This window comes from Saccostrea cucullata, unplaced genomic scaffold (genome assembly GCF_032062105.1).
Source record: "Saccostrea cucullata isolate Sc308-1 unplaced genomic scaffold, CSIRO_AGI_Scuc_v1 ctg724, whole genome shotgun sequence".
NCBI lineage: Eukaryota > Metazoa > Mollusca > Bivalvia > Ostreida > Ostreidae > Saccostrea > Saccostrea cuccullata.
In genome coordinates this window covers 64,899-136,987 of record NW_026917996.1, presented here as the reverse complement: position 1 = coordinate 136,987, position 72,089 = coordinate 64,899, and the positions used below count along the sequence as shown (strand labels likewise).

Genomic DNA, 72,089 nt, shown 5'->3' with positions numbered 1-72,089 from the left:
GTCCATATTTCTGCAATTTTCGACAAGTTTTGACGTCAAGTGTTACAAATTGGGAAAATATCACAGCTTGTGCATCTTTTTAAAAAGTTATCTTTCTGTTAAAATACATTTATTGATTGTCAATCAAATGAGCAAAGTCTTAAGGCTATAATAGACATAGAGTATTTGACATTTTCATTTACTTACTGATAGACTCGCAAATTTCACGGACAAGCCAGTTTTTGGAGCAGTATAAAGGTGAAATTCTATATCAATCATCCTGTCGATACCAACCATATTTTCTTTCTCTATCTCTTTTTTAAAAAAAGATAGAAAAGGGAAATATACCATTGAAAGTAAAACTGACTTTAGTATATCATGTCTATGTTAATTTTTCAAACATCATCAAACAATAACTGATAGTAAGATGAAAGTTTCTCTTTAATATCGGCTATATTTTATAAACTAAGCATTCCTCACAAGAAAAATCTAATAAATTAAACAAAAAATGATGGTATTATTAAACAATCATAAAGACAAGTGTCCCCCAAATTCATGTCACACAAAAATGTACTTTAAAAAATTCTTGTAATTTCAGTTCTCTGTAAAGAGACACATCAGCGTAATTTGTAGTTTTTAGAATGTTCTGATTTAATTTCGAATTGAGTAACTGACAGACATCGAGAAATTTACTGTGCAGGCGGAGTAATGTACGAGTTGATGTGAATCTCATGTCGACACTTAACCTCAGGACGGCAGTAGCAATTCCTCCGCTGAGAAAAATGAGAACTTAATCTATCCGCGTTCTAATTTTTTATTTAATTGACAGATTTACTTCATGTTCATATTGTTGATGTCAAGGGTTTGTAAGCAAAACTACGAGAACCACAAGACCTTGAAATCGCAGAGCATTAAACGAGCAAACACATTCGCCTGTTTGTTCGTTTGAATGAATAATACGAACATTTGTGCAAACCTGCAAATAAACAATTTAATAAATGATGTATGCCGTACAACCTGGCAGAAAACATGTGCAAACACACAAATCAACAATGAATTAACTTCCCTTCAATCAGGTATACAAGAGAACCTCGGGGAGAAACAGCTGGCTATCTTAAAGAAGGTGCGATAAAATTTCTTCGAACCATTGATGAATTCTTTTATGCTCCTTCCATACTGCATTATAGCGTTCCCTATGATCTCTTTGACAAATGATCGCTCTTGGTTCCGTCAGTCAATATGATATTCTTTAAAATATGAGACAAAGCAACCGTAAGAATAAATAAATGAAGGAAACTTTCCTAGGAAACATATAAGTGTCAAGAAATAAACTTGGTCTATGTTAGGTTTATCAATAACAAATAGTTTTTAAAAATATGTTTTCTTCTCACATAATTGTTTTATTAAATGAGTTTTTTTTAAAGGTTTAAATATAAAATGTCTTCTTTCCTAAAATTTCAAGCAAAAGTATTATCGTCTATCTGAAAATAAAGACCTCCGAATTTGGATGAAATTAAAATATTTATCTATTTATTTCAAAAATATCTAGCAGACAAATCTGTGTAATCTACTCTTTATACGTGTAGGCTTTCGGTCCAGACATATTAATTTCAATTTGCAATGTAAAATAAACAGCGACAAAGTTCATGTATTCTATCACTTGTCTGCGTTGAATTACACGGCTACCCCAGAGCAATGATTAACTTTAAGCCAAAACACGTACAGAAAACCTCCGTTTGGTTTTCAAACGTGCACTGCAGTAATCTCATTGACATGATTATAAGATCCCTGCACATTAAAATCTAAACCTTAATCTGTTTCAGTTTTACACGATTACCAACATTTTGTTCAGTTTAACCGTTGACTTGGAAAACGATAAGAATTTTAGCATTCAACTTGTTGCAGTTATTAGTTCCTTAAAGACGTCATTTGTTCAAAGACACATGAACAATTCTACATAACTTCCTCTACTGACTTGTGGCGAAGATTATCATTTTTCGACTAATGTTCATCCCTGTTAATTATTTTTATAGTTTATCAGAGGTAAATCATGTATAATTCTTTTATCTTAATTAAAACTTCAGTGGAAAGGCCGACCAGGAGATTAAATAGAGATATTCAACCCTCGTTATTCAGAAAAATGGTTTTCTCGACGAAACGATTCAATAATTGTGTATAACTAAATTCCGATTGTAATGATGTTTTTTTTTTTTTATAGAAATATATTAAAGTATGTTAAATGCCACAATGAGTGAAAATATCAAGCACAACAATTTTATTCTGATAGTGTCTTTAATATTTCAATTGAATCGATTGTATCTCTCCAAGTTAAAAAAAAATATCATCTTCATAACCAATGAAATAAGCTTTAACTTTGAAATTTTCATATGTTTTCGTTGCAATCAAAGTCTTGTAAATTTGGTTTGACTGTCTAAGTACTGTTTCTTGTCTTTGGTCAGTATATAATCATGATGGGAACTTTTTTCATAGCTGTTTTATTACAATTTATACGTTAATCTTAATTAAACAAAATTCAAAATTTAATTTCCTGTAGAAAATATGAATATAAACAATTGAAAACTCATTTTCATAATTTAAAGACAGTTTTCAAACTAAACATTTACTATGTTTTAGTAGTAATTTTTTATTTTGTTTTTTCCTAACTCTAATGGGTACATACATGTATGTATATTCTGTCAATATGCGGTATTTTTACTATCAACACCTTTGTAGCATTCTGACGAAATAATTGCACAACTGTTACAGGCAATAATTCAACAAGTCTAACTTGATTTACAGTAGGAAATAATATCGAATGTTTTATTGTTATTTAATGCGTATTTGATGTTCTACTAGCGGAAACAAATTACAATTTTAACAGAAACTCAAAGTACCGGAGACGCAGACTAGCTGAACATAGTAACCGTATCGGATGCCAAACATTCACTGAATTGGTAGAGCTTAAAGGATTAACGGATTTCTACATTTAGACATCAGGCGTGTTTACATAAGTGTTAGTCTGTATACTGACATTCCATCTGTAGATCCGTGCTCTCTCCAATCTATGACAGAAGGCAAACTAAAAGTAATGGGAATTCACAATTTGCGTACATAGTTTCAATTGATGATTATTTAATTAGTCAATGAGAATAGTAAACAAAACGCTTTTTTTCTCCAATGGAGTCAATTGAAAAAGGGAAAAATGCTTCAAGTTGTTTCTTTTAAAGTGCAAATGTTTATTTTGCTTGAAAGTTTCTGCGCAACGTCGTAGAAGTTGATTTTTAAAAACAAATCGTAGGATTCACCTGTTTCACGCTACTTCAAATAATAAACTTCTGTGACTGTAAAAACTAAAGAAGTAACAAACAGTTGGTAAAACAGTTGTGAGAACGTGCTTAAAAACTGTTTGAAACTATCAGAAAAAAAGCTTTTATAACAGAATACATTTTGATAGTTTCGTGAATAGTGCATGACATATATTCTGAATGCGTAAAGTCGAAAAACAAAGATTTTAGAAAGAGTAAGAATAATCTATACATGCTATTTTGACAGTCAAAATGTTCCTGTTCTCAGGGTCGCAAAAGTTTGAAAGCAATATGAGCTGCCACTTTGGTGTCTGAATTTTTTGTTGCAAAATTGCATATAACTATTTCAATGACAGAAAAAAACAACGTTAATAAAGTTCTGTTGTTCAGATTTGCGATGGAAGAACTATTCATGAGTTTCGATTGAATAAAAATTACATTATTGTCGTCCTGTACAATAATGATTTCATATATAAAAATGTATATATATTCGATTGAATACAAAAAGTTTTTCTTTTGCTTTATTTAAGTCTAATTGATCATAAAGGTTTAAGTTACATATGTATACAAATTTTACATAATAACACATTTTCACAGCAAAATAAAATTTTCAAAAATGCAACTCATATTGCTTTCAGTTCGAATTTCAGTTATACTTTCAAGGAAAATCAACCATAACCGGACTCTTGAAATCTACATTTCGAGTTTTTCTTCTTGAAGAATTCGAAGCAGTTATATATGTATCAAAGGTTTATAATTATCGAGAAGAATGACTGTAGAAAAGTCGTAGGATTTAATTTTACCGACTTGAAAAATTTGGTAATTTTTATTTCCTAGAAGTTCTTTGGAGTTTTGGATAATCCGCATCTGTAGCAGATATGTAACATATATGCTGTAGCACTGTATAATTAAAGTTTTCCGTTTCAGCACTGAAAATATTTGTGAGGGGCGAATTTAGAGATTTGATGCATTTGTTATTCCTCATGTGTACAATATAGCAGAATGAAACTTAATATGAAGATATGACGAACAGTCTCAGACGTTCATTAGAACCAAAAAAATCTTAAACATCAGAGATGAGATTAGATGCAATGGAGTATGTGTCAGATACTTTTCATATATAAATGATACCATTTCATCATTAATCATTCAAATTATTAACATTATATATACAATTTCCACATTTTTTATAATTATAAACTCCATAGAGCTTTTGGGAAAAATCAAAATCTCAAAACATTTCAAACATAAAGAGCTCAAAGCATATTACCTACGCTATATACAACCTTTCCTCACAATAAATAAAGAACAAGTACTAACTGCTTCATTCATTAAAAAGGAACCCATAAATTTTAAGCCTTATTATTTGCCATCTTCACTATAGCTGAATTAAAATCGCTCTGATTCTAATACAGATACTGTGAAGTGAAGGTGAAATTGAAAGTTACTGTAGTTCCCTGTTGTCAATATTTTTGTAATTTTTGGTGACCAGGTTTTCCAACAATAAAGTTAAAATCAGAGAGCCGCTACCTCTGTTGCAGATGGGTACTAGTTGGACTCCTTTATCAGCCAATTTTCTTTTTGTATTTCCCTGAAGCAGAATTCATTTTGAATTGCAACATGAGAAGGATATGGAGATAACGAACAGCAGTCAATCTCAAAGTCCATTAAAAAAAATACAAAATAAGAGCAGAGCAAACACGGACCTCCGAAACATCAGAGGTGGGATCAGGTGCCATGGAGAGCATCCCCTGCCGACCGGTCACACCCGCCGTGTGCTCCTTGTCATGATCAGGAAATAACGGAAAAAATCCGTCGTCAATTCAGTGTATGAATAATGGACTAACAATTGGTATGAAAAATGTCAGTCAGCATTTGACTCAATGATAAATTGTATTTGCTGACAAGGTCATTGTATCGACCATAGAACTTACGAAATGATGACTTTAAACCAGACAGCTGATATTCTTGTTTCATCAACTTGCTTGTCAATAATTTACCTCGTTTTAGAAATTGTTCATACGTAGAGCATGCTCTTGCGTATCGAATCAACTGAGATATATACACTCCGTATGCAGGTGATGAAGGTATATTGCTGCATAAGTAAGGTAAGTTGACGATAGAAAAGTTAAAGTCATCACGTTTATCATATAGCTTGGTTGTTAGATTACCATTAGCGTCTTTTTCAAGTAAAATATCCAAGTATGGTACAGAAGTGTCAGACTCTGTGGTATCTTTTATCTCAAGTTCATCAGGATATATCGTATCGACGTAGGAATGGATATTACCATCGTTAATTGACAATACGTCGTCGATATATCTAAATGTCGAGTTGAAGGCCACAGCAAGTGTTTTCTTCTTTTCACGGACAAGATTTTGCATAAATTCTGCTTCATATGAATATAAAAATAAATCTGCTAATAACGGAGCGCAATTTGTACCCATAGGAATTCCAGTAGATTGTTGGAATACCTGGTCTCCAAAAACCACATAGATATTGTCAATCAGAAACTCAAACATCTTCTTGTTGTCAACTTCTGAGTACTTATGTGTGCAATCAGAATCTGTTTTAACAAAATAATTTTGCAAATGACCAATGACCAGGTAAGTAAATTTACGAGTTCCATTTTTATTGAAGAAGCAGCTGTCAATGATATCAAAAAGCCTGGATTTTAATTTGTCATGGGGAATTGTTGTGTATAAAGTTGAAAAGTTGTAAGTGTTTAAGCTGTTGATTTTTGTAAAATCTTCAGATTTCATTTTCTGTGACCTTTACAGCCAAACCTAGCAATATTAATAAACAATACTTACTTTTATTCATATGAAATACAGTGGTCTAGAAACAATACAAAGTTCATCATAACTTTTTTATATATGTTGTTGTTGTTTACTATACATTTTAGAACTGTTAAGATACCTTTACACTATGACAAACGGGATGACTTCAGGTTTTTTTTCCTTATTTATTTCATTTATGGAAGTTGCTGTATCAAGAATATCAGGCATTTCGCAAATTCTATGGTCTATACAATGACCATGTCAGCAAATTCAAACTATCATTTAGTCCAATCGCTGAGTAATTATAATTGTTATACCATCATTTACACATCGAATTGTCTGAGGATTCTCCCGTTATTTTCCTATCATGACAAGAAGCACACGGCGGGTGTGACCGGTCGATAGTAGATGCTTACTCAACCAAGTTTCTTTCTTTACTCTTCAATAAGATATTAACAGTAGTGAAGGATAAACTTCGAGAGGACTGTGCTATAATATATTCGAGAAGTGGTGTAAATCAGATGTGAATACTTAAAAGTTCCTTTTGAGAAAATTGAAATCACAAGGTTTCACAAAATCAACAGCTCAAAAACTTACGACTTTTCAACTTTATACACAACCATCCACGATAAACTAAAGTCCAGGCTTTTTGAAATCATTGACAGTTGCCTTTTCAATAAAAATGGAACTCTTAAATTAACTTGCCTTATATGTACCTTGTCATTGGCCATTTACAAATTTATTTTGTGCAAAATCTTATGCGAGAAAAGAAGAAAACACTTGCTGTGGTCCTCAACTCGACATTTAGATAAATCGACGACGATTTGTCAATTAACAATGGTTATTTTCATTCGTATCTCGATACGATTTATACCGGTGAGCTTGAAATAAAGGAAATACAGAGTCTGATACATCTATTTTATATTTGGATATTTTACTTGAAAAAGAAGTTAATAGTATTCTAACAACCAAGCTTTATAATAAACGCGTTGACGAGAACTTTTCAATCGTCAATTCCTCCCACTTATGCAGCAATGTACCTTTATCACCTGCATGCGGGATTTATATCTCTCAGTTGAATCGAAACGCAAGAGCATGCTCTAAGTATGTACAATTTGTAAAACTAGGTATATTATTGACAAACAAATTGATGAAACAAGAATATCAGCAGTCTCTTTTAAATTCTTCTTTTCGTAAGTTCTATGCATGTTTGATGCAATGACCTTGTCAGCAAATACAATTTATCATTGAGTTAAATGCTGACTGACGTTTTTCATACTAGCAGTTTGGCCATTATTTACAGACTAAATTGACGACGGATTTTTTTTTTACGTTAGATATATCCGGACCATGAAAAGGAGCACATGGCGGGTGTGACCGGTCGGGAGGGGATGTTCACTACTCCATGGCACCTGATCCCACTTCAGATGTTTTGGAGGTCCGTATTTGCTCTGCTCCTATTTTGTATTGTTTTATGGGCTTTTGAGCTTGAATACTATTCATTATCTCCATTTATTTCATTACTCCTCCATGGCACCTGAGACCACTTCTGAGATTTTTGAAAGCCCATGTTTTTTCTGTACCCGATTTGTTTTGTACAAATAGACTCTTGAGCTTGATAACATATTTCATATGACAACATTCCAGCATCACCTGCATTTGAGGTATATGTTGCAATTGATTTGAAACGGTAGAGCATGTTCTAAATACGATCTATTTTTCAGCCTGGACAAGCTAATGACACTAAGTTGATGTTTCGAGAGGATTTCAACAACCATTTTTAAAGTCAGTTGTTCGCAAATTACACGATCTTTACCGTATAATGACTTTGCTTGTAAATACAACTTATCGTTACGTCGGTTGTTGACTGACCTGTTCATATATATAAAACATGGTATGTATGAACAGTTCACATGGCGGTTGTGAGCGGTTGGCAGGGAATGCTTACCGTCCATGACACCTGATCCCACCTCTGCTGTTTTGGAGGTCCGTGTTTGCTCTGCTCCTATTTTGTATTGTTTAATGGACTTTTGAGCTTGAACACTGTTCTTATCTCCATATATTTCACAACAAAGCAAATCATCAATCATATAATTGACAACGGAGTACGTTCTCTTTTTCTAAGTAGCAGACTTTATGCATCATAAATATCATAAGCACTGTATCTATTAAAATTACAGAATTCATGCCAGTTTGGAAGAAAGCAGAGATCATGGGGATAAGAAATTACCTGAATATGATTTTGCCATGAAAAAAGGATCAGTGGGGGCAACGAATGTACTTTTTGCCATAAAGGATTTGTAACAGAGAAACGTGAAAAAAGAGTGTGTGCCTGTGGAAATGCGTGGCTTGTCCGTACAAGGTGTGAAAGATCCTGAAATGATCAATGTTGAGTGTGGATTCTGATTACAGAAGTAAGCACTCTAAATGCCAGGTGCACTTTTTCTCACATTTTCTATTTAGTTAACAAAACAAAAATAGTACTGTTAATAATAAAGGAGATTATGTAATAATCTTACAAAGGCAATTAAAGTTCACTATATATAATGTTTATTCCATGTTTGGCTTTATTTAAACATTGGCTTGTTGATCTTTAATCGATCATTTTTAAAAGTTTTGAATTAAAGTGATTATAATCATAGCAGGTCGGTTCCGCTAGTTTTTCTGGAATATTTACAAGATCTTACTATAGTACAAATGGTTGATAAATTTTATAGTACCGACACATCGGTTTTTTCAAGAAGGTGATTCGTTCAGATGCCATGAAATCTGAGGTGAAGATATCAAAGAAAATTGAAATGGTTAATCTTGGTTATTTTAGTCCACTTTCTAAAACAGAGAATCTTTTAGTGACAATAAATTACTGTACTGAACTGAGCTATGGAACTGGCTGGATTTGAAGTAAAAATACTGATGGTAGATTGAGAACACTCACTGGCAAAAATTCCTTCAAGCATCAGACCTGTAGTAGAATATATTGATTGTGATAGTTCTTTTAGACTGATAATTTTAGAGTATACTACTTCAACTGCAATGAAAAACAGTTTACCACTGTAGAGAAGGTCTGGACTAGTAGAAGTTTCTAACAGAAGCAAACATTAAGTCAAGGAATATGGTAATGTTAATTTGACATGAATTTTGGAGCTAAAACTTGGTCACTGGAACACATTTGATTGCTACACGATACATAACAAAGAAACATTCGACATCCTGATAGTCATCGTTAAGCTAATCCTCTTCGTCCTCCCATTACGATGCTATCCATGGCAACCATAAACAATTTCTTTTGACCTTCCATGTATCAATTTTCTTCAATTCTATCAGATAAAAAGCATATCTTTGAAAAATTAAGTTAGAGATTCCCTTAATCAGAGTGACTAAACAAGATTGTTTTCTGTACTTTTGCAGCAGTTTAGAATATCGGGTTACCATATCGCCCAGGTAGAAAGGGGTGTAATTGGTGTTATTGCGGAACGAGGTCAAAGGTAAATAAATGCACTTCCGGTAGCAATGGCATTTTATAATATAGTTTTGATTGACGAAATGATACACAGTTTGAAGGAAGTAATTAATAACCAGTGCTTGAAAGTTGGAGGTCGTACATGTCATTTTGTGGGTTAGCATAGAAAGTCCTGATAAACATGCAAACTGTTTAAATAAAGGCAATATGCATTTGTTCCTTCATTTTTTTTCAGGACTTTGCTGTATTCTATAATGATATCAATAGGGCTATTGTAAAGAAAAATAAATAATTTTTCATTTATTTTAATTTTTATATTAAGTTATTTTATTTCGTTTTGTCTTGAACGAATAAACAATTTTGACAATGTCTTCTTGAAACTCTTTAAATGCATATTAGATATATAGAATTCGAAGAACATGTATCATTTCGACAAAGGTTTTCATATACTTAGGGGCGTTGTGGGGATTTCGCCTCGATAAACTGTAACAGTGTGCTACCAATTTTCAAAAGAAGAAACTGTGTAGCAAAAATTTAGGTCGAATGATTTAGGTTATTTCTTATTCAGACTCATGTATTCATAAATCGGTGATGGTGTTCAAGTGTCCCTAAATTTTTCGATAACCGTTGATAGATCTTTCATTTTGGGATTAGCCGTGATAAGACGGGTCGGAGGTTGGGGCACCAATATAAGACTGCCTAGACTTATTTTTAGATAAAATGAACTTATATTGCAATTTATTTGAAATTCCTCGACTGCATCTAGTTTACATCATTCGTTGTTTTAATTACTTAGAAACGCTACATTAATTTGATTTGAGATAAAATACACTATTTCATTTCGAATGGCGTCTGGAAAACTGTGTTTGTTGGCTAATAGTACAGATGGATTGCAATCTCGACGAAAGGAAACATTTCATAGTAACCTTTTGAAATAAAGTGGTATCAAAGTTTAAAGAGAGAAGGTGGCCTAATTGGTATAATCTTGTTTCTTTATGTAAAATCAAATTTGTGCGAATTAAATATCAAATAATCATCATTCCATAGATATAAATGATATACGAGGGCATCATTGGAATGGATTTACTAGTATATTTTTACATAATACCCAATCCATTAAACCATGATATGTGCCCTGAACGATGTACTTTCAAATAGCGATAACATACATACAGAATGCTTGTCTCTTATAATGTTATCTTATTCGAATCAATTAAAAGCTGAACTGGACTTCTCTAATTGTATTTATATCTTGTCATTTTTTTTCTGTTTATTATTTTTCTTTCTTTATATATTTTTTGTTTATTGTCAAAAACTAAATCATAATACACAATATTAATACATTTTACCTTCAACCAACTTTGAAACAATGCATTTCTAGGATGTGCAATGATTTTCAACATTTTTTTTTAGGAAAGATAGTCGTTCCATGGTAATATGAGTAATAAATAAATATTATAATATATATATATTGTTAGTGCATTAGGATCATAAAATTTAAGGTTGAAATGTAAATTGCTCCGTAGAAACATGAACTATGAATAAAGCGAAAATTATTCAAGATCATAAGTCCAGTTAAATAGTACAAATCAGGTGCAGCGCAAACATGGACCTCCAAACACACCAGAGATGAAATCAAGTACCATGGAGGAGTAAACACCCAATGTCGACTGTTCCAACTCGCCAGGTGCTCCTTATGATCAAGCAGACGGACAAATCCGTAGACTGTCTATATAATTACCAAACAATAGGTTTGTCAATCCAGTTGACAGCATTCTGATTAATAATTGCTAACATTGTCATTGTTTCGACCATAGAACTTGCGAAATGACTTTAAACGATATTGTTGATATTTTTATTTTAAAAAAAACTGTTTTTTTTCAAAAGCTTGCATGTTTTTTATGTACAGCATGTTTCTGCGTATTGAATTATATTGGAGACAAATTCCATATGCAAGTGATAAGGATATACATGTATTGCTACATAAGGAAGTTGACGATCGAAATTTTGAAGTTCACTGAAATATATCGAATTAATGTACTTGTATGAATGGAAATAACTATTACTAATTCGTCGTCCATGTACGGTTTCTAAATGTCGAGATAAAGCCACAACAATGGTTTTCTTCTATTTGTGTATAATTTTGTAAAATAAATTCTGCTTCTTTCTTTATACAAAAATAGGTCCAGTCATAATGGGGTAACATAAATTGATACAAAGAAATATATGTGACATAGCATGTTCTACATATGATTAAAAAAGAGGCACCTTATTAACAAAACAAGCTGATAAACAAGAAATTCAACAGTCTCGATTGCAGTCATCAATTTGCAAGTTCTACTGATGTTTTCATAAACTTTGTACTTATTGTTAGGTCATTATTTACACACTGAAATTTTTCAGTGAGGATTTTTCCGTTTACCCGAGAATGACATAGAAATCACAGCATGTGTGTGAACTGTAGACAGGGGACGATTACTCCCCCATGGCAACTGATCACACCTCCGATGTTTTGGAGGTCCATGTTTGCTCTCGATCTGCATTGTTTGAGTAAGTTGAATAGTATTATAATATTCGTTATTTCCATACTTTATGGAATATGATTTTTCCATTAAATGAATGCATGTGAATAAAATGACATTATGTTGTGCAAAATTTTGTTTTTCTAAGTTGAACATATAATGTCTTAAATTTGGAAAACAGTTGAATTATTATTTTGACTGTCACCTATATTACTATTATAATGGTTTGCTGGTTTGAAATCTCAAGCCACCATTTACAACTGGACAGTAAAAGAATTTGGCCAATGTTTAAACGGTTTCCACTAGAGAGAATAACTTCTTTTAGCATAATCTTAAACAAATGAAAACGGCCTTTCCTCGCAAGGATGTTTCAAGGTCATGTCTTAAACTTAGTTATTTTACTCAACAAAATGACATTTCCAGGGCTGAGTCTTTGAAGCCAAATATAAAGATGTGTACAGGGCATAGAACTGTAGAATGGGTAAATTAATGTATTCTCTTACTTAGGCAATTCATAATTCTTGTTATTGATTAAAGGTTATGTGTTGAAGTATCACTTTAACTGAATAAAAGTAAATAAAACCCTCTGGCTCCGATAAAAATGATGTGTTTCTTAATGCTGAAGTCTGGCTGAAAAAGTTAATTATGATCTTAGGATATATCACAAAGACCAGGTAGCTCGTTATTTCTTAAGAGAAATAATATGTCCACACCTTTGAGGCAACAAGAGAACAACTTTCTAAGTACGATCCAATCCTAGTGTGAGACTATACATCGGAGGCAATATTGATGAGATTCATTTTCTATTTGATGACTATTTTGAAGAGAGAAATAGGAAAATATTTATGATTATAGACTTTTCTTAGCATTTATTGGTTCCATAACCTCTTAATTTCAACCAATATGAATAATTTGATATCACCTCACAAAATTTGGACTCGAGAATGTAATTGTTGCACTTTGTTTTATGGTTACTGCTTTACCTTGGAGTATAGATATATATATTATATGACTGAAATACATCAATGACACCCTCTTGGCAAAATATTGTTATATTTACGACAGGGATAAAAAAAAAAAAAGAAACTGTACGCGTTTCTCTCTGCTTACAACCGCCTATCATTGACTTGGCAGGAAAATACACTCAAATCGATAGAAAACTACAAAGTGTGAAATTAACATCACAGTCCTGTTATTTACTACATATTTGTCAATATTCCGAAACACGCATTTAATCAAATTTTGCCGAGTCTAACAAACATCTAGGTTAAATATCACCCGTGTTTCTTATATTTGTTGAGCTAGTACTTTAAACAAGCAAGAACAACAGCAACTGGGGTTTAATACATGATGGACTGGTAATGATGTTTAAATTCGATATTGAAATTGATATTTCTTTTGATGGCAGGCTTATTCATGAAACTATGTCTTGCTAGAAAACCTACATATGAATTTGTAGTGCTCCATTTTAGATCATAGAGAGATCTGAGAGGTGTATACTTTTATGCCTATCGCTTCCGAGGCTGAAAGCAAATATTATGCTGATTTTAATGATCAAAAACATAAAATCCCTCAAAAAAAAAAGACAAGACATAAAAATTGAATTACAACAAGTTTAATAACATGACATTTCAAGTTCAATGTTAACTATTTTATGTACAATAAAAATACAAAATAATTAAAACAACAATGTAGATTGCATGGCTTTTTTTTGATAGTGGAAATATATTCAATAATTACTTGGAAATACAACATTCCACGCAAATGCACTAACAAGTTGATGAAGAGAAATTAATGTTTGCTATTTCAAAGATGCTTTATGGATATTGAAGCAGAAATTAAAATATGAAATGCTGTTAAATTTATGATGAAATTATTGATGACCATGAAGAAAATGTATATCATGATAAATAAATAGTGAGACAGGTGGGGTGACAAAGTATTATCTGAAGAAAAAAAAGCGATGCATGAAATTAATGACAGGAAATGCTTGGAAATGTCAAGAATGCATTGATCTAGCAAAACACTCCAAATTGCTGTAAACAACCCAAAAATATACGATTCTAAAATCCTGAGAACATCCTAGATATTGTTACCTGTAGGCTGTAAGAGGATGGTGTAGTTAATCGTTAGAATCGTGCTCACATTAAAGAATAATAGTTTTAATATTACCCAAAAATTAAATAATCTGTTTTAAATTGTAAACTATTCCTTAGAAAAAAACTTTTTACTTTTACTTTTTGGAATTATATACCAAAAATAAATATATGTAAAGTGATATTTGATTATAGATAAAATGTGCTGTTTTTTAATTGCAAAAATATATATTTTTTATTAAAATATTCTGAATTTCCTCTTTGCAGGTGATTATTTTTCCTGAGATATTGTGATTTAATTGGGAAAAGTCTCTTTGTTCATAAGAAATCCAAGTTACCCTAGTTTAATAGCATTCGTTGCAATTGCAACCAAGCGTTTCTAAGACTCCGGACTTTGCACAATATTAAATGATAAGAACAAACAATGAATACGTATTTAACAATAAAATCACAATTTTTTTAGTACTATTGGCGCTTTTTATAGCGTCTCCTCTCAAAATTCCGTCATCTTGTGCTGGCTAGTTTTAGTCATGAGGTAGATTTCACACAAACACTGGCCCTGTCCTGAATGAAGTCAAAGTGAAAAGATGGTCACCGTAGCAATATGTAAACAAAAAAATTAAAAATTATCAACAATGGGGACAATTTGGATTTAGGGTCGCGGGCTTCTGGAAATTCGCTTCGAACACACGTTTATCAATACACTCGTCGCTCTGATGTCATACTGGCGTCATTTAAAAAAAAAAATTGCATTGGTATTTGGCATTTTATACGGTGAAGTTCATCTTCTTCGTCATCGAGTTTGTAAATTGGTTCATGTTCCTATAGAATCATCAGGGATATCGCTGATTCGAACAATTTCACTTCGAACGAAATCTGGTACAATGTACTCTGAATATTAAAAAAATATTCATTCCAAAAAATTATTGGCATTATTTTGGATCTACCTGCATGCACAAGAATTAACTGTCATACTTGGATAATTTTTTAGGACAACATTTCTATTTTCGTCAAAGTAGAGAAGCGTCACAGAAGACATGGAATCGGGCACACAACACGGTGCTGGAACGTCGGTGTATATTCCAATAGCGTGGACCATACTTTGAATTGTAGCGTGGTTTGAAGGTCTCAGTCGCTATAAAAAAGAAAATAATATATATTCATAAATAATGTCTTCACTGGCGCTTCACTGTGTTGGGGATTACTGAAGATTATCTTGCTTTTGATTCCTGTCAATTTTTTAAGTTAAGGATTATGACAAAAAAAATTAATCGGGAAATCTTCTCGTGTATTTCAACAACTATACACAAAAATAATCCGACATTTCAGTTAACTACTCATGCTTTTCAAAAATACTATGTTGTTTTCTAAATACCAGAGTAAAAAGGGTCTTGTCAGCTTAATCTGAAAGCCGTGAAGATTTAACAGGGTGATCATATACGAGATGTGAAGATTTCACTTTTATGAGTTGTAAACAAGAGAAACAAATTACAATTCAAAAGTAAACAAAAGTTTTCTGGAGAACTGATCTCGAGTGCTATCTATAAACACATTGATCAGATTTCATCCATCAAGGACTCCACGTCCAGACTGTCAGATAAAGCAAGACGTGGGGACCATACATCGCTGACACGCTTTGAACATTTCACTTTACATTTCAGATTAAAGATCGAGATGAAGGTTGAAAACCTCGTGCTTCTCGTTTTGGAATTGTGATTTACCGTCCAACGTTAGCAAAAATGTTTTCTCAAAGTAACATTTGGACAATTTACGATCTATTAGATTCTAACATACTTAATACTCAAACAGTGTGTCTAATCTGGTCTCCGGTGAATACTGGGCTTTGTACCGCTTCGTGCTCCCCCACAAGTTAGCGATTAGATCTCAAATTACTTTTTTAACCAAAATAAGGGAAACAGGTACCTTACCTTTGTTAGAGGAAATGGACATGATCCTGCGCAATAGTGGGCCTCAAAAGACTTGGGGGATATGATCCAGTCTCCCCATCCAATGTCCGCAAAATCCACTACAAGCTTCTGGCGACCACAAAGATGGCCGCTCTTTTCCTCCGTAGCCATATTTTGTTTCACATTTTTCCACTCTTTCGGAAACACTCTATTCTTCCGCCTGTTTTTCTTCCTCCTGTTTTTCCGCTTTTTGTGCTTCCTCCGTTTGGCTTTACTTGGGTAAGGTATAAGTCTAGAGCCAGGGTTTTTGTTTCGATTTTGTCTTCGAGTTTGGAGAATACCCGGGTGTGTTTGGGGAATGTTAAATTTTCGCTCTATACGATCATAATCATCTGGATCTTCCGGAATTTCATTGTCATATATTGACCTTTTATCTCTTATTTTAATATCTGTCACCACATCAGACAATTTCTTCTTTTCTGAATTTTTATTATTAGAAGTAGACTCACTTTTGATTTTATCTGCTAAAGAATCTAACTGATCAAAACGACTTTCTTGAGTATCGTTCGTGTACACAATTAAAAATGGCATGGAATGATGGCGGATGAATTTTCTTAATGCAATGTCTCTCAGTTTCCCATTTTGTTTCTCGGCTTTAAAATTTAAGGCAAATAAATGGGGTACTTTTCGTCTAGCAGCTAGACAACTACCGACGGCCTCTGTAACATCGTACCACTGCCAGCCATACGACTCAGCTCGCATGGTAATTTTTCCTTCCTCAGACATGTAATGAGGGGCTACTTCATACATTTTTAATTCAATGTCTTTTTTGGGATTGAACCGTTTGGGTTTCCGTTTGTACAAATGAATTTCTGCGCTCAATAACCGCTCTGTTCGGCGTATGGACGTCAGGTTAAAAATGAACATGGTCTCTCCATTCACCGTAGCTGAAAAAAGAGGAAAAAACATATTTAGATTTTATATTAAATGGTTACATTTGTCTTTAAAATGTGCTACACCTTATTCAAAGGAGTGTTCACAACATTAACTGTTTAAAGATTTGCACTAGTGGGTTTTTTATCAAATATCTTTGATGTTCTTAATTTCAATTTCTCATACGAGTAATAAATGCAGGTCTTTATACTAGAAGTAAATAAAGAAGGCAGAATTGTGAACAACTCATATTGATATTGATTGAAATAACATTTAATACTCGGCTCGACACCATTTGATAGCATATTAGACCTGATTTAATGTACCTTGAAAATTCTTAATGAAAAATTAAGTGTAATTTGTCAAAACACTTTAAACTTTGTAGATTTTCAAGCATGGTCTGTCAAAAAGATACGGTGTATATAGAGTTCTGAAGACGTGTTCGTTCGCAAAACTTTGAAAAGGTAACAAGTCTCTATTTCTATTTTTGATGAAGAACCCAAAAGAGCAGTAAATTTATAGATGGTAAATGCCCTTGTTCTTTGATTGATGTTCCAGCAACTAGGAGCTCTTTTCAGGAGCAAATCCGTAACTGGGTGCTTTTGTTGAAACTGTTCTGATAATAGTTGAATAAACTCGCGGCATCCCGTAATTACCATTTATGTCCAATCGGCGTTTGTGCGATAGCATGCTGAAAGGTTATTATTACCTTTCCTTTAACAACCGTTTTACAAGATTTGAGTGACTTGCGGTGCAAAGGTCGGTGATTTTCAAGCTGTTTAAGAACGAATTTGTACCCCCAAAAATCGCACCCGCTAACCACGACTTCACCTTGTCTTCCCGAAAACATTTTTGTTAAATCTAAAAAGCAAGTCATTCCTCACCGTCAACATGAAATCGATATTTTTGCAGATTGCCGTCGCTGATGGCGACTGTTTCGTTTCCTTGTACTTACCAAAGAAGAAAAGCCAAGGGTCGTACACACTTTTAACTTTTGTTTTAGTATATTTTCGACATTGTGTATCAAGACCAAAGAAAGGAATTTGAGACCAAATATTTTCGACAAAATATGCTTACGCCTCACCTCATAAAAGAAGCTTTCTGCAAAAGGTCACATATTTGTATTTTGCTCGATTTTAAGTTCGGTTGTTTTCTTTTTATAATTGAACTCCATGAGTTTTGCTACATACCGTGAAAAACAGATATGTAAGGTACTTTTATTAAGCCCTACCATGAATTCCTTTACATTTATGTAGGAGGTGGGATATAATACGTCTTTTTCCTTTTCATATTTTTTTCATCCATGTATTTTTCACGAATGCTAACAGTGGTCATGTATGTCAGTGCGTTTAACTTCTGTTTCCCAAAGAAAAGCATGAAATATCTTGCTATTCCTATTAAATTCCGATGGATTTCTACATATTGCCTTTTTTTCAAAGGAATGGAAAACAAGGTATATATATCAATGTCAATGCCGCTGTTTTTGCAAAGACTGTCTATTTTTACTCAATCATTATCCTTATATATGCCTTGTTAATGAATCTGAATGTAAATTATGAACTAAAAATGAAGTTCCACTCCCGGACTGGTACCCGGTGAAATTTTATATACCTACTCCCGCGCCGCAATGTTGCACGACAAATTGGTTTGTGTTACATCATCGGTGCCCTCGAGTCCGGCGGTATATTCCGCCACAGTGTTTTACTATGACTCCTTTGATTGTATGAAGATCTACATAGTTTAATTGTGTTGAAGCACTATTTGAGTTGAGGTGCCTATTTAGTGGAGTGTTACCTGAAAGAAGTGACATGCGATTATACAAAGATAAACATCTGCGCCATAATCACCTTACATTTGTATTGCTATAAAATCTCGGACACTTAGTCTACCGGATGATAAAATATTATTGTTATTGTCTAATCAAACGCTCTATTGACTGTATAAAAACGCCAATGAATGCGGAAAAGGATATAAAATATGGGTCACATTTGTTGGAGTCGAATACTTGGTATAAAACAAAATATTGATGTAGATTTTCCTCTTGTTTTACTTTGTAAAGGGCATACTTTCTTATCAATAAAAGCTCGCTCTCATCTTAACGCATTCCTTTCAGAGATCAGCCAAATCAAGCGAGCGGTCATTACGGGCAATTGTACCATACGGCTGACCACTCGTGCTGGCGCCATAAGTGACAAGGGTATCCGCGCCGTCAGCTGATTAACTATTTATGTATCGTAATATTTATGTGATTTACAAAGTCATAGGGACAAAGCTTATCGACCTCACTAAAATTTTCAAACAGATATAAAAAGGACGAAGAAAATTTACATTAATAGGCGACCTTGTTTCAAAGGGTAATTGCAAATTGACGAGACGTGATGTCCTTTATCGTTTTGCAAGCGAAAGTTAAAAGTTTATTGAGGGGACTTTTATTGACAGGGGTCTCTGTGAATGAGATGTAAGATTTATACTCCCAAATAGGCCCCATGATACCTCTCAAAAACTCAAGTAAAATTGCTTAAGTTCGCGGAACAAACAAAAAGCCAAACAGTATTTCCTACAACAAAGTAGACAGTAAACTTTATTGTCAATTAAATTATTCATGATAGAAAAAGCTGCTTTCTGAAGACGTGCAGGGAGGGTGGCGACACACAAGCAGACTACGGGATTCCTTTCTCAAACAACACAATTTCCTCCCACCGCCATTTGTACCAGAGGGTAAACAGTCCAATGGTAACAGAAAGGGCTCGGAACAAAGGTTGAGACAGCAAATTGGTAGATGTAGAAAAAATGTCTCCTAAGATGTATATGTCAGACTTGCAAATACTCGATAGGTATTAGAACTGTTTAAAAACTGTGCCCATAATACAGACCTGGCGACTCATAGCGAAAAGGGAATGGGACCAATTTGCTTTTGGCCTTTTTTATTTCGAGTGTCAATAAATATAATTTTGAATGGCAGAGAAAATACATGATTATTGACGTATGCATTGTAGTTTATTTCTACACCGTGGGTATGTATACTTAAATACTTTGATATGCTACATTATTTTCGGAAGTTCTCTAGTTATTTTAAAAGTCGTAAAATGTCAAACATTTAAGGTTACTTAATTTGGAATTTTTCATTGCTTTGAATCGAAAGGGTAGAATTTTTTGTTGATTCTTTTATTGTAAAGTGTCAACTTAATAGTTTATAAATTCTTTCCGGCAACAAGTAGAGAGAAAAAAGCCTCGTGGTTGCAAATAAAAAGTGTCAGAAATGCTTTTTACGTATTTCTAATTTATTTGAATGTAATTTAATCTATTTTATGTCGCTTTTATTTTATCATGGCGAGAAATTTTGCATTTCGTGAAGATAAGTATTATTTTACTGTGATTGCACTAAAAGCAGTCAAAGGGTTTCTCGTTGTTTATACGAATTTAGGAATTAAGATATTTAGAAAAGTCGTCGGCGACCTTTAATTGGCAGATAGGCATCAATAAACCATAGTCCTGATTCGCCATTAAACTCATGGGTGGTATATATCATCGGCAAATCACACAGATGACATCTGGTTTCTTCTTTTACTGAATAAACTCGCTTATCAATGGTCTTGTGTACATATCGTAAACTAATCTTTTGTTGTGTTGTAAAACAATTTGCAAGATTATATATCTGGTCTTGCGGCTTTTTGACCAAGGGCGCTGGCATCATTAGAATGCGACTGTCAACACATTTATGTACGACATTACTTCGTTTAGGGCATCTTGTTAGCACATCTTTGACAGCCAGGTTTTTTTCACCTTGCACGGCGAACAATACGGAAAATTGATTATATTAAAAATACCCACAGGTTTCACCCTGCGGGAGGCAAAACAGGCATCGGTACATCTTAATTATACTGCCAATAAAGCCGAGTGCCATCACACATCCCCGAGATTTGTGATACACTTCTATGTTATGTTGAAAACTGTTTCGTTTAGTTTGTTCATTAAAAGATAAACTATTTCAAGTTTAACGCGACTTCTGGGTGTAAGTTTTTGGTAAACCTTGAATAAAAACGACAATGTCTGTAAAGATGTTTGATTTATCTTGTCTGCACTGATTTTAAACCACTGTTTTATTAACTCAAAGAAAATTAAGAGTCCATTGATGGTGCAGGTTGAAAATTTAGCACGACGCGTCTGCCATTAGCTTTGGAGCCTGTTACTACTACGCCAAAGCTAACATTCACATTTTTACCAATCACACAAAGTGTTTTACAAGCGAACCCAAGAAAATTAGGCGCCAAAAGACAAGTGCCCTTTTTCTATTTCATTGTTAAAAAAATAACTGATACTACCTTTCGAGTTGTATTTCATCTAACACGATTGGAACAAAATATGATATATCAAAGAACATAAGAAAATAAAAAACGCCCTCCCAAATATGACACTGATTGGGAATTAATTACGGCTAAAAGTTGTACCGAATTTAACCTTGGTTGAACAGGTGCACCATCAATGGTTGTCTTTCAGAAGGCACGAGGACTGTTGGGTCTCGATTCATTGTCACACAAATGGATTTATTACAAATCTAATGAGTAGGTCTGTCATTATGAAAAATCATTTTTGACATCAATACCAAGGTTTAACACGTGTAAAGATATGTAGAGAGTGTAATTAGAGAAAGCGTATTTAGTGTCAAATCCACTATTAGGATTTTTCGATTGGCAGAATGTACCCCTGCGGTTTGTCATTTCTCTTTCAGGACTTTGATTTTTAATTTGGGCTTTTCGTAATTAAAATGTATGCTTCCTTTTTGACAGATACATGTATAAAATCAAACATGACTTAAAAATAATACAAAATTAAATTTCTCTTGAAATTCTTTCGGATATATCCTACCTATTTCAGCATGTATACTTCTAACGGTATTTCCAGATAAATGTCCCTTGGAAATGCGACTGTTTTTAAACTTTTCGTACAAATCCATCATGTATTGGGGCGCCTGTTCCGATAAGAAATTCGGGACTGTCTGAAGTTTTAGATAGCGTGCTGGAGATTCTTCAAAACCTAACAGCGTCCGAACCGCTTCATGAAGAAGCACATTTTTCTGGTCAGCACTACCTATTGTTACACCCAGATAGGTGTAGAAAAGATACACTAAACTGCACAATCTCATGGTTTTTCAAGTAAAATTTGTAAATAATCCCACTATGAATATTTACTTCTAATGTAACAAATTTTCTTTTTCATGTAAATATTATCCGTAATGTTCCATGATGTAGAACCGAAGCCATAATATTTTCATCTTCTGAATTATTATTATTCCGTTTTATCACATTTCTCAGGTAAATTCATGTCGCATGTTGGTATAAATCCCATGGAAAATAGACTTTCATAGTAACGCACTTCCACTCATGCAAAATGGCAAGTCAAACCTCAAGAATGAACAAAAACTTTACACATCTAAATGATATAAACAAACAGTGTTGTTCTTTTATTTAAAAAATCGTTTTAGATTGGGTACAATCCTTACGAAAAAGATATGTCAATAGCTCCGACGAAGAGGCCCCGCCCCTTATGCTATCGAGCGTGCGCAACCAGTGGTGATTTATCAATTTTTAAATTGACGTCCTTTCATTCATACCTACATTGGCTTGATGACTTGATGTTCAGAAGAACTTGAGGGTAGTTTGTGTGTGTGATTCGATTTGTTTGGGTAATCTGCTTGTGATCCCACTGATGGATTCGGGATGGGTTTTCTGTTTCGCTTTAAAACTAACATACGGACCTTCAACTTCCTTACTGGTTAGAACGCTCTCTCTTTCATTGGGTATGAAGAGAGGTTTAATAACCGATTGCGTGTTGTGGAAGTAGTTTTTGATATTTATTTAGTTTTATTATAGAAAAGGGCATGTTAAAGTACTGGTTAAATCATTTAGATCCAAAATTATTTTGCAGATTTGTTGTGTTCTGTTACTAAAGGGATTGAAAAAATATAATACTTGGATTTATTATGTCCCTTCAGCCATAACAAGAAGCAAGCAAATGCAAAAAAAAAAAAAAAAAAAACGTCTCCAATGAGTTTGGTTTGCCACGAGGCAATACCACAACAATAAGAGTCTAAGAGACTTTGCAAAAGCTGGTAAACTGTGTAGTATTTATTACTGTGCTAAAGGCGCTTTAACTTTTAACTGATTAGCTAATGAAAGTCAAGTACTAAATAAGTCGCCAGGAGCCAATTAGCGCTCCCGTGCCTTTGTCAGAGTTAAGGTGATTGGCTCCAAATGTCTGTACTTTGATGTCCACTCTTAGTCCCTATTAGTTTCTACCTCTCCTAGGTGTATTTACTAAGGTCATTTCAGGCAATGTTGCCGATTTATACGTAACCAAGTTTGGTCAACGTAATCCAGAAATCCGTATGCAACCAAAGATATATATAGCGAGGACTAAATAGGTTAACTCGTTTATCCTATTTATTGTATGTTTTAATCTCATATAATTCATTTTTTGTGTAGAAAATAATTCCAATCGATCAACTTTGTACATTGATTTTTTTTTAATTGTAACATGGATATGAAAAGGCCTATACAGTAGTGGAAAATAAATGTGAAAGGAACAAATTGACAATCATTTTGATTTGTAATCGCCATGCTTCAAATACTTCGGATAAATAATTTTCCTGATGAAAAAATTGGAAAATATTCATGATTGTTCATTAATCATGTCATTTATTCAAATGACAGATGTGTTGAATAAAGTTCTTTGATCATAGGATACTTCGATGATGGACAATCTGTTATTACTCAGATTTCTCGTATTGCACCTGCTCTCGCCTCATTTGTAAAGAAGAAACAATATGTACATATTTATATTTTATATATTCATCTTATATTTATAGAGGGTCGTGGACAAAGGTAATCATAGACAGAAGATTGAAGAGAATTTGGAAAAATAATGTTAAAAATCAGCGGGGAAAGGTTGTCATGGAAGTGTCTTCCTACTTTTTTTTTTTATTAAAAGGGAAAAATAATCATATCACCAAATTTTTAATTTTAATTAAAATTTGATGGAAGACAGAGGCCAAATATAGTAACGATCAAATTTGTTTCTTCTGTCATGTTATAAATTTTGAATTTACCAGGTGGCAGTAAATACAAAATTTTGTCATGTAAATTTTGTATTTACTGCCACTGGTATTTGAAAATTTACAACATGACACTTCAAATATCAAAATATTCTTATTTTAACAGTACTTGGTGTCATAATCACATCAAAAAGATTTCAACCTGTTGATGAAAATAATGCAACAAAGAGGATGCAAGCGGTTGGTTGTGACATGTCCTAAACTGTTAAAGTATTTTAGTGATGTAAGAATGCGTAAAATACAGTCAAGAACTCATTGATAAAAATTAATAAAACTTTACTCAATTTACATATTTGTAGTATTAATTATTTCTTTTTAATATGAAATGGAATGATATTATATGATATTTTGATATATTTCCTAATTTCTGTATTATTTATTTTTTTCATATCTTTTATTATTATGGGTCAAGCAAATTCAACGTTAATTCTTCGAGTTCTGAACAAAATTCATGTCCAGATAGTATTTTTTTTTTCAACAGAAAATTTCGATATTCAATGGTTTATACCTTTCATTCATTTAATTCTTCTTGTGGCTTCTTTCCAACATAGTTTACAAAAACTGCAGGACATACATTTTTTAAACTGTGTCACAGGTTTACAGACACGAAAAACCCCAAAACAGAATGACATCAATTTATCAACGTTTCATGTGTCAGCTCATGATGTATCCAAGGATTATAAGTCCACAAAAGGAAATAATGCTATCCCCAATCTCATCGTTAATCTTCGAATCTCCTTTTTCTTTAAAACACGAGCACTTTCCCATTACTGGCCTTATGACATGCTAGCTTCTACTTGCACTTTAGCACAGAAAGACCGCTGGTACCAAAACTTGTAAAATTCCTTGACAAAGTGAGAACGCCTATGTTTCTGTAAATGTCTTACATTTTTAAGCTATGGCAATAATTTTTGAATCTAAAGAAAATTACAAGATTTTTGTAATTTTGTTAAGAAATAAGTGCAAATTATATGGCCCGTATTCAATGGAGAGGAAACTCTTAATCGCGAGAAGTTGAGAAAAGGAAGTTCCTGTTTCGCTCGATTTTAATGCCATGAGGATGAAGAAAAAAAACACTCGAAAAGATATTCAGAACAGTTTTTAAACATAAAATTTTGATATATAATTATAAAAGTGAATCATTTCTTGCACGAATATAATATATAAAATGTCCTATAAACATAAATTAAAAATATATTTTAAAATTTACTTATTATATATCTTTTGAGATATAAAATCAAAGACGCGTACTTTGATTTAAGAGTACTTTTAATAGTTTGTATAAAATATATAATTTAGCGGGTAAAAGTTTCTAATTTCATTTACAAAATACTACGTTGTCAGGAAAGACTAAAGAAAAATAATCAATAACTTTATAATACAGCTGTCCTTCGACAGGTGCATCGATCAAGTAGAGACAAGTACTTATTTTGTTGACTGATCCAATGGTAAAAAATATCAAATAATCACATATATACCCGATTTCACACAAACCCGATAGAATATACCGGTTGTTTAGGACCTCTCACATCAGTAACAAAATCTGACCACAAAATAAAGACCCCTGTAGAGGAAAATAAACATGATCATCATTCATACTTATAATGTGGGCTTTCAGAAATGGTGTGAGAATTCGACTTACTAGTTACTTGTCTTGAAAATGCAACTGTTGGTGTTGCCAGTAATTTTATGAAATTACAAACAGGTGTGAGAAAATGTTAGTAAGAGTTATGTTCCCCTCAAGGGAAGAGACATATTGCATGCTGGTTTTGATAACCTTTGGTAAGGTTGTCAGTCTGTCACAATGTCATGTCCTGGTCATGAATTTCAAACCCAAGTGTGGAATTGGATCCAAAAAAAAAAATTGCTTTGACCATGACCATTTATCATATCTCGAAGGTCATGGTCGTGTCGCCAAGAACATATATTAATGACTAGGGAAAAATTATAAAGAATAATTATATATCTATTATCATCTTAAACCACAAAATTAAGTCTATACCAAATACACGTAGGATGATATTTCTAAACAAAATTTTTGATTTCGGATTAGAACAGAGCATGTCATGTCATCCATACCTGACATTTTCTATTTCGGGTTTCTTTGGAATAAAACAAATCTCTTTGTTGCAGGAAACCAAATCCACCGGGAACAAGATTCGGCGTCAGTGGTATTATAATGTCACGACAAAATAGCTAAGCGTGCCACAGATGAATATCTTTTCTTGCTTTACACAGGATACTGCCAATATCACGTGACATACAATACTGCACCCGATTTGCATAAAACATTATACTTCCGCAGGAAAAGACCTCGTCTGACCACATGAACTGATAATTATCCACTAGACATCAAACAAGCAGATATCTATCAAGGTGTGAGCTGATAAATTACATTAATTTAATTTTTAGTGCAGTTTTATCAAGCCTCCGTTGTAATTTTCGGGAGAGTTTGGGATTGATATTTTTCCATGAAATCATGCAGTCGTTGTTAATGAGCCGTTTTGACATCTCTTATTATGTTGATACTTTTTACTCCGTATCCGTGACTCGCTGTTTGTCCATCAACTGAAATTTATTTGTTTCTTTGATGTCAAAAAAATCAATTTGTATTTTGTAAATTTTCATATTCCATGTCTGGACGTATATATCTGCCGTTTACCTTTTACGTATATAATGCAATGTGTGATACTAAATTTATTATACTATTTCTTTTTTTTTTAACTTCGAATATTTTAATGTTAAGATGAACAATATTGCTGGGCATTTCAGTGGATAAAGTTTTATATTTTCAAGTTATTTTTGGAAAGGATACATTTAGGCAAGGCTTTATGAAATGAATCGGAACTAGAACCCTCTTCGTCCATTTTTAAACCTTGCCCGTATCTTTGAATAGAAATGGACAATCCCTACCTCTCATAGTTCTCGGCAGACAGACACACAGACGTCAGTCTGACAGTGATCCCTAAGTGTAGCGCTCTCTGCAGGCGACACAAAAACAGAGAAATTATAATTTTCATCATGACGTCACAACTAAAACTACGAGACGGTAGACACATCTGCAAAGTATAAAATGATGAGTGAATGTCTGTTTAGATTGAGCCAGTGACGGTTTACATGATATTAATAATTATTTCTGATGTACGGCACCGTCCAGGTACGGACGAGGGCGACATGACAGAATGTCTAAACATGTTCAGTGGGACAAACTGTTATTTAATTGGATAAATATACGTCAATTCATCAACAAAAAGAACAAGAAGGTAAACGGAGAGGTGCTATCGACACGTTTTTGAAATAGCATGGAAGCAAAACAATTTCTTGCTTTTAATTTTTAAACGTTAAAGCCAATATCAATAAAAATTTTGAAACTGCCTCCATTTAATTCAAAGGTTACACCACTGTGATGATACTTTCAATAGAAGATAATCGGACAAATGGAGAGCAGTCAACGTACTGACCTTGAGATACAGAAGACAATGTGCTGACCTTGAGATAAGAAGACAATGTACTGACCTTGAGATACAAAAGATATTCGGATTTGTACTGCATAAAGATTCGATAATGCATACCGGGGAGAATATGATGAATAATGCCCTCTTATGAACAAAGTACGAACAATTCTTTTGCCGCCAAAAGCGGTCCGGGAAATATAATAAGTAAAACTCGTTCTTTCAGTCTTGGTTAAATTTCCATTTGCATAGTTTATATTTTCATTTTCAATGCATGATTTTCAATTTGCATTGAATTATTATACATATAAAAAATGGAAAAATAATGAATACAAATGAAAAATAATGAATACAAATGGAAAATTATACAGTATAAATAAATGTTATACACAAAATGTCAAAAATTATTCAATACAAATAGAAAAGATCAACGATCGAATTTTGCAAGGTTTGACATGCCATAAATGCATAATGATAGTTCATTGTGTATACATGATGAGTGGGGCATATAATTCTGTAAATAATTAAGTAAAAAATAATGTCTAAAAAATGGAATTTCAAATATTGTCGAAAACGGTTTGATTTTGATGACCGCAAAGGGGTTCAACAGTCATTACACATACATGTACACATGAAGCTATTTGTCAAGTAGGAGAATAGTACACGTGAGTTTTGTGGCTCATGGGTCTCTTCTTTTTCCTATAAATGACAGAAAAAAAAGAAAATTATAATAAATAAAATAACATTGTTACGATTGTCGTCAAATGAGCCGTCGCCTCTCTTCGAGGGGGGCACTAGCTTTTAAATGCTGTACTAGTCTTATCGAGCTGGAATTCATTACATTATTTTTTTCAACAGCTTAATCCGTGGTGAACAAATATTTAGAAACGCACTTAGTTGTTTGTTTTTCGACATCCATTTAGATTACAACTAGATATTGATAATTTTATGTTGATTGTAAATACTGTGTATTGAAAGAAACGTGAAAAAGTGTAAAATAAACTAATCGGTAAATGGAATTTACATGAACCATTTGAAAATAGCTTTAAGAAAGGTAATTAATTTCAATTTGATAAAAGAACGCCATGAGTAGAGCTTATTGAAAATTAACTGTTATTTAAAAGGGACTGATAGCTGAAATAAATAACCTACAATTTGATATCAAAGATAAGTCTTCATTAAATGAAGTTTCATTTTTGAAAACAAAATTTAAGTACATGTATATTCTTTTGTTAATAAACCAAACTTTATTAACAAAATATCTGATTTAATTGGGGGAAAAAGCGCAAATTATTTACTGGATATGGCAAGTACATCAATCGAAGAAATTTGCAAATGATAAGCATTTTTATGAATGTAAACTTGTATATATCACAAAAACACGTTATTTCATTATCTGGCTGTGATAATAATCAACACTTTAATTCTAGACTAGCAATCTAGAGCCGACAATAGAAAAGATAATTCCTGGCCACTCACTGTCTGAACAACCAGTATGTTCCTTAGATAAAGAAGGTGGGGCTAGTCAAGGAAAAAGGGAATGTTTTTGTGCGCTGTTATCTAATACCCACACAGCGAGGAGGACTTAAGTATCTACAGTCTTCTTTTAAGTTTGGGAAATTGTTGATTCGACCATTGATAGGAGACAACGAAATGATACGCGACGCCCCAGCTATACCTTTTGATTACGTACGATCCCTTCGTTCATACTTCACGCAGAAGACAAGATTCTAGATTGTCCGACCTTAAACCTAGAAGAATTTTACAAGTCGTAAACATCGAATGAAAAAAATTCAATAAGTAACATTTAAAATAGGTCTCTGCGTGCGTTTAATAACCTAATAAATTGTAAACATTAATTTTTGAATTCTACTACATGAATTTCTAACGGTACGTTTTTGTGAGTAGATAAAACGAGAAAAGTGTATGTTCTGAACTCGGCTACTCAACAAGAATACTATGACGAGGGCAAATTGTGGTCTTGTTCACGGAAACCCAAGACCATTATGTCGTTATATTTAATATGCCCACCTACGAGGACATCATATATTTTCAGAAATAATTTGCAGTCAGAAAGATTTGGTTGATGATAATGCAGACTATATGTACGTATTTTAATAGGAAGACAGGCTATCGTAATTATATGCAGTAAAACTATTCAGTTCCATTTCATTCAAACATGAATTGAAACCGTCAAATTTAATCGTTTGTTCTATATTAAAATGCAATTCATATTTTTACCAATATTTTTACATATTTTAATGACGAAATAAAATATTTAAAAACAACAACAACAAAATATATAATTGAGATAGTCCCCGAAAAAAATCTATATATAGTTCAGGAACATCTCGATCGTGCCTTTTTAGTGTAGTCTCCTAGAATTAATAAAGATTGGGTAATTCAGGAACATCTCGTGTCTTCGGAACAACGTGTTGACAGGAAGAGTTCTCGTATTGTGGGCAAACAACTACAAGGTGTACAGATCGAGCAAAGCCAGATTCCGCGGAGAGCAGCGGGTTACTCCGCTCCTCGACCATCGGACGACTAATGAGGAGCCAGCAACACGGACAAATTGATCACGACGTGGACAGCCAAGACACGTGGGGACACGCCCCCTTACACTGGTTCCTTCTCACACCCGTAAAACAAAGAATAATCCTCACCAGTATGTTTGTACGGCGAGATTATTAGTTTTTGCCCGATGAAGAGAAAAATACTTCGTGTCCATTCATAGATCATTTATATTCGGGTTCCACCCACCAGTTGACAATGGCTGATGTCAAAATCTGGCTAGTCTCACCAAAAAAGGTCAAGTCCACCATAACACCACTGGACACTGGCCGATAAGTGTTCTTCAAATTGTTTGTCGTTGACATAAATAATTTGTGATGTTTGTTCAAATATCCTGTCACCTAATTTAAAGCAGATATGCCATTTTATGACATATTTGCACATTTTAACGTGGTTATCGCAAAATGTTCATTTGCTAAACTGTTGATATAGTAATTACTTATCTCACTAAGGTTTCAAGTTAAAATTGAGGAACAGATTATACAAATACTGTTAAAAGCAACTGCAAACTCGGTACATAGTGTATCATACTGATCCGAAAATTTAGCATGAGTACAGTGAACTTGAACAAGAAGAAATTGAAAATTAAGTAAATATGAAACTATACAAAAAGTAACATACATGAACATATGGAGATAAAGAACAGCATTCAAGATCAAAAGTCCATAAAACAATACAAAATAGGAGCAGAGCAAATAAGGATCTCCGAAACATCAGAGCTGGGATCAGGTGCCATGGAGGAGTGAGCATCCCCTGCCAACGGGTAACTCCCATCGTGTACTACTTGTCATGATCGGGAAATACCAGAAAAATCCGCCGTCAATTCAGTGTTTAAATAATGGGCTAACAATTAGTATGAAAAACGCCAGTCAGCATTTGACTCAATGATAAATTGTATTAATTTTGCTGATAAGGTCATTGTATCGACCATAGAATTTACGAAATGAAGACTTTAAACGAGACTGTTGATATTCTTGTTTCATCAACTTTTTTGTCAATAATTTACCTCGTTTTAGAAATTGTTCATACGTATCTAAAGCATGCTCTCGCGTATCGAATCATCCGAGATATAAACTCCGTATGCTGGTGATGAAGGTATATTGCTGCATAAGGGAAGTTGACGATAGAAAAGTTAAAGACATCAGGTTTGTCATGGAGCTTGGTTGTTAAATTACCATTAACGTCTTTTTAAGTAAAATATCCAAATATGAAACAAATGTGTCAGACTCTGTAGTATCTTTTATTTCAAATTCAACAAGATATATCCATTATCTAATTATAGAACGATGTGGGATGGAACATGTTCCAGTGACGCACTTCCTTTGCAGCAATGAGAAAAAAGCCTCGTTTAAACTAAAACCAAAAGAAAAGTTTTGTTGGCCAAATCTAATTTTTATGAAACAAAGTCAAACAAATTGCAGTATGTGCTTACGATTAATTCTTGATGAATATGATGCAGAGTTTTATTTTAATTTCGTTTCATTTGCATATTGCTGCGTTAAAACTATTTTGCGTTGGACGACTTTCCCTCCTCTTCCCCCAAGTTTCCCCAAACGGTGAGTCGGTGACCTTGGTAAATATTTAATAAGGGCCCATGATCTTTGCTATTTTTCACCAAACATTAAAATTTAATATGCGAGTTCTAGTTCTAGGATCTTTGTTATGCAATGAATATACAAGAAACAGCATTCCACCCTACATTGTGTAGATGCATATTGCACCCATTATGCTAGCTGCAGAACTGTACATGTAGAGTTATGGTTTTATATATTAGTCTTTGACAATAACATGGTCAGAGACTAATACCTAGGGTATATAAAACCCTAATGCTACAGTTCTGCAATTACCATTATGCAGAGACATATTTTTCAAATTTTTTACTTGGGTTAAAGAAATAGTAGAATGATGTGCTATAGAAAAAGAATATTTTACTTAAAAGCGACTGCATTCTGGCATTTTACAAGACATATAACCCAGCCGACATGCAACTTTATTTTCTTAGTGCATAAGCACACCGTCCAATATAGAGTCACATAATCGTACTTACTGTAAAAATGTTTGATGACTTGGCACACATGATGACTTGGCACACAATTTAGACCCAAAAAAATTCACAATAGTATAAATTTTAAAAAGTTGAGTCATTTTATTTTTAACACAAGGTAAAGAGTATGCTTAGTTAGAAAAAAAAACACAGATATGTATGTCAAAATAAAAATAAATTCTCACAGCCAGAAAATAAAAATGTGACATAAATCAGTAAACAGTAATTACTGTGTTTTGTATAACATCACAAATAACATCATCTTCAAAGCAAAGGCCTTGTAATGAAATCCCAAGACAGATCTAGTTTATGTTGGCACATGACATGGAGGCACAGAGTGATTGAAAATATACAGACAAAAATTCTTCATCCACATAAATCAAAATACAGATTTACTCATGGATTAAAACACAACATAAACTTTTCTCTTTGTATCTGTATGCAGTAAAAAGATTTTCCCATTAAAAATGATTTCTTCAATATATGTAGAACAACCACAATGAGACTGATATTTTAAAGCATGCATTAAAAAAAGGCAACAAAACTTCAACAAAAGGCAGTTCTTATATCCTGTAACATTGTATGCAAACAACACAATTCTAGACTGACTATTAAATCAGTATCACTTTATCTTCTCATTTCCCCATTAAAGTAGTGTTATTAGGACATCTGAAACCCCATGAATTTACCAGTAATGCAGATTAAAACATCATTTTGTCACCAAATTGACTGTCTAATAAAACATTTTGTATCAAATTGTCACATTATAATTGTGGTTGTGTCATTTTAATACTTACATTAAATATAACATGAATTAAATTTATGGGATTATTCATCTCTTAGGAGACAGATTATAGACTGTAATTCTGATCACTTTGTGCGAATTTGTAAATATGAATTTGTTGCCCAGAAATAATCCGTTCCGATTCCAGATTATATACACAACTGCAAGTTGCTAATGTATTTTTGTAATCTTTTTTTCTCACTGATAACCAGATGTGCTAAAAAAGGTTATTTTAGAGACAGTTTAGGGCAAAAGTCCCTGAATTTCTAGCACCAAACACTTCCAAATGTGTAAAGACACCTGAATACTATTCAACATAAAAAAAAAAGAAGTGACAAAATACATCCAGTCAATTTTTAAGGTCATCTGATCCATTTTCACACATTCTATATTATTTTCTATATCTGTTTACAATTCTAAAATTTTTTGGTTCTAAACTTCATATAAATGTCTCTCCAATAGTATACTTATATAATTTCTGTCTGAATCGTAAAACATACATGTATTGCAAACAAGATTAAATTAAAAGAGGATACAATTTTGAAGAAAAAAATCAACATTGTAATGACAAAAAAATGGCAATAAAAGCCAGTTTTAGAAGTTAAAACTGACACCCTTAACTAGAAGTAAGGCATCATGGTTAAAATGATTCTCTCCTGTTCAACTTGAAAAGAACTCACATATCCTGTACAGGGTAAATGTCTTAAGTAAGATAAGTAACATACAAGACACACACCATTAGAATGCAAATGAATTAATCAATTCATAAGTACATTAAGCAATTCTTTTGTAAAAGCCAATTAGGTGCTTAATATTATAACTAAATCTGAACAGAATTTAGGGCCACCAATTATAGAATTGATAGAATGACCAGTTTGTAATTCTGTCTGTGAACGTTGGTGACTAGAATAAATTTCTCAGGGTTGTGCTTTTCCTATGTTTTTGTGAAATGCAAACTATGACTGTGATTTACTTTCAGTTTACTTGCAAGAGATTCAACCATGAATCAAGAGGAAAGGGAACAATACAGGTTTCATGCAACTCTTAAACATTCAGATGACCCTGCCCCTAGCAAAACACTTCAGTGACCCTGATTCAACTGATACACTGGGTTAGCATCATGAAGACAATGTATACAAAATGCTTGGATGACTGTAAAGTTGTCACACAGGACCTGGGGTAAAAATGGTACCAGCCAGTCTTCTTTTGAACCAATAACAGTCAACAGTCTAGTCAGCTTAGTAAGCTTCAGTGGCTGTATCTGTTTTTGCTCCTATCCGAAGCAGTCTGTTGTGCTCCCGTTCATGCTCCATTAAGATGTGTTTGTCTTCTTTCAACATCTGCCGATGTTTCTGCAATTTTTCATAACTCTCTTCTCTCTGTGCATGCACCTGTAGCAACAAAAATAATGGTAAATGCCTAAATTTATGAAGCAAAGATTTGCTAAAAGAAAATTTCAAGACAATGAAATCACAAATCTCTAGAAATTGTGATGGTAATTAGGGAAACAGGGGTATAAATTACAGATCAGCTCATGTAAATTATAAAAAAAAAGAGCCATTAACAGTTTCAGTTTAAATCTGAAAAATTTCTGGCAAATGTGGTCGGCATAAAAACACAAATCAATGAAATTTCAATAAATAACTTGCACTGAAGACAATTGAGAAGTGATTGTAGATGAAAGGCTGAAGTAAAATAGTTAAATATTTCTGATATATTTTTTTTTTTTTTTTTGTATTTGTGCGATTCTTAAAACTGAGAACAGATTTTCTTTTTATCAGCTAGGATTAAATGATATACCTGCTTCTAAAAAAATACATGTACATGTATACAATAAATACACATGTGAAGTATGAAAGCCCTAGCATTAACTGTTCAAAAGTTATTTCCAAGGTTAAAGTTGGTCTATTTTTTTGCAAGTGGGTCAAATTCCAAGATCAAGATCAAAAGGTCAAATATATTGGTACCCAAAGAAAGCTCTTGTAGCAAGGAATGCATATGTAAAATTAGAAAGCCTTAGCTCTAACTAATAAGACTTATGCAAAAGGTTAAATTTTTTGCAGACAAACAGACAGACAGCTAGACAGATCATGGACAGGGCAGAGTGTGTGGTCCTTCATTTGAACATTTTTGAATTCCCTTTACCCACAGATGCATTGTGGCAAGTTTAGTTGAAATAGGTCCAGTGGTTTTGGGAGAAGATAAGGAAAATGAAAACATAACAAATGGACAACTGACAAAATGTGATCAGAAAATTTTTCTTGAGCTTTCTGCTCAGGTTAGCTAAAAAGTATTCAGCTTCAATAACATATTTCCTTTCAAAAGCACATGGACCAAAATAATTTTAGAGGAAAATGCTGTCTAAATTACTCATAAAATGTGTTGAAAAGGCCACAAAACCAGTGTAAATGATTTCTTACAAAACCAAAATTAATGTGTTCATTTTTATAGACTCAATATTCCTTCATTCAAAAAGGATTTCCCTTTCAATTTCTCACTGAGTTAAAACTTTAATACCTGACTTTGAAGTTTTGATTTTTCTTTGAAATTTTTAAAGTGGTACTTAACCTTTTTAATCTTTCATAAACATGATATAATCTCAATCTAAATACTACATGCAGAAAAGCAGCCTAAATGAAGGATATTGAAATTATGCTAATATATTGATGTAAAATCTGAATGGATTGAAAAATTTATGGGATTCATATGGCATTTTGTGTACAATGAATCAAGATTTTTATTATATAAACCTACATCACTGACAGACACAATCTAGATCATCGAAACCATCAAAGTCCCCGAGAACAAATTGTTCTGAGGCACAATGTCACCGATACAAATGTCACTGAAGATACAATACTCAGATTAGATTGTGGACAATCTAAATATCCTATCATAATATGTTTAAAATACTTTAAAAGTTTTCTAAAAAAAAAAATTTAAAGAGAATTTTTAAGTTACGGAGAAGTAATTCATCAAGACCATTGTGCCTCCAGTACACATACTGTATATATGTACGAAAGCATGTCTAAATATTCACTTAACCACAGCATATAAAGCAAGTGTTCAATACACATCTGGTCTCCAAGTTCCTAAAGTTTAAAGCCTTTCAAAATAATGGTTAAAAGAGTAAAGAGCTGGTAAACTTTGGTTGTCCCAGAACACCAATGTCATTAAATCTTTGTTCCTTGTATCAGCCGTATGAGTGGTTGAAGTTTAGCCTTACCCTTGTAGATAAGCTATAATAGAGGGTGTTTCTTGGGTACATGGAATAAGTACACAGTTGTTACTGTGATCATTTCAAGTATTTGACCTGTTTTTCTATAGCTGGAGTGATCTTCTACAACTTGAAGCTGACATAATCTATAAATTACAATACATTATACTGAGTTGATCACACTTCAGAACAAAATCTCCCCTTATCATAAATTTACAATACCTTAACTTATTGCCTACTTATCTTTCCAGTAAATGAATTAAAGGTTGTAAATTACTTTAAATGTTTTAAAATAGATTCTCCGATGATAAAGTTAAGCCTTAGGATTTGCAAAAAACCCTTACGCACTGATTTTTTGGAATTCAAGGATATATATTTGGGAGTATAAATTCTTTTTGCGGAATTCAAAAAGGATTTATTTTTAAACTCGAACAAAAACATAAAAAATGGTTCAATACAAAATGAGAAAATAAATTGACTTTAAAAATTGTTAAGGAAAACTTATATTCATGTGGTTGATGTTCTACAATGATTTGATTTTTTCCTATAATTAAATTGTGTAACTTCTACATCCTTTATTTTATATTACTAAATTATGGCCATTATATAATTTTATTACTCTTTAAAACACCTGTAAAATAAGATACTGTACTACTTATTTTGGTTCTCTTTGATGAGTGACGAATTAGCCATTGGATAAATCAAGTATTAAGTAATAAATTTCAATGAATGATTTGCTTTGATTTCTGCTTGCATGGGTGTGTTTGAAATATATGAATGAGTGTAAAACTTTTATTACTAACTTAACATGCATATGATATTTAGTCAATCTAACTGATACAAACTACAAACTGCTTATTGACACAGTTCGTTGCAAATAAATTTAATTTAGCTATAATGATTTATGAAAGTTCTAGATGAAATGACTTTTAAAGATCAATAAAAAGAGGATTTTATATTTAAATGTTTCAAAAAAATGATGGGAGTTGAAAATCTTTCCCCGTCTTTCTTGAACTTATAACAAAGAAAAAAAAAACGGAATTAGAGGAAAATGTGTACACTCCTATGTTACAATTACAACTACACCTCTGATGGTACGCAATTATCACTTCCCCTCTATCACGGTGTATAGAGGATGTGATAATAAATCCAGTGTACTTTAAGCCCTGTGATCTCTATTTGGAAATGAGATAATATGCTGAATACACACATCATTAAATTCTGTATTTGTATTTCTAAATGAAAAAAATATTTCATAAAGGTAACTAGCCAAATGTAATTATTTAGGGAGAGCTTCGAATCTTTTTAATCAGCAGAATTTCTGACATACGGGGTGATTACGTATGACTTACATCTCAATTTTATGTTTGCTGAATTATGTGGTAATCCCCACCCTATCATTTGACAACTTGACGCCACATGTAATTTGAATTTAGACACAATTTTTTTTAGTACAAGTAACATATTTCTCCACTTGTTTTGGATTTCCTCAAGCATACTGATGTAACAATTACAGAATGAATGGCATCAAGGAGAAGAATCTGTAAAAACTTCAAAATATTCTCATAAAAAATCCTATTTGTTGTAAATTATTATGATATCGTAATACTTACATGATAAAACATAAGTTCTAGAACTGAAAGTAACTGAATAATATTTCAGACTTTAAGCACAAATTCTAGAAACAATAGTAACAAATAACAACATCAAGACTTAACCCAAAAAAAATGAGGAAGGGTATTTATTACGCAGGTTTTTTAACACAAGTTTTCTGACAAAAAAATCATCAGTCTCTATCCCTTGAGCTACTTTAAGAGACTCTTACAGGCTCTTATGGCAAATGAGAGCACCATAAGTTTTGCTCTCTTTATACACAGGTGCACAGCCGATAGCAAAAGAAACAAAATTTAATCAGTTACCTAATTGTCAAATTATCATATAGCAGAAAGTTGTGAAAAAGATGAATGAATGTGTAAGTTGCTTTTTCTTGAAGTGGTACAAGGCGTATTATTATGGAAATCATTTGATCCTTCGATTAGGATCTGATGTTACAGATTCTAAGTTTTATGTTTTCTCACGATATGTTAGAAAGGCAAATGTTTGTATTATACGTGATGAGATATCCCTAACACCTGCTTGTATTCATCTTTTAGTGCAGTCTTATTGTTACCTCACAAAATACGAGATATAATGTGATAATAGATTGATAATAGAAGTTTTCATCACCTAGCATGACTGAAATACCATGCAATTTTTCAAACACTATATGTAAATACAATTTATTTTATTTTCTCATTAAACATGCATTGCTTGCAATATGAACTGCATTTTTTTTTCTATATAAACAGTGTATATTAAGATCCCACTTTGTATTACTGCATGTAGATCACCAAACTTTCTTGACATTTTATTTTTGCTGTATAGGTACTTGGTATTTATGCATTTAGATGAAATTTTCAAATTTTAGTTTTGGTATTGTTGAATATAATTCAAACTAATAAAATATATGGGGAAATGAAATTTTTGTTTGCAGACCCTCTCACAAAATAACAAGAAAAAACAGAGCTCTCAAAAATAAAAAGTGCTTGCCTCTAAATCTTAATGTAGATGTAGGAAAAAAAAATGCTGGCAAAATAATGCTGATAAGCTAAAATCACCAAGTCTGATATAAATACAAAATTTAAGCTATGTGTTTAAAATATAAGCCAAATGGTATAATTAAAGTTTCAGCAACTGAGAAAAACATTTAAGATATAAAAATAAATAAAAAATCTGTTGATACAAGAGGCCCACGGGCCTTATAGGTCACCTGAGCATTCTGCAACAACTTTCCAGTTATTGAATTTGATTTCTGTTTTAAGCCAGATGCTATATAGCATTCACAATTTTTGAAAGAGGCACCATTGATCATCATAACAATACACTTAGCAGTTGCTAAGCTTGGTTTATTGATTTAAATATGCCCACTAATAAGTTCATAGGATCTTCATGAACGTTTCATGAACATTTCATGAATAAAATTCATGAAAAATTCAAGGTAATTCATGAATTATTCATGATCACCTTGCAGGGGTACTGAATACCCATACGAAGATTAGGGCCCTTGCTCATCATAACTATTTAGGTAGTTCATCTGCTTCATACCCAGAGACAGAGAAGAAAATTTTCAAAGATTTAATGTATATTCACTATATAATCAATAGAACCCCCCCCACACACACACACACCAGAACCCCTGACCCTGGGACCATAAAATTCACATTTTGGTAGAGACACTCTTGCTCATCATTACTATGTACTTAGTTAGTTTATTTAATACCTAGGAGCAGAGAAGAAGATTTCCAAGAATTTATGTATTTTTACTACATAATCAATAGTAACCCCACCCTAACAACAGAACCCCTGACCCTGGGACCATAAAAACAATTTTGGTAAAAGCACTCTTTCATCTTAACTATGCACTTCGTTAGTTTATTTAATACCTAGGAGCAGAGAAGAAGATTTTCAAAGAATTCATGTATTTTTACAATATAATCTATAGAGCCCCCCCCCCCCCCCCCAACACCAGAAGCCTTGACCCAGGGACCATAAAATTATTCACAATTTTGGTAGAGGCACTCTTGCTCATCTTAACTATGCACTTCATTAGTTTATTTAATACCTAGGAGCAGAGAAAAGATTTTCAAAGAATTCATGTATTTTTACAATATAATCTATAGAGCCCCCCCCCCCCCCCCCCAACCAGAAGCCTTGACCCAGGGACCATAAAATTATTCACAATTTTGGTAGAGGCACTCTTGCTCATCATAACTATGCAAAGTTAGTTTATTTAATACCTAGGAGCATCTAAGGAGATTTTCAAAGAATTTATGTATTTTCACTATATAATCAATAGAAACACCAAAATGTTTGTGGGGCCATAAAATTCACAATTTTGGTAGAGGCACTCATGCTCATCATAACTATGTACTTAGTTGGTTTATTTATATCTAGGAGCAGAGAAGAAGATTTTCAAAGAATTCATGTATTTTTACTATATAATCTATAGAGTCCCCCCCCCAACTGAACCCTTGACCCTGGGGCCATAAAATTCACAATTTTGATAGAGGCACTCATTCTTATCATAACTATGCACTTAGTTAATTTATTTAATATCTAGGAGCAGAGAAGAAGATTTTCAAAGAATTCATGTATTTTTACTATATAATCTATAAAGCCCCCCCCACCAAAACCCCTGACCCTGGGGCCATAAAATTTTTGGTATAAAGCACTGTATATTAACTATGCACTTCGTTAGTTTATTTAATACCTAGGAGCAGAGAAGAAGATTTTCAAAGAAATCATGTATTTTCACTGTATATAATCAATAGAGCCCCGCCCTAACACCAGAACCCCTGACCCTGGGGCCATAAAATTCACAATTTTGGTTTTGTTCATAACCAACTACTTAGTTGGTTTATAATACCCAGGAGCAGAGAAAATATATTCAAAGAAATAATGCACTATCACTACCTACTTATTTAGCCCTGCCCTAGCACTAAAACCCCTGACCCCAGGGTCATGAATTTCACAATTTTGGTAGAGGACTCAATGCTGATTACAGTCATGCAAACAGTTTGACTGCTTGATGTCCAGGAGTAAAGAAGAAGATTTTCAAAGATTGCATTAATTTTAGTGGTTTTGGCCCCAATCAGGCCCCAGGGGGGCAGGGATATAAATTCACAATTTTTGTTCCCTTTCACCCATAGATGCTTTGTGCCAAATTTGGTTGAAATTGGTTCAGTGGTTGCAGAGAAGAAGCTGAAAATGTTCAAAAGTTTACGAACGACACGACGTACGACGAAAAACACGAACGAAGATATAAAAATAAATAGGTCACCTGAGTTTACTCAGGTGACCTAAAAATGTAAATTCTGTACAACATTTTATTTATGTGACACATAGCAGTTTATCCATTACAAAAGGACAAAAGACAATCCTACACCATGTTAAGTTTTATGACATCCTATAATACATTTTTATTTCAAAATTGTCACCTACAACATAAAAGGCAAGACATGGCTATACGTTCTATCAAAATGCCACAGATTTATGTACCAGTATTTTGTTCTATCCCCTGTAGAGTCTACCGCAAAGAAGACATGATTTACCGTAGGTTAAGTTCCCATCACCCACAGTTAGACATAATGCCTCCCCACATACCCATAGAAAAAGAAACCTTTGAAACATATATGGATAAATGGAGGCTGAATAATTTCTGAAAAATAGCAGACTAAAAAGGTATCCCTGTTATTTCAAGATTGAAGCAGACCTAAAAAAGTTGAATGTTATCATATTTTTCAGTATTTTTTCCCTTCTTCAAACAGCCATATATCCCTTGTGATTGGATAAGATGATTTTGATAAAGCAATCTCATTGTAAAAGATCAACTCAAAAATCATTAACAGTTCAGGATAGGGCATACGATAGTAATCACAACATGAGCACGGAAACCTAAAACGTAGCCTTTACCAGTATCAAATGTGCTAATTGTTATCCAATTTCAAAGAAACTCATAAAGATTTAATTAAAAAAACTGTTTTTCTTTAGAGCTAAAATTTGACACTTTCCTTCTGTGAATGGACATAAAGCCCTACAGATAGGTATGTCCACAACTTTTGTACAAATTCAAACACTTTGTGATCATGGTCCCTATCACAAAACATGAGCTGATGGCTTCGATAACCCAGCTACTTGTGAAGCTTTTGGCAATTACCCTTTGTGGGTTCTGTACTAATAGTACCTTACAGATAAAACAAGAAAACAGATTCACCAATGGCAACTAGAGGACAGTGCTTCTTGCCAACTTATTTTTCTCTATAATTTGATCTTGTAAATTTTACCCCCAAATGTTCACTAAATGTAAAAAATACCTCTAATTACATGGTTCTTATCTTTTATCCCCATACAAGATTTCACTTTAAAAGGTTAAATTAAGACTAAAAGATCAATTATTATGTTCAAAGGCTCTATACAATCATTTCTTTTAAAACATTTCTTACTTAGTTTTTTTTTATTTTTTTCCCTTGTCCATTAACGCAAAACACAAGTCAATGGCACTTCATGGAAGTCTACAGAAAATTACCCCTATGTACTTGATCAACCAAGATAATGCTAGCATATCATTGACTTCTGCTGGCTTCCAAATGGATTAACAAGGAACCCATAAGCCACACAGATCATAGGAGTTATCTGTCAGCAAATCATCACAGCAGGAACATAATTCCAGCCAGATAAAAATATTCTCTGAAGTATTTGTCTATAAGTAATGAGCATTATCTCCATGTGAAGGGGGCAGATAGTAAAGTGTGTTACAATCCAACTCTCTGTTCATCTGTATTTTGCATTTTTGTTTGCAATGGAGTAGTGTATCTCTATTTGTGGTCCAAGTATTTGACATCGTGTCTTAATCCATCAAAAGATGTTTTAGTTTTGTACATCAAGATAAACCATATTTTTGCACTTAAAAATGCATATATTTAAAAAAATTTAACACTTTACACAATACCGGTACTTTGGATTTCATGACATCCTTTTTGAGTTTAAGGCAGGTAAGGAGAAGAAAAATGGAATACATAATGTCTTAATTGTAGTCCAACCTTTATCTGACATGCATGTACTTCAGTGATAGACAAATTCAGAAATTAATCTGAGCTGCTCACCTTGTCCAGTTCTGCCTTTTCTCGTACAAGTGACTGCTCAAGCTCAGTCTCTTCCCTGTGAGTTTCAGCGAGCTCGTTTTTAACTCGGATGGCATTCTTCCTCTTGAGTTCCGCTAACTGCTGCTGCATTCGTCTGACCGTTTGCTCCTGCTTCTGGCGAGCGTACTCGGCATTCCTCATCTTATTGTACAAAGAGTGCTCCATATCATCACCCTTTGTCACCATTTTCTGAGGAAAAAATTTCCATATCTTAATACTAATTAAATTCTAGTCTTTTCAATAAATTTAAAAATTCGAAAATGAATACACTAGGGTTGGTAATGAATAAATATACAAGTACTTGATAGAAAACATGTATGACATGTTAATTCTAAATTCTTGTTCATTTTCTTGATTGACTACAGATTTTCAAACATTTTTTTTTTCAAAAAAAAAAGTTTTAAACATAAAAGTACAAATTTCAGATTTAGTGATTCATTGACAAACCATTTATATTACAATTCTGAGTCACATCAAATTTTGAGCTTTGTGATAAGACAACTCATCAAATCAACTTTTGTGTTCAAAATATATAAGGAAACTTAATGTTAAGACAGGGAAGAAAGCTGAAATACAATATTTAAGGAACAAGAAAAAAAAAATAAAATAAGTGATTTGAATGACAGTCACCATTTTTAACATAAACTTCCTTTAAATTACACGTTTTGTCATTCATAAAATACTAACATTATGTAAGAAATTCCACCATTCAATGAAATTTTAGCATTTTTCTAATGCAGTACAAAAATACGCATTCATCCATGAAGTGAGCATGCTGAGAAAATTAACAAGTAGTCTTATGTTAAAAAAATCTGAACAAATTTCTAAATGATTTCTACAGAAATGCTGAATAATAAGTCTTTTCAACTCAGAACATCTTGTGGTTTAAATGCTATTTGTTCCTTTTTCATATTATTATTATTTTCTGTTTAAAAATGTCAATCCTTGTATAGGACTTGTACAGAATGCTTGTTTAGACCACCTAGGATGATTATTAGCTTGAGCGTTTGTGGATTAAAAAGCCCAACCTTGCATGAGCTCTTCTTTTTTTAACAAAAGTTTAACCACATTCATTTTTTTTCTCTTATTTTTTAAATAAATATCTTTCTAAAAACTTGATTTGATTGCGATAACTACATTGTATGCAAACTATAAGACCTTAACCCATTTCTCTTTAAATAATGAAAGAAAGTGACATGACAACAAACAGGTTCTATAGAATAATTCTTTATGACTCTGAAGTTGAAGGCAATCAGCATTTCTACTGGGAAGTTACAACCCATGGAATTCATGAATTATATCCATACTAGTTGGAAAGAGGAGTAACAAATCTGTCTTTTATAAAATGCAATTGCTCCAAGTCACTATAAGTCTCGAAAATTTGACTCAAAATAATAAAAATAAACATAATGTTTGACTCAAAACAATTAAAATAAAAATTAAACACTTTTTAAAATTCATCTTGCATTGCTACCCCTTTTCCTTCCCCTGTCCAACTCTCATTTTTTCTCTTCATGCATCTCGATCTGCTCTCTCCAATTTTCGATAATAAACTTGAATAACTGTAATGAAATTATTCAGTGTAAATTCAACAGCAATACTTCGGTACCGTACCTGGAAAAACTTGAGGGAGTCTTCATGTTCTAAGCGCTGTTTATCATTGAATCTCTTCTTGAATCTAGATTGGCAGATTTCTTCATGCTGAGCACCTTTCTCTTTTCTGGCTTTCAATGATGAATTCATTAAATGTATTCTTCTCATATTATGAGCCTGAAATGAATATTTAGATCATAGGTTATCTTCAAAACTTGTCAAAAAATGTTAAAATGCACATTTATGATAAGAAAAGTGGCTAATCATACAAGTTTAAGTTACGAGTTCCATAAAATCTGATACATATGCTATGAAAATTCTTTTATACACTTCTGAAATGAGAAATATGCAACAACCCAATAAATCATAGGAACTTGTAAAGCTATGAAGGTGTAAGTTTACATATTACAACTGCTATTTAGTAGTTACTACAATGTGACTAGGGGGTGGCTCAGTTTTAACCACTTTTGATATAAGAGCACTTGTTTCTTATATAATTTAAAAATAACAAGTCAGCAGGAAACTTTGTTTACAGCCAATGTTGCAACAAGACCTGATTTTATTTTTATATATCAAAATTTACTTCCTGGCCAGAGTATATGGATTTCAATTACCGAGTAATTATAGGGTATCATCATGATCTTTCAGCCATCTTAATCAAGAACATTCCAAATATTTGATAGATATGAAGTAGTTTGATGAAATGCATATATTTTTTAACCTTTACACACTCACTACAGAATGTGCAATTTTAAAGCCTTGAATAAATATGTCTAGAATTGATATGGAAGATGACCCCCAAAATTCTCCTTTGGTAAACAAGCACTTACCCGACATATAAACCTTTGACACATGGAATATTTCAATATCATTTATTGACTCATCTAATACACACTGAATTGTGAATGAGCTTTTATTTTGTGTGAAAGAATGAAAATTTGCCCATGTTTTTAATATGAAGCTTATACGGCAAGACACGGACTGGATCTAGAAATCGGCCTTTATTTTCTAGTCATTCATAGCAAAAGTAGGACCAAGTAAGCCCAATATAAATTGTACATAAATGCATTTAAGTGTAAATTAATTGCAAAATGAATCTGCCTAACATGAAGTTTTAAATCCTATGCTTATCAGATGTTCCAGCCAGGGCAATATAAAACTGATTTTGTGCTTGTGAATGCCAGGTCTACATAGAAACCAACCTCACTTCCTGAAGAGAAAAATGTCAAAATAACAAAAACACTTAATGGAACCGGTCCTGCTTTGTCTTGTATATCTCTCTGACATCAACGCTTTGTTTATGTTACAAACTGAGGAATGGTCACATGGAAAAACATATAGAGTCAAAACTTGCCCAAATTAAGTGCAACTCTTACATAAAAAATTTCAAAAAGTTGATAATTAGAATACTGTTAGTCACTGTTCCGATTTAATTTAAAGAAAAACAAATCTTTATTCTGATACGATTATAATGTCAAAATTTTATCTCCTAATCTTTAAAGTGATTGGATTGGTTCACAAATTGTTATTTTTACTTCGTTAACAAATAAGTTAGTGATTCTGATGATAATAAAATAAACAATAGGCCCGTGGGCCACAATGCTCACTTGAGTAACTTCAGCCCTGCTGTTCATCAGCTGCATTTCCCCCAAATATATGTTTCCATTGTAAAACTATGATCTTCTAATGTATGGTCCAATCTTACCCTGGGGTCATTATTTAAACAAATTTAAACCTAAACTCATAATGCTCCCTCTGTGGCCTCTATTATCCTCAGGGGGTCAAGATTTCAACAATTTGAATCTTCTCAAACTGGGGAACTTCAATATAAGTAATCCTGGCCATGCTTAGTTCTTGAGCAAAAGACTTTTAAAAGGTACCATTTAATTTTCAAAAATTGGAATCACTCCTTAATTGAAAGAAGGCTTGGCCCTTCATTTGAACAAATTTTAACCTTTTTCACTCAAAAATACTTTGTGGCAAATTTTGTTGAAATTGGTTCAATATGGTTCTGGAGAAGAAGTTTAAAATGTGAAGTGTTCACAAATTGTTTTAAGTCCTGATTGCCTAAGAATCTTACCTATTTACTAATTACAGACAAAAATGTTTTGCTCATCATAATTTTGCTTGCCGCATCTTAATTTCTCATAACATGCAAAGTTGTGTATTTGGTGGTGAATGGCATTCATTTTTTTTTTACTAAATAACATGCAAAATAAGATATTGATAATTTTGAATGGAATATTTCAGCAGGATATTAAGAGATGACGTCAAATATTGCAATTTTGGACAAATTAGCTACGAGGAATAATCAGCAATCATGCAAAAAAAGAAAACCTTCAGAATCCCTGACAAACATATATTCAAACAAACAAATTTTATGGCCACGTGTGGGACAAAGATTATTCCTTAGAGATTGCACAACCTTGACTGGGAGATGACTTATCGAGACTAATGAGAGTAATTACCATTCACAGAAGTGTACACAACCTGTCATACGGGTGTTCATTTAGAAGATTACCACCATATAAAGTTTCAAACTCATCTTGCACCTGTGAGGGTAAAAGAAATCTACTTGACTTTCATTTCAAGAAAAAAAGAGGCTAAAAACAGCAAATGGGATAATGGACAAAGGTTCCAAATGATCGGAAACCATTAATGTTTTGGACATGTGACTCCTTTGAATTCGGTGCTTTAACCCTAGTTTTAAATCTAAATGCACCAAATGCCTAATCCACTCAAGCTGAGTCGCTAATTAGAGCTTTTGTGTGTCACAGTTCACGGTCTGAAGTTAAACAAATTTTCAAAGACTCTATGCATGGGGTGTATACTTAGTTATTTATTGGACTGTTTTTGTTTTCTTAATTCTTTTACAACAGTATGCTTGAAACTGACCAAATGAATCTCAAATCTAATGTAACTTAGCTCCTCTAACATTTTTTTCAAATATGTATATTTTTGTTCAGTTAAAAAATTATAAATTTGAAAAACATCTTGATTGGTAAATAATACATTTAATCAAGAATTAGAAAAAATAAACTGGATGAAAGAACAAATCATTTTTTTTTATTTACGAGGTAAATTTTCTCAGTTTCACACAAGCATGATTACCCACAGATCTGTGTGGAATTTTTAATCCTTCCCATATCTATATAAGTCTATAAACTTCAAACTAGAAGTTTTCTTTATAAATAATTTAATTTTGTTTGTATTCTCGCCTCTCATTGGTTGAATTCCAAAAAGAAACTCAAAACATTCTGTATAATCTGGTTTGGTATGGGGACACACCCCCTTGACGACCAGCTTAATCATCATATCCATGCAATCCCCTCATTTCCAGTCCTCGGACTCCATGGAAAATTCCAAATTTAATAAATGTACCTTCAACTTTAAACAATTACTCGTTCTTACCTCTTGTAAACAAACATCATGGCTGCTAGATCTATGTATCAATTATTACCTCCCCTCGCTTCAAATCACTTCTGTTACTACGGTTGTATTATTGCGCGGTAAATTTGAACTTATAAAAAGCAGCACAATTTTTCATTAAAAGTTGTTTAATTGTTTTAAAATTAAATTATAAGGAATGACTTTAATTCTTGGCCATATTATCGAGTATAATCTGGTTTGGGTCAGTTTATGCTTTTTTATCATCCGCTTCACGGATTATAAAGCGTAAACTGACCCAAACCAGATTATACTCGATAATATGGCCAAGAATTAGAGTCATTCCTTAAATGTGCATGTATATGTCCTTTCTCCACTAATTATTCCAGCCAACATCCAGTACAAGATACAACATATCTCCCCATGTGTAACAGTCATGCATATAGATTAACTCTCTTTTACAGAAATCAATGCTTTTTTTACAGAAATATATTGAACCCAAATAGACCCTTTAACTTTCATGCCAACAAGAATAAGAAAAGTAACTTGAGAAAAATACCAAGAATATACAATAGAAGTTCAGTACACCTCATGCAAATCATAATCAGTCATGCATAGTAAAATGGGGTAAATCATTACCAGCATTTCCATATGACCTGTATAAAACCAAAAAAGAATGAGCATCTGAAACTATTTTTCTATTATATTTATTTTTCTATTTTATTTGAATACTCAACAAAAGGGAGATAACTCAGATATGTAATTTATTTAGTATAGAACCTAAGTGTCTATGAAAAACAATGGTCAACCTTTTTGCAGTGAGCATCTCATAAAATTCATTTGGGTATTTTCAAAAATACCACCATAAGAAAACACTCTGAACATGAGTGAATACAGAGGTTTAATAATACTTACTTAGAGAACTTCAGGCTATTGAGATCGTATTTGTTGGGGTGCAAGTATATTGGCATATTTTAACCATCTTGTCTATCATTCATAGGACCCTCAATCATACATTATAAATTGAAGCTAGTTTTTGAATTACTAAAAGTTATGGTAACAATTAATGGTTCTCAAAACTGCATCAAATGCTAAACTGAAGGTCCAGGGGTAAAATATCAATATACATTCCAAAATTTCAAGGGTTTGTCAAAAGTACATGTAGTGCACATGTGAAAGAAATTACTGTCTCACTTGGAGCAAAGGTCACATCCAAAGTTATTTTTTTTATATGGGTCAAACTTCTTCTTCAAGATCATGGATAAAAAAATCAAGTTCTTTCTGAAAGGTTTTGTCACAGGTAAAATATGCAAACCATGTACTCTTTCATTCAAAAGTTACCATCAATGTGTAATATTTTTGAAAAGTAAGTAAAATGTCAAAATTACAGGTTCTAAATCATGGGATATTCAGAGAGCCAGGTCTTACAATAGGTAATGCACATATCAAATATGAATGCCCTATCTTCTTCATCCAAAAGTTATAATCAATTTTAATATTTTGAATAGTTGGTTAAACTTAAAGGTCAAGGACAAGGGGTCGAAAATCATACTTCACTTTTAAATGTTTTTTAATAGGATAATGCAAGAGTTAAACAGGAACACTAAATCTTTAAATCTTCTTTCATTTAAAAAGTCATCACCAAAATCATTTTTTTTCAAATTAGGTCAAACCTCACTGATACAGGTTAAAATCAGAGTTCATCTGGAAAAGTCTTGTCACAGATAATGCACAGTGTAAAATATGAAAGCTCTATATTTTCTCATTTAAAAGTATGACCTAAGTTAATGTTCTTGTGTCTGATAAATAGAATGATAGATGGACTGACATACAAATGAAATTTAATTCCCTTTACTTTCACAAAATAAGGGTACAATAAATAAGAAATGACTTACCTCTACATTTTTATCTATTTGTTTTGCCTTAAGGTCCATCTCTGCATATTCAGCAGCTTCATTTAACTGTTTCTGTATGTTAGAGTTGTCTACAAGTCTAAACTGAGTATCTGTCAGATGTCTTTGTTCTGTAAACAGACACAACACATGGTACACATGTGCTTGTTTGAGATACTTTTCTCTTATCTGACAGAAAATTATTTCAAAGATTCTTTGGATGAAATCAAAAGAAATGTCCACATACCATAATTCACACTCTAATCATTTATTGTAAATAGGATGCATGAGAAGCAGTGTTGTAAGGAAGATAACTCTTACCGTCTCGTTTTTTGATGTCTAGATGAGATTTAGTTACAGTAAGATCAGCACTGAGTTTTCTTTTGGTTGATTCTGCTGCTTTTGTATCACCATCACTTCTCCTATAGACAGGATATTTGAATTTGTGCATTAGACTTTGCAAAAATTGCTAATTACTGGTAATAAACATGTTAAGAAATGGTACAATTTTAGATATAGCTTGAATTTTTTAAAGTATACATCTATTAAATTACTATGTAAATGTGCTGAGACAATTAGGTTAAAAAAAATTACATTAGTTTATTTTCTACAGTCTTCTCAGCTGTTAAATCCTCTTGTATCTTTTTAGTTTGCTCCTTCCTCTTTTCTCTGAAAGGAAATAATCAATGATCACTGTTCTTTGAAAAAATAGAATACATTTTGAATAATACACTACGTACTGATATGTACAAATTCAAGTTATGGTTGGCAAAAAATCATTATCTATGCTCATATCTGATTAATTTTAATTTAATATCAGATCATTCTTACTTTTCCATATCAAACTTTTGTTTTCTCCCTTTCTGAGCCTCCATGTTTAGTTTGATTGCAAGGTCAGCTAATTCTTGCTTCAGTCGAAACTGTTCCTCCTACACAAAAAAAGTAACTATTTTTATCAACCAAACGTCCATATAGGATAACAAATAACCAAGTTTGAGTCTGGGATCAAATTCAAAATTTTCATATTAGAAGCATTATACAGTACATACCTCCTTCTTTTTCATTTTGGTCTCGTAATCGGAGCTCATTCTCATAACGTCCATTCTCTTCAGCTCGAGTTCACTCATCTTAGCTTTATACTGCCTGGTTAAGTCGGACCTGTCAAACAAAAAAAAAAAACTTGTAATGCTGCATAGGAGTAGTTGAGAAAAAATCCTTAAAGAGTTCTCCTACATGTATGCATTTCTATGTACAAAAGATGTCCTCATCCTATTTCCTTTCAGCTGCAACAATTTGAACAAGCTGAAATTGAACCTTTATCAGTATATATATAACATGAAACTTTTAATCAAGTTTTATCCTTTTCCTATCTCACTGCTTAGTAAGAACAATTTTTACTGACTCTACTTCATTTTGCAGTATTTTCAATTACATAAACATGTCTTTCCCTTTGTACAGGGTCCTGATTTTTATTTAAATGGAACTGAATCTCCTTCAATGAAGGCCACTTTTTGGCAAATATAGTTAGAAGAAGATTATTAATATGTGACTATGATGACCCATGAAGACAGCAAAAGATCAGCAAAATGACTTAGCTGCCTAGCTGGCCTATTCACAGTTTTACTTGCACATTTTGGTAAATTGAAAAACATTAGTTTACAATGAAGATACCTGAAGGAAAAGTTATACCTGCTTAAAAAAATCATCATGATCTATATACTTAAGGTCTTTTTAACACTAATCCCAATAGACAGTTAGGTTGTATTAACTCAGACTGTTTGATGATGCTGACAATGTGCAAAATAATTATGTATTTGATATGGTTGTGCATGGCAAATGCTATTAAAAGTACTTAAAACAGTCATCATGACCCACAATTACAGGACAACAACATACCCTTAGTCATAGAGTTTTACACTAAGAAAAGTCCAACAGACAAGTCTAGTACCAGTAAATAAGTGGTCTGTTTGTGTAAAATGTACGTGAACTAGGCTCAGTTGGCTGGAACCTATTGAAATACTGCCACACACAAAATATGATGGTTTCAAAAGTTACCTTTAAATTAAAATTCTCAATTATTAGAAGTTTGGCCAGAGTTAATGCTTTGATGGTCAGTGCTAGTAAAAATAATGGGAAGTAGCCCATCTGGTATAGTACTTTAAAAAATAAATGACCAACCCCCCCCCCCCCCCCCCACACTTCTGACAAATTTGAAGATTCTACATATCAATGCAAAACATGAGCCTAACATAACCTATTATCAGGTTAAAATATACCTATACTCCCCATAATGCATCAAATGGCAAGAAACTGGAAGACTATTCTTGTAATTTAAAGGAAGATTTTTTTAATATAATTTTTTACCGTCACTCACCTGATTACACGTATCACACAAACTTACTTTGCAAGCTGATTTTTTCTATCCCGATCTTTGAAAGCCTGGTTAGAATGTACATTATTCTGTGTGCGATTCTTTGTTAACTGAAATTTCAAGCGTAAAATGATAGAAGCTATGAATCAAAACATGCACTTAGTACTGTCAACACTTACAAGTGCAAAAATGCCTTTCTACTCTCTTGGCTATACTCTTGATTTTCAAGAATAGTTTTCCTAGTACGCTCTTTGGTCCTCTGAAATAAAGATAAAAAATAACCATACAAAGACTTTCACCTAAGGAGAAAAAAAATCCACCCTGTAACCAGGCTATTAGATTAAGCTTCAGCTGTTAACAAAAATCTCTGCCATCTAAGATTTGAAAAAAAGAAAACATAGATCATATGCACCACTTGAAATAAAAAAAATTATGGCATCAATATGACAACATTGACTCTCTGTGTTTTCTAACTCACCTCTTCTTTTTTATGTACATGGTCTTTTCTAAGCACTGTATATTTCTCCAGCCCCTGACTAAGCTTCTTCTCTTCTGCCATTCTCTTCTTGTTTATAGCTAAAAATAGGTAACAAAAATACTTAATTGTTTTATGCATTGAAAAATCAGTTTAACTGGCTCTGCTGCGTTTTTGCTCTGCAATCAATACTCACAAATTTTCTTCATTTAGAATGTACATGTATATTTCTACATAATGGCTTTAAAAGCTTTGTAAAAATAAGCCAGTAGTCCAGTGGGAATGTCTTAGATGGACTGGATTGGTAGATTTAAAAACATTGTCATTTTTTTTTGTACTGCAATTGTATATAACTATATAACTAATTTTCTTGCAGCTTAGAAATACTGTCAACAGAGGCATATAAAAACAACTGCAAACTTTATAGATGTCACATGTAGGGAGAGGGTGAAATTAAGTTAAAAGAAATTGTGACAAATCCCATTGTATGTATACATTACAATAAATTATGTTCAATTCAAGAGCATGGTACATTTTTCAGTCATTTTAAATGAACATCTGATATGACTAAAGAAAAAATTATCATGTTAACTCCATACAAATAATTTCAGAAAAATATGACAAATAAAGGTATGAGAAAAAAAAATACAGAATGATAAAAAAGCAAAATTGAACAGCAATGAGGAAAGAGGAAGAGGATTAAAAACCTCTTACAATTTGATTTGAAATATTTTATATAAATTTAACTACAGTACATTGAACAGAATGACATTACCATTTTCAAAGTCTCTGAGCGTGTGTCTGACTGCCCTCTGATTTTTAATGATATCCCCTTCTGTTCTCTTTAGTTCCCTCTCCTCTTGTTTGTGTTGCCACATATGATCCTATGATTGAAAAAGACCAAGAAATGTTTCAATGTTATCCTCTCTTTATAATCACAACAGGAATCATTTTTTAGAAATGGAAAAATTATTGCTTGTAAGATGATATTTTTTACCAGTAAAGTAACATGTATTTTGTTAATCAAATAAAACAATTTGTTCCTACATTGAATTTTGTATCAAGACTGATTTTGCCTACCTCTATGACTTTGATTCGCCTTTGGTAGCCCTTTTTATCCTGCTCTATACGAGAGGTCAGGGTGACCACTGAGGGCTGTCCTGAGACACTGGCAGCTCTACGACGTCCAGTGGCATCTTTCTTTATAAGGAATGAGTGCGAGTATCTGTTAGAATCTAAAAACCCCTCTGGTCCAACTTTTCTCTCTTGATCTCTGTAATGGATATTTATTAATCATGATAAGAGTAACAAGATAGATAAATTAGGGAATAATCATGGTTTTAAGTATTTAAGTTTTTTTTACTTTGCCTTTATCATTATTATTTGAATGTTCATACAATTACAAATACCAGAAAGAAAAACGTATATTAATTAGCCCATTACACAAAAAGAAAATGTCTAGAATACTTTTTAAAGACTTTCATTTACATTCTTTTGCTAAAATTATTTTCCAAACTTTTTCAAATTGGTTTTTAAGATGATTTAAAATTTCAATTCCTTCAATGCATTTAAGATAGCTGTAATACTATTAATTTGGCATTAACAGATTAATAATCAATAAATCATTCAACATTTTTATATTTACTTGAGGAAAGCTGCATAGTCCTTGGAAGAAGACCTGTGAGTTTCTTCATCTGCCTTAAATGGTGGAGCACTCCCTGGTCGACAGATTGCATTGTACCTGCTGTGTATGAGGGCATTTCTTTCAAATGGAAGATCTGTTAAAACCATTTTTCTCCTTTAATTTCTTCCCTACAAAAACCGAGAAAATAAATTGGGGGTAATAACAATTTTCATACATGAATATGAATCATTCTAATGACTGTTTTACAATATGCAATTTTGATTGGCTAATGACTGTTGAATTAGGCAGTTAATTGAGCATAAAGAAGAGAGTGAAAACTTTGATCATGCTAGAATGAAGCTAAAACACAACTTCAAGGTCAGTCATAAACACTTTGTGACATTTTTCATATAACAAAGCAAAACTCAATAGAATTAGAGGTACAGTGAGGCATGAATTCAATAGGTTCTGTGCAAGCGTCATTCAAAATTTAATTTTGTGGTATAAGAGGAGTTTCTTAAAGCGATGGGTACCCCTAAATTGAAGAATGGCAGTGTCCATATTTTGCTACAGGAAGCAGCAGAAGCTCCCAATATTGGTCTGATCAGAAAATAAAATACAAGGTCACGATGGCAATTTGTACTAAACCTAGGCAATCTGAGATTTAAGAGCATACCTAAACAAATGTTGTCTTTTAATATGTAATGAGTGGGTAACTCAGTAGATAGAGCACCTGATTAGTGATGCATGGGTTTTATCTGGAATACCCTACATCTTTTTCTTCTTTCCTGTTACAGATTTACTGCCATTGTCAAGCCCCTGCACTTGCAGGTAAAGTCCTGCCAGGTGTAAATAAAAACTTGAGTTGTGTCTTTGAAAGCATGTTTAAGGAGGAATGAATGTTACAGTTTGGGACCAATCACCATGGATAGCTCAGGAGGTAGAGCACTATTCTCTATCGAATAGTTTAATGACTCATTTCAATAGTGAGCACAGTGAGCATTGCAAAGTGATGCTTAATTGTCACTTCCAGCTCTATAATGACAACGACTGGGCAAAGAGAAAATTTGTTCTACTGCACATTCATTCTATAGAAATTTTGCATCAATGCATCACTTCGTAAAGCTACAATCTCGCAAGAATAACAAACAAAAGTTAAACAAATAATGAATTTGCCTTGACTTAATGAATATATTGCACACAAATATTCAATAAAAATGATTCTTCATTAAAATCAGCAATTTTCAGGCTTTGATTTGTAATGCAACATATATAAGACGTCTCGTGACATCCGAGTCTAGACGCACCAAATGTCACGTGTGATATGATGAGCCTGGTCAAAATTAAAACTTATCCTAACGGTCACACCATCAACATGTTACTCTCACTCATATATGGGGTACATTCATGGTTTTCATCATAGCAAATTAACACAATCTGCATCCAAACTACATCTGTGGTATCACGCCTGACCTAAAACATCAATCGAATAGGGGTCCAGTTTGGTTTTTCTTAAATTACCTTTATTTGCCTTATGTAGAAAAGTTGAGGGGGACTATTTAAACGAGCACCTGACTACACCGAGTACAGTGATGCAAGGGTTCCAGGGTTGATTCCTGGTCCAATATAAATACATTTTTTTCATTTCCAAATTCCTGTGGCATTTATTAACAACTTCGCCTGCCCAAACAGTCTCTACGCTTCCATTATGACCACACTAAAAGAACACTCAATACTAGACACCACTTACACCATCTTGAAAGTTGAAACATATCCCCTGTAACGGGCACCTGATTAACGCAAATTAAGATATCAGGAGTTCCTTACAGACTTTTAGGTTTCTTATCTGCAAAACTTACTGTAAATACCATACCTGTTTCAATGCAGAATCACCACTGCCAGTATCTTACAGCAAAAAAAGGGCAATAAAAATATTTCTTCATTCATAAACCAATGTAGGCAGCCATTGTTGTTGTCTAGGATACTCGCGTCTCGCAAAAACGAGAGCTATATTTTTTTTCTTTCAGAAAAGAAAAATCATCAGCTTCATGAGTGCAACGGTTTATGTAAATAATTTTAGCTCAAATTTACCTACTATGTTCTATTTTTTATTAAAAAGTTTTCCCCTTAGAAACAGCATATTACTCCGCTAGTATGGTGTTTCAAATAATAGTTTATGTACGAACAATGTGGTTTTCAAAAAGTAAATGTAGAGTTCAATAAAAAGTAAATAAGGCATAGAATCGTTAGTTTTTTTTTCCAAAACATGAAAAGAATTATATTTTAAGAAATAAATTTTGCACTATATTTACAGCGTATTAGTTGATATTGCGTGATTAGGCATGTAAACAACATGGAGGAAGAAGTACCGAGTGGAAGCGATAATATCGTTGCAGAATTTGCAACATACGAGGAGTTTCTTGACTCTCACATCAAACCAATTGATTTGTTCTATTTAGAGGTATTTTATCCTAATTTGTTACAGATATGTTTTTGTTGTTTTTAGATATATGAACGGGAACAAATTTTCTCACGACAGAGGCATTTCGAACGTAGAGAAAGCAATGGAAGTTGGGGAGATAAATCATACTTGAGAACTTTTATTTACATCTATGTAAAATAATCCCACACTGTACTACATAAAATACTATATGTCTTGGGAAAAGTAATAACTTTTTGTTGTATTAAATGCTTGCTGCAGCTCACTGGTCCAAAAAATTGGGCGGATGACCGGAGAATACAAGGAATTAATCTATCTAGGTTTTGTAGTAACTACCTTTTCTAAAGAAATTTGGAAAATCAGCTAGGGATCTCGGGGTCATTCCAAATGAATTTTTAATTTTTTTTTCATATGACCAATTTATAGAGTGCATGTATGGATGAGTGGTATCGGCAAATATTTTTCATATGCCAAAAGACTGAAGAAATAAAATGTATTGCTAAAGAATACAAGGAATACATGTATTTAAGAAATTCTTTTGACAGAAAGACAGGTTGGCAGGTAGATCAACACTCAGTCACTCAACAGTTAGAATGTCTGAAGAGTCGACAGGTTTACAAATTATTATCTCCATTGGTTTGAGTACTTACCCAGTACCCCAATCCTTTCAATAGCTTAGAGGACTAATCCAAATCTCTTAGGTGGGTTTGAAGTCAAAACCTAACCTTTCGGATGGGTTCAAGGACCAACCCTGATTCTCAGTCGTGTTCGAGGACTAACCTAAGGTGGGATCAATCAATATTGTGGTTTTCAAGACTTACCCCAATATCTTGTGTTTCTTCACTCAACTGTTGACTGTTGTTTCAAGGAAATTAGTATCCCAGCTGGGTGTCAAGTATTGACCTTTTTTGTGATGGATAAGATTTAGCAATTTAGATGTTAACTTGTGGCCTTTATTTTGAGGGATTTAGACTTTTTTACAAATATTCCTTACAAGCACAGAAATCAATATTCCTTGCATTGTGTCACCACACAGTCATGATAAATAACTCTGTTTAAAATTTATTGGAATTTCAATTTTCTGGAAAAAAAACTGGTAACATATTTTATGAAAATAGTTTTTTTTTAACTTCAGGATCAAGAGCTTGCCAGACAGGTGATTGAGCTAGGATATAAAGGCAGTGGAGGAGAGGTACTAAGAAGGGAAGAATTTGAAGCAAGGAAACAGGCAGCTGAAGCCAGCAGACTCTCAAAGAGAAGTCAACAAAAGTTTGTACTTTACAGTTTAATTAATTAGGTCAATGCTCTCTTTGATGCTGAAATTTAATATTAGGCCATCCTTAAAAATTTTTTTTTTTTTGCGGTAACGCGACCGACTCACCAAAATCCACCCTACTGGATTTTTTTTAGAAAAAAAATTTTTTTTTTTACATATCCATTTTCTAATTTTATCCTATTGTTGCACCTGTAGACGCCGTTTTTAAAAAAGAACTTGTGTTCTTAAAAGATTGGATTTTAATTAGTAACTTAAAGTGAAATCAAAACATAGTTAATACTCTTTTTGTCTCCAAAAAAAAAATAATAAGTCTACCTACCTACCCACACCTAAAATGATGAGGCGCGTTACCGCAAAAAAACATTTTATTAAGGATGGCCTTAACAGTTTTGTAGAAATGTTTTAATTTGTTTTGTTGATTTTCAGAACTTTGGCAAGTTCTGGGAAGGATATCAAGGACCCATTTCTTAAGGCTTTGGCAGAAAAGGAGGAGGCTAACAGAAGTGGGAAAATGACAGTAAGTAGGCACAAATAACAGGCAAATTAATACCCGGTACATTTTTAATTTTTTTTTAACTAAGTATTTTAATGTAGAAATACTTTTCTGTATTCAAATGCCTTTACTCAGTTTACATTTTTTGTAGAGTGTAATATTCATTAGGGACTTCAATGCAAGAGGCCAAGAAATCTCTGGCTACATAGATTATGCACACAGACTAAAGACAGAGGACTTTGAGCCATACTTTGCAGAGAAAAAGAAACTTTTACCAAGGCCATCAGATTTAAGGTAACAAGAATGTGGATGATTTGGGAGAAATTTGGTAGCCAAATTAGTATATCAGCTTATTTGCCCGGAAACTGTACAAAAATTCTAATTTTGAAACAATAGGGTGCTGGGCTTTCACATTCTACATATTTGAGCTACAATTTAATGTGGAAAGCATAAGCGTTGATCTCCTGTATTTAAACACTTTCAGTGGTTGTACAGACGGAAATGACTGCATGTATCCCACTTACATATATACAACATTCCACAAATTAAATAAGATCCATCAACCATACTTTTTATTACTATATATACACAAACTTAAGATTACTCACCTATTGTATTGAAAACACAGAAATAATACGTGCATTATATTTTCAGCTTTTATAATTGGGAAACTCAGACTTCCACATCAAACCCATCTCCAAACTATCTTGTGATGGCACAGAATGCTACAGGATTGATATTCAAAAACAAAAGGGATCGCAAACAGCTCATTGTAGACCCCAAGGTATATTTTTTCATCATTTACACTATTCAAAAGCTTAAAGGTATTGTAAATCTATATTATGAAGTTTATTTATGTATAATTCAATGAATTATATATAAATGCATTAACAATATTTCAAATGGTAAATCAAGAGGATCAGGCAACAATTGATCCCTATTACTGCCATTTAAAAAAAAATTACTATTTATTAGTTATCCTCCTTTAAAATTTTATATTTCTGAAAGAGATAAAAATTTGCTCCACTTTTTAAAGTATGATTAAAAAATTCTGTTAATATTTCAGGCTCCAAACCCGGGAGACAATTCATACCGTTATGTGATAGAAACCCCAAAATATGTCCAAGTTGTTATATATGATCATATCACCAGAAGAAAAACATAAACTGCTGATTTTTTTGTGTCTTTATTAATGTATCATGTTTAGACTACTTTTGTTCTGTACATTTGTAAATAAAATACTGTAATATAAAATATGTATTTTACCTATGTTTGTTATACAATGTATGTCAATTTTAGGGTAGTTACAGAACTGTAGCATTATGGTTTTATATATTAATCTGTTACAGTCAAAGACCAAAAATAATGCTACAGTTCTGCAGCTGATTTGAGGGAGACAATTTTTTTTTTTGGGGGGGGGAGTTGCTACAAGAGGAAACACTCTCACATCAGGAGGTATCGAGTCCATGCATGGTCCCATGACCATGCTTGTACTCAGGACCCTCGAACTTGTGAGGATATACTTGAAAAAGAGAATATTTGGCGTACTACTAATTTTAGCACCTTTGGCGCAAGAGCTCCTGAGCGCTAAAATTTATTGCGGTAAAGTAAAGGAATGTTTACTGATAATATGGGAGTACTAATGTGTTTCTGTGCTTGACTAACCAAAAAGTCAAAGTTGATTAAAAAATCAGGTTAACTGCATATCTGATAAAAATTAAAAAAATAAATAAGCACATTTATATATTTTTGTTGTACTGACATATGTGGTATATTGCATATGTTTGCCCCCACAAAAGTCAAATTTTGAAAACTTCCTGAAATGTGCTGAATTCAATAAATTGTACGAGAAATATAAGTTAACAGAAAATATCAGAGTTCCAGAGCAGTGTATTCACAATTTCTGTGTTTATGACGTCACAAACTAGTCCGATTTTATATCCTTTTTCAGAAAGAGGACAAAATGGACAAAATTTCAACAATTTAAGCTTTAGAATTTATAGAGCGCATGTGTGTTCAGGAACAATATTGACATATTTCATTGATATTATCATTCTACACATTATATCAAAATATTAATCCTGAACACACATGTGCTCGGTGACTTTTATTTAAAATATCGACGAAATATGTACATTTTTCTACAAAATTCAAAAAAACTGAAATTTACGTCATATTTGTGACTCATTACGTACATATGACTATTATTACTTATGAAATTATTCAGTGCTTTGAAGTCAGCATATACTCCCCTGTTTAAGGACTTAATTAAATATTACTCCATCAAAGTTTGATTTTGGGGGGCAAATGTTGGTTAATACCGCATATAGTTCTTTGCGATTAAAAATTTTTTCTTAAAAATAAATCACAATTAAAGATTGCAAAGCAGTGGTCATTCGCAAAATTTTGAAATGTAAAAATTAATGAACAGCTTTTTGACCTAGATTCGCAAAATAAAATCGACATGAAAATTTCTAGATTTACGGTATTTACAAATTATCACTGAAGTTGATTTTTTTTAAAAAATAAGGTCTATTGTGAAGGTCAAGGTCAAGGGGTAAGAATTCATAGCATGCTCGGAAATATCTTGCCACAGGTAATGCACATGTCAAATATGAAAGTCCTATCTCTTCTCAATATAAGGAACAAGATGTGTCAAATTATGAAACACAGATGACCTCGTATGGCAACATAACAAAGATTTAACATTTCTTAATTCAAATGAAATATATTTGATATTACCCAAAGTAAGGTTTTCAGACAAGAAATACGATTGTGAAATACAAAATCCCACCCCCCTGTTCAAAAGAAAGTTATGGCCAAGGATACATTTTTGAAAGGTAGGTCAAACTCCAAGGTGAAAGGATCTGAGTTGTTGATTTCTTTAAAAAGGTCGCAAGTAATACATATGTGAAGGATGAAAACCCTAACCTTAACCGTTCAATAGTTATGACCAAGGTAAAAGTTTTGAAAAAGTAAGTCAATCTCAAAGGGTTAAAGTTCTTGGTATCCAATGAAAGGTCTTCTCATAAGGATTACATATGTGAAGTACGAAAGCCTTAGCCCTTACCGTTCAAATGTTATGGTCAAGGTTAAACTTTTTTTTTCAGAAGTACAGAAATCTCCAAGGTCAAAGTCAAAATGGCAGAATGGTTGGTATCCAATGAAAGGCCTTGCCACAAAAAATACATATGTGAAATATGTAAGTCCTAGTTTCTACCATTCAGATATGGTCAAGGTTAAAGTTTTTTCATATACAAATGTCTCCAAGGTCAAAAGGTCAAAGTTGTTGGTATCCAATGAAAGGTCTTGCGACAAAAAATACATAAGTGCGAAAATATGAAGTCCTACATGTACATCTACCGTTCAAAAGTTGTGGCCATTCAAAGTTTTTGAAAATTAGGTCAATCTCCATGGTCAAGGTCAAAGGGTCAAAGTTCTTGGTATCCAATGAAAGGTCTTTTCACAAGGATTACATATGTGAAGTACGATAGCCCTAGGCCTTTCCGTTCAAAAGTTATGGTCAAGGTAAAAGTTTTTTCATAGGTCTCTAAGGTCAAGGTTCAAAGGTCAAAATTGTTGGTATCCAATGAAAGGCCTTGACACAAAAAATGCATATGTGAAATATAAAATTCCTAGTTTCTACTATTCAAAAGATATGGCCAAAGTAAAAGTTTGGATTTTTTGTGTAAAAGTGGGTCAATCTCCAAGGTCAAATTTGGTGGTACCTAAAGAAAGGTCTTCTCACAAGGGACACACAAGTGAAATATGAAAGTCATAGCTCCACTAAATCAAAAATAATGGGCAAGGTTAAAGTTTTTGTGACGGACAGACAGACGAATGAGATTTAATGTCCCCTCGCTTTCGCTAAAGCGGCGGACAATAAAGAAGGCAATAAATTGTTATTTTATTCATTATGGTTTTATTTTGATCGGATTGGTCCAAAATGAATTTTTTTTTTCAATTTGCCATTTCATTTCAATTTCTTGCCAAAAAGACTGAGACTAGTCAAAATTCACATATACTTTGATCATTAGTAAACTTTAAGTGAATCATCGTGCATACGTACATATATTTCTCCATCAGATAATACAGGCTTGCCATAATTTTTAATTCTTATACCACCAACCTTTCACTTGCTATTTGACTTCGAATTAAAGTCATGACACTCCTTAGGTTCATAAACAGTACCTGTATCAGGTTCCAATGAGCAATCTTTGTATCAAGTACGAGCTCCTAGTATTTCTACATTGTTAAGTTAAAGTCTTAAAAAAATAATTTTACACTATTCTGAACTTGCTGCATTGACACTGGATTAAAATAAGAACTTTCCTTATTTCAAAAACAATACCTGTACCAATTCTTTTCCAAATAAAGTTTTAGCCGAGACATTTTTTTCTTTTTTCTACCAGTGACCTTGAAATTGCCAAAATGACCTTGGATAAAGGTCAAGGCATATTCTTTCGTGATCATAAGCAATATCTGTACCGAGTATGAGCTTCCACTGACTCTCCATTACAAAGTCAAGTTATGTCATACCTTTTTTCTACTAGTAACCTTGAACTAAATGGAATGACTGGATAAGATCATGACACATTTTTGGGTCATAAGCAATCCCTGTACCAGGTTTGAGCTTCCAGTGATTCTTTCTACAAAGTTATGACCCAGACAAAAATTTCATACTTTTAGGCCAGTGACCTTGAACTTGCAGGAATGACCTTGTGTCAGATCAGGACTCACTGTCGGGTCATTACAAGCAAGCTCTATAAAAAACAAGTATAAGCTTCCAATGTTTCTATATATCAAAGTTAGAGCCTAGAGAAATTACATTCACAGACAATGTGATTCCTATATATCCCTAAAACTTCCTTTGTTTGGGGTAAAAAGAGAAGTTTCATTACTATAATTATAATAAGGAATATACATTTGAAATATGAAAGCCCTAGCACTAATCATTCACATCATTTTGTTTTACCAAAGTAGGTCAAAGTCTAACTTAAAGGTTAAAAAAAAGTTCAAAAGGAATGGCCATGGGTAGTAAAAATTAGTAAATTTGGAGACACATAAACAGACAGACAGTTTATCAAAATATGCCCCCAAATCTTCAATTATAGAGGTGGAATAAAAACTCAACAAGTTTAATTCCATGACAAACAGACTGTATAATAGTGTATTTTAATATATATGATAAATTCAAACTGACATAAATTAATCATGTATCACAAGGGACAAACACAGTTTTTACAATTACATGTACATCAGTTATGCTTTTCAAGAAAAATTGAAAAAATATGAAAGATCTAGAAAATCTATATATACTACTTGTGTATGAAGTAGAACATGCTTATAGAACTTGACAAGGAAAAATATTTCATAAAAAACTTAAATTACTTAGAACCTCAGTAACAACTAAAAGAAGGAAAAAGTGTTGCATACAAAGATAAAACTAAATTAGATAAGCAAGAAGCCCATGGGCCACATCACTCACCTGAGTAACTTTGGCCATTATGTTATTAAACAGATTTCCCCCTAATACCTATTTTGACCTTTCCCAATCCCCAGGGGTCATGATCCAAGCAATTTAGAATCTACACTAGTAACACTACCCCAGGAAGCTTCCACAGAAGTTTAGCTTTTCTGGCCCAGTGGTTCTAATTGAGAAGATTTTTTTATGACCCCACCCTATTTTTGTATATTCTTGACAATTTCCCCTCGGAAGGGGACTTTATTTTTATAATTTAAACTCCCACTACCCAAGGATGTTTTGTATTAAGTTTGGTCAAAATTGGCCCAATGGTTCTCAAGAATAAGCTGAAAATGTGAAAAGTTTACAGATGAATGGACAGTCAGACGGATGGACGACGGACAACAGGTGATCAGAAAATCTCATATGAGCTAAAAACTGCAAGGCCTGCTATGTAAATCAAAGGAGAGAAAATATAAAAGAATTTAGATTTTGCATATTGTTATATTTATTTATAATCTAAAACACTAAAAAATAATAATGTTACAATGAGATCACTTTATCTTTTCTAGCAATTTTCAAACTAAAATTAGATATCATTGAGATGGTGGCCATCTCAAAGGGTCCCACTTTCAGCAATGAACATAAAAATTTAAAGTAGCTGAAAGGGGTTTTAACCTTGACTCTTGGCCTAGAAACTTTGTTCAAGGTCACTACACATCCATTGACCAGTGGCACTCTGTGAGAGAAGTATTAGCCACATTGGACCAAGGGGAGAAAGCATATGCTCTGGACAAGGATTCACAATAAAAAAAATTACCTCCCTTTCTCTTAAGCTTAGATATTCAGACAAGCACTGATTTACCTCTCTTGATATTTTTGCTTAAAAATCCAATCTTTAACTTTTTTAAATTAAAAAATATAATATACAGATACAAAAAAAAACATTCAGAAAAAATAACGTAGTATATGAAAAGTTGTACAATAATGTAGTATCACAACTTTGAGTGATCTGCTGTGGATGTCATATGATCATGAGTTATCCTTAATGAGTTATGTACTCAGCATGGTACACTGAATCCTGAGAATTAAGCTGTTTACTGTGTCCATCACTTTGTAGATATTAGTACATACTCAACTCTGTCCATTGGATTCTGTGAGTTAAGCTATTTAGTGTGTCCATCACTTTGTATATAACAATGATATATAGTTAAGCTATTTAGTGTGTCAACTGTTATATAACAGCACAGTCCATTGAATTCTGTCAGTTAAGCTATTTAGTGTGCCCATCAATTTGTAGATATATAATAATGTACTCAGCACTATCCATTGAATTCTTTGAGTTGAGTTATTTAGTGTGTCCATCACTTGCAGTCCAAACCTTAAATTACTCTCTGCACTATTGTTGAAGCATATTTGTCTGCTATCAAAGAAACATGAAATTGATGGCAGTCTGCCTGTAAAAAAAGAAATCACAAGGACTCAACATAAATATTAATAAAATCTTAATAAATGAAAAATAGCTAACATATTTTTACAGAATAGAAGGATTTTGCAGAGCTTGTACATGTGTCTTACCTTTATTTTCAGGTCCCATAGTTGATCTCTTTGGAGTCTTGAGGAATCATGTTGATCTGCTTTTGGAAACAGGATCAATGCCAGCATAACCGCCTGCCTATTAACAAAAAGACACTAAGAATCCAAGCAATGAGAGAGTCAAAATCTCCTCTAATTCACATAATGCAAGGTCTAGAGCTTTACATGCATCTGATCTGACTAACCATCAATGTTTAGGTTAGACAGTAGTAAGTCCTTACTTTCCACATTCTTGTTAACTGATTGAGATCAGTCTCATCTTCTAATTGATAATGAAAAAAACATGAACAAAAATACCTTGTGCCAAAATGTTCACCTGAGTCACCTTGACTTTGTCATCAAAAGAAAAATTCTTAATTCATATTTTTTTTACTTAAATCCTAGTCCAAAGGGATCATGATGTAACGTAAAAAAAATTCTGTTACCATGAATAATCGTCCGGAAACTGAAGCATCCAGATATCTGGCGTCCGGATATCTGAAGGTCCACTGTAACGTAATTTGAAACAACACATCCTCGGGATGCCCTATTGTTATTGCAACACAGTCTTGCTGTTGTGCAGCAGAAGTAAATCCCCCTGGACCTATGATTTGATAAGTGTATAAAGAAAATTTGTAAATTGCAAAAAATAAATCTTTTTACCCACTCCTTAATCAGATATTGGCTGCTGTACAAAGCTTGGCAATAGACTCTTCTTTTTCTTCACTTGGTCAGCACTGGTCCTCTTCCCTTGTCAAATTCCTTGAAAATACTTGATGGAGAGAAGATAAGCAATAATACAAAGCAATGTAATAATCACAGAAATTCAAATGAACATAATCATTACAACATTATTAGCTTGAAAATCAAAAAGCAAATAAAGACAATAAGGTTATGATAGCTAGGAATAAGGTGGAATATTGGGGCAAGGAGAGGAAAGCATAGTTACTTTAGAGTAGGGAGGACAAAGATATGTCAGAAATAATTAAATAAAAAATACTTGTAAGACTCCTGCCTGTTAAAGTGGGTCATGATGAAGTTCCATAGGTGAAAAAGAAGTAAAGTCTGATTCTTACGAGTATTCTCCTCATGGCTGCAGCGGAATGGGAAAGGGACTCTTCCTCACTTAGAATTCCTGGTCAGTCTTAACTTTCTTCTGCTTAAAAAGATAAAACAGAAACATAAAAGGGGAAACACTTGCACTTAATACCAAGTGAGAAGCTAAAATCAGTAAAAAGCAGCTTGTTGCTTACCACTTTTGAAACATAATACCTGCAAAACACAGACAGGAATAGACTCTTCTTATATTAATGACCTTGGTCCTCCATTGTTGTTCCTCTTCTGAATCAAAGGGGAACTGAAATCTGTCAATTGAAGGTCCAGATGTTAAAGCTTGGTACAGCCAACATCAATAGGCAAGCAAAGATACAAGAAGTAAAATCTGAATATTACCCTGCTTTCTGCTGCTGTATGCAGTTCGATGAGAGAGGGAGTCCTCCTCATTTCAGGATCCTGTTTAGCCTTAAAAGTATTCCTCTTAAAAAGATAAAAATTAACAGACACCAAAAGAGGATCACTTGCACTTCATACCAAGTGAGAAGATTTCTAAAATAAACTAGTGGCCAATGGGCAATATGCTCAAAAAGCATATTGGCTAGTAAATGACAAATTAGTCTTGTATTGAAAAGTATAAAATTTAGAAGAGGAGATTCCTAAATAACTACCTGGAGACATTTTCATATCAATAACAATGGCTTAGCTGTTCTTGAACATAAAATTTTTTCCATATATTCCTTTGTTAAAATTTTATCCCCATTATTTTTATGATTTGCCAAATTTGTAAAACCTCTTAACCAAGGATGCATTTGCAAATTATTATTATGGCTTTGATTTGACGGTGAAAACGCCTATTCGCTTCTCGATAATTACTCGCAAAAAATAAGGAATCTACAGTATCATATATATTTTTGATCCCCTATTCTGACACCAAAATGGGGTCTTGATTTGACTAATTTTGAATCTACACTACCTGAGGATGATGCCACATAAGTGTCTCTTTCCTGTCTCAGTGGTTCTTGAAAAGAAGATTTTTAAAAGATGTCCTTAATTTTTCTCTTATTTGTAGTAATCTTCCATTTGAAGAGGGAGTGGGCCTTCATTTGAATAAACTTAAATCCCATAATGGCATTTATCCAAGGATACTCTTTGCCAAGTTTCGTTGAATTTGACCAAAGATGAAAATGTGAAATTTTACAAACAAGAGGCCCATGGGCCACATCGCTCACCTGAGAAGCTTTGACCATTCTGTTCTTTACCAGATTTCCCCCTTGTAACACATATTGTGACCCCACCCTACGTACCCCACTGATCAAAATTTAGACAATTTGAAATCTACACTACCCCAGGATGCTTCCACATAAGTTTCAGCTTTTCTGGCCCAGTGGTTCTTAAGAAGAAGATTTTCAAAGATTTTTCCTATATATTTCTATGTAAAACTTTGATTCCCCATTGTGGCCCTGCCCTACCCCCGGTGGTCATGATTTGAAAAATTTAGAATCTACACTACCCCAGGATGCTTCCACACAAGTTTCAGCTTTTCTGGCCCAGTGGTTCTTGAGCAGAGGATTTTCAAAGATTTTTTCTATGTATTTCTATGTAAAAATTTGATTCCCCATTGTGGCCCCGCCCAACCGCCCGGGGGTCATGATTTGAACAATTTAGAATCTACACTACCCCAGGATGCTTCCACACAAGTTTCAGCTTTTCTGGCCCAGTGGTTCTTGAGAAGATTTTTTAATGACCCCACCCTAGTTTTGTCTTTTCTTGATTATCTCCCCTTGTGAGGGGACTTGGCCCTTCATTTTAACAATTTAAATTCCCCTTCACTCAAGAATGCTTGGTACCAAGTTTGGTCAAAATTGGCCCAGTGGTTCTTGAGAAGAAGTCGAAAATGTGAAAAGTTTACAGATGGACGGACGGACAGACGACGGACAAAATGTGATCAGAAAAGCTCACTTTAGCCTTTGGCTCAGGTGAGCTAAAAAGATGACAAAGACATAAAATGAACAAAGGTTCACTTCTTTTAAAAACCAGCACTTATATCAATTGATTCTACTACTAAATTGGGTTTGTGATCAGGAGAGATCCTATATGAGATGTTTACCAATGCTTTTGAGACTCATCTTCCCGTGCGCCCTTGCGAACTTAGCCTGGGACAAAATGATACCCAGTATCCGTCTGCTTCCACGTGGAGGCATCGCATAGGACTTGTTGTGGAGAGGCTATGTACTGGCAGGGGAAGATGTTAGAATTTCTTCCCCCTTTTCGCATTGCTGCTAGCCAGCGGTGATGGCTGAAAGCGAGAGGTGACAAGCACACAGACACTAACACCAACACACTAGACGCGTCACACAACATTTAGCAGACGTTAGTAGTTTTAGTAGCTTGTTACTTGTTCAGGGTTCTCCATTGTTTGAAATTTTACTGTGTTGCAGAGTTTACGCAAAGCACTAAAATTTCACGGTATTTTAGCGATCAAATTTGCAACTGACTCACTATTCATTATAATTACTTAAGAATACATGCACACAATTTAAAAAAAAAAAAAAATCACCAATTCGTTACAAAAATAGTATGGTCGAACATATTAGCACATGTTGTGAAATGCAGAGGAAATTCTTGTCTATAAAGTTGAACTACTTACAATTTTTTAAAGCAAATTTGTCATAATTTTTTTGTCAATTTTATTGATCGAATTAAGGAATTACAAAAAAAGAGACTTCGGAATAGTAAAATACTTTTAAAAGTTCCTTGAAAATTGAAAACTATTTATTTACATCAAGTAAATGATTTTGGTACAGTGTTATGTTTGATTTACATTGCAAACATAATTCTAGAGCCATGGCTCTAAAGAAAAGACATTTAAATATATTTTTAAAAATAATACAATGTACTTTAATTGCAACTACTAGTACCAATTAAGCGTTACATGGAAGTTTGAAATCCAATTTTTTGTCTTTGTTCCTTCATGCGTCAAGTCCATTGAGGGTCTAGGAAATAATTGATTATGCAAGGTGAAAGCATAATTAAGTGATCTAGATATCGTATAGAATTGAAAGACGGTAGAATTGTTTGATCAATTATGTTTCAGATAGAGAGAATTTGTATGTTTCAATTTTTTTTTATTATCACAGATCTTACTGTGTCAGCAAAATTTTTAATGTGTCGCACAGATAAAATTTGAATCTTTACTGTGTCGGAGAACATTTTTCTGTGTCGGGACCAACACAGTAAAACAGCTCATGGAGAACCCTGCTTGTTAGGGTGTTAATCATGCAAACCTATCCACCACAAGCACTAATCATGCACTAACTAACAAATACCTTAATTACAATAATAACCTACACTCCTCTAAGCTGTCTAACTATCAACTAAAGCCTACTTACTAACTCAAACTACAACACAACTGCACCTACCGGAAATACTATACAAACTAAACCTAAGACTAAGAAACACCTTTGTAACGCTACTTACAACTACTATACACCCCATACTTTCTGAATGCAGCAGAAAACACTCCAGACTGACCTTCAGAGGTGGCTATCTCTGCTTCCTGTCAATTCAAACTCAAGAGGTCAAAGCCTGAAAAAGCCAACATCAATTGGAAAGCCATAATATTGGGAAAAGGTGCTCAGAGGTCAAGTATGAATCTTACCGCACTTTCTGCTCATGAACGCTGTTAAATGGGAGAGGGACTGCTCTTCACTTCAGGATCCTGGTCAGCCTCAAATTTCTTCTGCTTAAAAAGAGAAAACAAACACATCAAAGGAGAATCACTCACATTCCCTAACAAATGACAAACTTCATTTGAATAATCAATTTGTTACTTACAACCTTGAGCCATATTGGTTGCTGCATAGAGATGGGAAATGGACTCATCATCCTGTCTTTTGCTGTTGGTCGACCTTGCTCCTCCATCGTTGTTCCTCTTCCGAGTCCCTGAAAGTATAAAACTGGCACAATGTTAGTAAAACTTCAAAAGAATGCAACAAATCACGAAAAGTTACTTACCACTTTGGGCCATGTTGGCTGCTGTATAGAGATGGGAAATGGACTCGTCATCTCGTCTTCCTCTGTTGGTCGACCCTGCTCCTCCATCGTTGTTCCTCTTCCGAGTCCCTGAAAGTATAAAACTGGCACAATGTTAGTAAAACTTCAAAAGAATGCAACAAATCACGAAAAGTTACTTACCACTTTGGGCCATGTTGGCTGCTGTATAGAGATGGGAAATGGACTCGTCATCTCGTCTTCCTCTGTTGGTCGACCCTGCTCCTCCATCGTTGTTCCTCTTCCCAGTCCCTGAAAGTATAAAACTGGCACAATGTTAGTAAAACTTCAAAAGAATGCAACAAATCACGAAAAGTTACTTACCACTTTGGGCCATGTTGGCTGCTGTATAGAGATGGGAAATGGACTCGTCATCTCGTCTTCCTCTGTTGGTCGACCCTGCTCCTCCATCGTTGTTCCTCTTCCCAGTCCCTGAAAGTATAAAACTGGCACAATGTTAGTAAAACTTCAAAAGAATGCAACAAATCACGAAAAGTTACTTACCACTTTGGGCCATGTTGGCTGCTGTATAGAGATGGGAAATGGACTCGTCATCTCGTCTTCCTCTGTTGGTCGACCCTGCTCCTCCATCGTTGTTCCTCTTCCGAGTCCCTGAAAGTATAAAACTGGCACAATGTTAGTAAAACTTCAAAAGAATGCAACAAATCACGAAAAGTTACTTACCACTTTGGGCCATGTTGGCTGCTGTATAGAGATGGGAAATGGACTCGTCATCTCGTCTTCCTCTGTTGGTCGACCCTGCTCCTCCATCGTTGTTCCTCTTCCGAGTCCCTGAAAGTATAAAACTGGCACAATGTTAGTAAAACTTCAAAAGAATGCAACAAATCACGAAAAGTTACTTACCACTTTGGGCCATGTTGGCTGCTGTATAGAGATGGGAAATGGACTCGTCATCTCGTCTTCCTCTGTTGGTCGACCCTGCTCCTCCATCGTTGTTCCTCTTCCGAGTCCCTGAAAGTATAAAACTGGCACAATGTTAGTAAAACTTCAAAAGAATGCAACAAATCACGAAAAGTTACTTACCACTTTGGGCCATGTTGGCTGCTGTATAGAGATGGGAAATGGACTCGTCATCTCGTCTTCCTCTGTTGGTCGACCCTGCTCCTCCATCGTTGTTCCTCTTCCCAGTCCCTGAAAGTATAAAACTGGCACAATGTTAGTAAAACTTCAAAAGAATGCAACAAATCACGAAAAGTTACTTACCACTTTGGGCCATGTTGGCTGCTGTATAGAGATGGGAAATGGACTCGTCATCTCGTCTTCCTCTGTTGGTCGACCCTGCTCCTCCATCGTTGTTCCTCTTCCCAGTCCCTGAAAGTATAAAACTGGCACAATGTTAGTAAAACTTCAAAAGAATGCAACAAATCACGAAAAGTTACTTACCACTTTGGGCCATGTTGGCTGCTGTATAGAGATGGGAAATGGACTCGTCATCTCGTCTTCCTCTGTTGGTCGACCCTGCTCCTCCAT

The 72,089-nt window shown here is 33.4% G+C and overlaps 3 protein-coding genes and 1 long non-coding RNA gene across 19 annotated transcripts; 1 reads left to right on the top strand and 3 right to left on the bottom strand.

Annotated features, from left to right (window-relative positions):
* Positions 1–13,574: 13,574 nt before the first annotated feature.
* Positions 13,575–22,425, bottom strand: LOC134229059 (bone morphogenetic protein 3-like). Its single transcript, XM_062710795.1, has 3 exons — positions 21,847–22,425; positions 16,069–16,994; positions 13,575–15,275 (listed from the first exon to the last, which is right to left on the bottom strand). Exons 1-3 carry the CDS (start codon positions 22,121–22,123, stop codon positions 15,084–15,086), a joined length of 1,395 nt encoding a protein of 464 aa, XP_062566779.1. The 5' UTR covers positions 22,124–22,425; the 3' UTR covers positions 13,575–15,083.
* A 9,640-nt stretch (positions 22,426–32,065) lies between these two features.
* On the bottom strand, positions 32,066–56,294 carry LOC134228899 (trichohyalin-like). 2 transcript variants are annotated; one of them, XM_062710700.1, is made up of 14 exons: positions 56,118–56,294; positions 54,266–54,432; positions 53,701–53,893; positions 53,396–53,504; positions 52,624–52,721; positions 52,325–52,404; positions 50,824–50,932; positions 50,606–50,703; positions 50,369–50,443; positions 50,096–50,196; positions 49,778–49,905; positions 44,517–44,672; positions 42,864–43,091; positions 32,066–34,336 (listed from the first exon to the last, which is right to left on the bottom strand). In XM_062710700.1, exons 2-14 carry the CDS (start codon positions 54,409–54,411, stop codon positions 34,184–34,186), a joined length of 1,674 nt encoding a protein of 557 aa, XP_062566684.1. In that variant the 5' UTR covers positions 54,412–54,432; positions 56,118–56,294; the 3' UTR covers positions 32,066–34,183. The 2 variants fall into 2 exon arrangements, with proteins under 2 accessions (XP_062566684.1, XP_062566608.1); XM_062710624.1 differs by lacking the exon at positions 52,325–52,404 and adding an exon at positions 52,176–52,255.
* Positions 56,295–56,571: 277 nt separating this feature from the next.
* Positions 56,572–59,699, top strand: LOC134283592 (cilia- and flagella-associated protein 299-like). The gene is made up of 6 exons (XM_062766129.1): positions 56,572–56,705; positions 57,820–57,953; positions 58,387–58,477; positions 58,605–58,747; positions 59,108–59,237; positions 59,520–59,699. Exons 1-6 carry the CDS (start codon positions 56,598–56,600, stop codon positions 59,616–59,618), a joined length of 705 nt encoding a protein of 234 aa, XP_062622113.1. The 5' UTR covers positions 56,572–56,597; the 3' UTR covers positions 59,619–59,699.
* A 5,482-nt stretch (positions 59,700–65,181) lies between these two features.
* On the bottom strand, positions 65,182–70,474 carry LOC134228410 (uncharacterized). Of its 15 annotated transcripts, none has more exons than XR_009984059.1 (9): positions 70,383–70,474; positions 70,207–70,290; positions 68,656–70,104; positions 66,945–67,028; positions 66,765–66,856; positions 66,156–66,651; positions 65,699–65,775; positions 65,496–65,592; positions 65,182–65,374 (listed from the first exon to the last, which is right to left on the bottom strand). It is a non-coding gene; the product is annotated as an uncharacterized LOC134228410 (long non-coding RNA). The 15 variants fall into 15 exon arrangements; XR_009984018.1 differs by lacking the exon at positions 65,699–65,775 and having other exon boundaries at positions 65,183–65,374; positions 66,156–66,264; positions 66,493–66,651; XR_009984070.1 differs by lacking the exon at positions 65,699–65,775 and having other exon boundaries at positions 65,183–65,374; positions 66,160–66,264; positions 66,493–66,651.
* Between the last annotated feature and the right edge of the window lie 1,615 nt (positions 70,475–72,089).

Coding starts and splice junctions, on each gene's coding strand:
- LOC134229059 (XM_062710795.1), bottom strand. CDS start 22,123: ATGAGATTGTGCAGTTTAGTGTATCTTTTCTACACCTATCTGGGTGTA. Junction 16,995..21,846: donor AAGTATACATGCTGAAATAG/GTAGGATATATC, acceptor CTCTTTTTTCAG/CTACGGTGAATGGAGAGACC. Junction 15,276..16,068: donor GTCCATTTCCTCTAACAAAG/GTAAGGTACCTG, acceptor TCTTTTTTATAG/CGACTGAGACCTTCAAACCA.
- LOC134228899 (XM_062710700.1), bottom strand. CDS start 54,411: ATGGTTTTAACAGATCTTCCATTTGAAAGAAATGCCCTCATACACAGC. Junction 50,933..52,324: donor AGAAAGGCATTTTTGCACTT/GTAAGTGTTGAC, acceptor TTTGTTTGACAG/GTCCGACTTAACCAGGCAGT. Junction 50,444..50,605: donor CAAAAGTTTGATATGGAAAA/GTAAGAATGATC, acceptor ATTTCCTTTCAG/AGAAAAGAGGAAGGAGCAAA.
- LOC134283592 (XM_062766129.1), top strand. CDS start 56,598: ATGGAGGAAGAAGTACCGAGTGGAAGCGATAATATCGTTGCAGAATTT. Junction 57,954..58,386: donor TCAAAGAGAAGTCAACAAAA/GTTTGTACTTTA, acceptor GTTGATTTTCAG/AACTTTGGCAAGTTCTGGGA. Junction 58,478..58,604: donor ACAGAAGTGGGAAAATGACA/GTAAGTAGGCAC, acceptor CATTTTTTGTAG/AGTGTAATATTCATTAGGGA.